At 43.6% G+C, this 72,089-nt stretch overlaps 1 long non-coding RNA gene across 1 annotated transcript; it reads left to right on the forward strand.

The window, feature by feature from the left end:
* The first annotated feature begins 29,482 nt into the window (after nucleotides 1-29,482).
* Nucleotides 29,483-41,786, forward strand: LOC135364638 (uncharacterized). Its single transcript, XR_010412079.1, has 3 exons — nucleotides 29,483-29,743; nucleotides 40,257-40,502; nucleotides 41,308-41,786. It is a non-coding gene; the product is annotated as an uncharacterized LOC135364638 (long non-coding RNA).
* Nucleotides 41,787-72,089: the final 30,303 nt, after the last annotated feature.

Here is a 72,089-nt window from a genome sequence, read left to right on the forward strand (position 1 = left end):
CAGGAAGTAGGGAAGCCGTGGTGGGAGCTATGGGTTTTATAACACACCCTCTGCCAGGACTCAGATCTGTTTCCTGAGCAGCTCTTATGATTTGAGTCCTGGTGCTCAACACATTGGTGCAGTCAGCATGTCTTATTTCCTGGTCTCAATTCCTACTTCTGGGGGTTTTAATGAAGACCTGATCATTCTCTGTGGGCTGAATCTTGGCACAAGAGCTTCTTGGAAATATAAAAATGTCACCTGGGCTTGCTTACACTTAGGTAACCCTTGCTGGAGCAACTTAGTTTGAAAGAAACCAGGAGACCCTTCTAGTCCAAATATTTCAAACCATTTAATTCTCAAACTTGCACAAACTATTATGGCTCTTTTGCAGTTGATTAAATTTTCTAGGACCACAATTCCTGGAGCTAGTATTGCTTTATAAAATCTATTTAAAAGTGAATGTTCATCTAGACTCCAAATTTAGCACTTTGCATTTTCCCTGCATTCCACGGTTGCCAGGAAATACTGGAAGTTTTCCTTGTTGGGTGGACAACTGGAGTTTTCAAATTACACTGTATGATTTTCTCTGCCTTTCTCATGTAAGGGGAAAACATTTTTTGCTGTATAAACATCAGTTCCAAATTTCAAAATCTGAATCGTAGAGGATGGAGTTCAGCTCACACCCCACTCTGTGTCCTTCAAGATGGTGCCTTGAGGGATGGCAAGGACACACTGTGGAGGAAGGCATGGCCAGAAGGTGAACACGAAATCCATAAGACAGGCTCAAGGAGGATTTTGAGGGTAAGAGAAGATTATTAGAAGGTACATTTTTTCCCTTTGGGGATTTGCCCTTAGGGCACTAAAGGGGCCTTAGATGGAAGCTGCTCAGAGATAATAAACCTAGCAAAGCTATTGCGTTCATTGACTTAGAAAACAATGGGCTTTTCAGATGGACACTTTTGTCCTCTTTGGAGGCCATTGCCCAGGGAGGCCATTTGGGTGCCAAAAATTTTAACAGAAACGTGTTTGAAATCCAAGGAATATGGAAAAATGGCTTAAATCTTTATGAAAATTTCTAGAAGAGGTACAAAAGGAATGGTTACATTGTTTCACATAGCAAAACACCCTCAGTGTTTCATCAGTGCTTTATTCACCACAACCTTATCCTCAAGGCAGTTTCTAGGGTGACCAGATTAGTTGTTATCCAAATGGGACCCTTTTGAAAGTGAAAGGGGTGCTATGAATAATGACACTGGAGTAATAGGCATATAGCAGGCCTGTACTCAGCAAACTGGGATGAATTATCTTCCATGGCTTGTCCCACTGCTCCATCTTCTATTTCTCTCAAATTCTGAAATCCTCTGGGTCATCTACCTTCACTGTCCCTCCCAACTAACTAATCCGTGGGATTTATTTTGTTTTCCAAGAGGAGTCAGAATGTAAATCACGGCTCTGCCCATTTCTGGGATCAGCACAACAAAAACCTGGTGACTGTTTGTCGCTTCTCCTGCCCCTGTCCCTTTCTCTTATTTATGTTTTAAAGGAAAGCCTTTTGGTCTAGAAGGAGTGACACTCCAGGAACATGAGCACACTGAGCACCCAGATCTTGTTTTCTAAATGCTGTTCTCCAATAAAATGAACAAGGTTTCCTTGGAGAAATGGCTGATTCTGGGGATAGCACAGGGAAAATATACAATTTACCTGGAGAATTTTGTAGTGGCAGGAAATAGAGAAGTGCTCAGAAAGCAAAAGGATAGAGGCTTGTCAAAGGGACACAAACACCAACTGGAAAGAGCTCCTGAAGGCCAAAGCTGGAACAACTTGAATAATTTTAAAAAATACATATAGTATTGAATTGTAACCCAATGTATGAAATAAATATTCATGAGTCCATACTGCTAGAAATAATTGGACAAATAAGTAAATAAATGGAGGAGAGAAATCTTCCTTACAGTAGAATTCCAAATAATGTATGTAGCTATTCTACCACCCCCAATCAAGTAATCAAGTGTGGGCTGGACTTAGTGACTCATTTTCAGTGCATGGAATATAGAAAAGGAAAAATAGTAACTTTACCTTAGAGAAATTTTAACCAAAATGATCAAGGTGAACATCCCTGATGATGTCATATTGCTGTGATATACCCCCTGTGTAATGACAAAAGGACTTCATCTCTGTGGATTCTCCAAACCCCATAACCCATGTCTAACTAGGATTAAAACATCCAAGGATCCCATATTGAGGTATATTCTAAAAATTACCTGACCAGTACTCCTCAAAACTGTTGAGGTCAGAAAGACATGGGATAACTGAGAAATTGCCAGAGTGGAGTGGCATTCAAGAACTTCTCAGCATGGCCACATTCAGTCTTTACAAGGTAGTACTTACTCTTCTCCTCCACACTCCTTTTGTTTCAGTGTAATAGAACTACTTGATGTCTTTTTTTTTTTTTTTAAGATTTTATTTTTAAGTAATCTCTACACCCAACATAGGGCTTAAACTCACAACCCTGAGATCAAGAGTGACATGCTCTACCAACCGAGCCAGCCAGATGCCGCAACTACTTGATGTTCTTGATAAGGAAGGGCCATGGCTCAATACGTTTCTCTTACTGGTATTTTCCAGAGTAGGATTTGTATGCCATTGTCGGTACGAATGCTGTTGATGGCATTTGTAGAAATATTTTTATTTTGATAGTTATATATCGGTTTTAATGTATATTAGAAAATGATACTAGTAAACCTAGGATTTCATGAATATTATTATTTTAGCGCAAGTTTTGTTAAAAACATGGATCAGTTTAAAGTCAATATAAAGAAAAATATTATATATGATATTTATAATAGTACAACTAGGAGATGGCCAAAACTGTGAAGGTGTTCCACAGAACCTGAAGTTTGGGAAACACTGTACTCTAAGAGTGTAATAAAAAAAACCCCACTTTTTATTATGGTAACATTTCCAACAAACCAGAAGTACCCAGAAGGTATTTATCATTCAGCTTCAACTATGATAGAGCAGATTGCTTAGATCTGCTCTCTGGTCCACCACAATCTGCTCCAGCTTAGTGAACCAGAAGAACCCATAGGGATTCAATGCCCCAAAGTCCCTGTTTCAAAACAAAAGGCTTTCATACCCACCAAGGAATTTACATTTCATTTTATCATTTGGAAGTGGGATGTCAGTGAAATTATTTGAATAGAGAAATAGTGCTATAGAAGGGTTGTCTTTCAGTTTAGGAAGGATTTATTTAGCAAGTAATAAAGTAGTATCCTAAGGTACAGTGGCTGGGATGGTTTTTATAAATCTGGGTTTATATAATTTTAATAGCACTGATTATTAAGGACTGAATCTTTTTTTCAGTTTTATTGAGAAATGATCGACATACATCACTATATAAGTTTAAGGCATACAGCGTGATGGTTTGACTTACATATATTGTGAAATGATTATTGCAACAGATTTAGTTGACATCCATCATCTCCTATAGGTACAATACAAAGAAAGGAAGAAGAAAATTAAAAGAATTTATTCTCCTCGTGATGAGAACTCTTAGGATTTACTCTCTTTACAATTTCCCATGTACCATACATTGGTGTCCCCCTAGCTGTGGTCGTCATGTTGTACATTCCATCCCTAGTGCTGATTTATCTTTTAACTGAAAGTTTATACCTTTTGATTACCTTCCTCCCATTATCCTCCTCCCACACCCCCCGCCCCCAGTAACCACAAGGCTGATTTCTTTTTCTATGAGTTTTGTCTTATTTTTTTTAGATTCCCCATAGAAGCGAGATCATAGATTATTTGTCTTTCTCTGTCTGTCTGATTTCACTTAGCAGAATGCCTTCAAGGTCCATCCATGTTGTTGCAAATGGTAGGGTTTCCTCATTTTTTTGTAGCTGAAAAATACCCCCTCGTATATATACACCACAACTTCCTTATCCATTCATCTCTCAATGGATACTTAGATTGTTTCCATGTCTTAACTACTGTAAATAATGCCACTATGAACATGGGGATGCAGATAGCTTTTCGAGTTAGTGTTTTAATTTCCTTTGGATATGTTTCCAGAAGTGGAATGGCTGGGTCATATGGTAGTTCTATTTTTAATTTTTTCAGGATCCTCCATAGTGGAAATCTATAATCCAACAACAGTGCACAGGGGTGCCCTTTTCTCTGTATCTATGCCATTTGTTAACTCTTCAAAGCCATACATTGTTGTAATGCAGCCATGGGTCCCATCAGATCTTAGTACGGGAGATGTTCACTTCCTCTCTAGTATGGCAGACACACTGGAAAGAACAGTGGGTGTGGAGTCAGTAGCTTCAAGACTGCAAGCCTACAGCTCCATAATTTGCTACTTTTTGCTGTGTAACCGTGGGGAAGTCATCTTAACGCTGAGCTTTTCTTTTGTTTAAGCATGGTGTTTTCTATATGGATCTAATAAGATAATAATAGCTGTAGTTATGACACCAGTCCAGAAGCATCTCCTCACTTTAGATACACGCTTTGGTTATTTGGCATTCCTTTACAATGGCTTACCCCACCCTGCCCACCCCTCCACCCCCAACCCTCGGCCCTAAGTGAATTTTTTTACTTGGGTGGGTGAGGAGATAGGGATTATTGCAGAGATATCTTATAATAGATGGAAGAAGGAATAAATAGCTGTAATTTAAAACTTTGGCTTGCAAGCCTCTTGCTCCAAGGGAATCAGCAGGTTATTCTCTGTTGGTTCCTGTGACGATGTGGAAATAAATAAATCTTGATCGAGGGAGGGGATGCTGTTGGTGAAGTTCCTTCTTTTGGCTGGCAGAAAGAAGAAAGTATTGAAATGTATAGCAGTAATTCTCCCGGCATGCTTTTTGCAGAGAAACAGGGGATCTTGTTGGAAATAGTTACGCCTTTGGAAAGAGAGAATTTCTTCAATTAGAGGACGTAAAACAGTAATGAGAATAAGCATTTGGTAAATTCAGGAAATCAACTTCAGCTTGGGAATCCCAAAAGGGACTATGTTTGGTGGGGTAGGGAGCAATTTTCCAGGGCTGACCCTTGGTGAAAGGAAACTTCTGATTTTAAGTTTTAAAGCTCCAAAGGACTAATTCAGAGTGGAGAAGGGAAAACGATTTCCATGGGGATGCCTGCTAAGACATTTGCATACTGTAAGCCAATTGCCTTTTGGCCGATGGGGTTTGAATTTTCGGGCCTGCACACTTTTTTCATTTCTACCACTGAGTACAATTATTCCCTAAATCCATTCCTATGGAATGTAATGAAATCAATGTAGGCCAGCTTGAACTTCCTGGATTAAACCTTCATAATATTTTAGAGGAGGAGACACTATAGTTAGCAAGTAATTAAAAACCTTTTATTTTTCACCACGTAGAAAACAGCACAGAAAGGATTCGCCAAGATCTCCATTCAGTAAAGAGTTCTCCTTCCTGGTTATGTTTTGGAGACTTCAGGAGGCTCACGTACAACACTTGGTTGCAATACTCTCAACATAAGCAACGTTGCTAGGGTAACCAATTGGCCTGATTCGTCAGAGATTGCCTTAATTTAAGCCTGACAGATCAAGTCGGTTTTGCAGGTTCTAGAATCCATGGAGCTAAATGAAGTGGGACAGAGAATGGGAATTTGACTTGATACATTTGGAAAAGCATAGCTTGTCTGGACTCTACACTTGAACAGGCGTGTTCCAATTTGTAGCACTCTCTTCAAATCCCTATTCCTGCCGCTCTCTCTCTGAGCACCTACAAATCTCCCCATCACATCCTGACCTTTCAGTGACTCTCCATAAACTTCAGTTTAAGTAAATTGAAGCTCTTTCACGTGGCCCACCACTCCCTTCCTCTACCCAGGCTGCCTCTTAGCCTGGTTCCCATTGCTCCTGGCCTTGAACTAGACTCTCCAGGAGACCAGATGATAGGTGCTTCTGGGCACATAGCATGACCTTAGGCCCAGGCCCTGCCTCCTGCAGCAAGCACCCTTCTGTCATTCCTTCCTTCCAAGTGTGACATGTAAATTCCCCTTCATCCTTCAAGACAAAGCTGTCATTCTGCAGGAAGACCTACCCTGCCTGTTTGGCTATCCTCTTACTCTTTTATATGATCTTGGACCACCTGCAGTGATTACCTTTGCTGTATGAAATTATCTGTTTATTTCCAGCGCACCCCCCATCCTCCACCTGCTGAAATTAGATTGTAAGCTCTTTGAGGGCAGGAACCACACCTTATTCATATTTTTTATTCCAAGCTCTTGACTGTGGAAGTAATTTTTGATGGATTTTTGAAGCCAAGTCCTATCTTGTCCTCAAGGGGCTCAGGGTCTGGGGAGAAGACAAGGAGCAAGGAATGGTGACAACACAGGATCACAGTGACATGTGCACGGGGGTGTGTTGGAACACAGAAACTGGGTCCCTCCTCAGTGAAGCTGACGTCTACCTTGATACATTGGCAACTGGCCACCTTTTAGGTGAGATTTTTTTATTATTGCTGCCATTGGATTCTTTTGTTTTGCTTTGGTTTTATTTATCTTTCTCCCCCCGCTTTTTAAAAAAAATATTTGGTAATTTATGAGAGGGAGGGAGAAAGAGAGAGTCTTAAGCAGACTCTGTGCTGAGCACGGAGTCCGATGTGGGGCTCAATGTCCCGACCCTGAGATCGTGACCTGAGCCGAAATCAAGAGTTGGACACTCAACCGACTGTACCACCCAGGCGCCCCTATCTTTTTTGTTCTTTTTGCTTTCTTCTCTCTGATTTCCTATAGGGCTTTGGAACAAAAAGCTTCACTTATTGAAGGCTTCAGTGTCTTCATGTGTGAAATGAGAGTGAGTTTGTAGCTGTTGACTGAAGCTCCTTCTAGACACAACTTTGACAACTTCGTGACTCTCCCAAGTCTCCATGGAGAGACCCATGGATCCAGCAGGACTATGTGAGGGGATATTAAAATGGGACTCTTTCTGTGTCTTGTTTAGCCGATGCCCAGAGCTGATAACGGTTTCATAGGTGGCATACCACCCACATGGAACGTGTGAAGGACTGTCAACACAGTTCTGTTCCCTTTCACTCATCACTTACCTCAAGGTTATGAAAGATGTTGGAGGTTGTTCAGAGAGAGACTGAGGGCATGGATTCCTCTGCTGAGGGTTGTTGCCTATCCTGACTCCTCTCCAGCGGCATGGGTGGAACGTGAGTCCCTACAACATCAGCGGAGCACACAGCCTCAGAGGGTCGAGTAAATGTTCCCAGGAGCTTGGGAAATGTAAGGTCTGGTGTTTGATGCCCTCCTGTGTAAAATATAGGGTACTAATAGAAAATGTGAGGTATAGTAAGGCCAATAGATCAGGAGACTCCTGACATCCATGGAAGGATAGAGGGGAGGGAAGAAGGACAAGAAGAGAAAACCAAGAACTCTCAAGTAATTCATCAGCAGGGGTAGAAATGGGCTCGAGTTAAGGCATGTTTGTAGCTCCTCCTCTGGAATGGCATTCCGATCTCTCAGTCCGAGTACCCCAACCCTCAAAGCATGACGCTCTGATTGCCAACTGAGTGCCTTGGAACCCCCCAGCATCTCCCTGACAACCCTGCGACAGATGGTATTTAATGACTCCTGTCATTAAAAGGATAGGTTGTTACTTGCAGTTCCCAAGAGGGACGGGGCATGCCACACCATGGGGGTGGGTGCACATAGCCAAGCACCAGGACAGTCAATGGGCAGAGGGACAAACTACAGGTAAGAGGCTTTATTATGGTTTCTGCAGGAAGGAATGGTGACGCAGAGGAAGCAGATTTGGAATTAGCCTGTATGAATCATTTTAGTGGGCTCTGAGCATGGGGGCTGTCCCTACTTGATTGGTACCTGGTCCTGGAGTGATTAGGGCAGTGGTCTGGAGGAAAAGGGCCCGATAGAGGAGGTGTGTGGGGATGTCAGCTCTAGATGGGTTGGTTTGCATGTGACAGGTGCCCTCTCAGGTAAATTGTTTATGATCTCTAGGAACTGGCTAGCCCTAGGAGGTGCAGTCTCTCAAGGGTCAGGAAGTGCTCAGATGTCCAAGCATCAGACAACAGAAAATGAAAGGCAAGGTTAATACCTCTCCTGGGGAAGTCAGAAGTCAGCAGGCTGAGGCTGGATCTGCGCCTGCTTGGTGGGAGACAGAGATGTGTGCTGGGAATAGCTTCTGTTTGCATAAACATTGGGAAAATGGGCAGGTTTTCTGGGGCTCAGTGTGGAGTCAATGCAAGGGACTTTTTCTATAGGTATCCCTCCCAGGAGAGCCTCCTGCTGAGGCATGGGAACTGTACAGAGGGGTTGAGTGCTAGCAACCCCATACCTGTGGAAGTGTCCTGGGGGACAGCAGGAGGAGAAACATGGCCCTTATTAAGGAGAGGCCTTTAAAGAACCCATAAATGGGCATCTGGGTGGCTCAGTCGGTTAAGCATCTGACTCTTGGTGTCCGCTCAGGTCATGATCTCAAGGTCGTGAGATCAAGCCCCATGTCGGGCTCTGTGCTCAGGGTGGAGTGTGCTCAGGATTCTCTCCCCCTCTCCCTCTGCCCCTCCCCTTGCCTATGTATTTGCTTGCGATTTCTCTCTCTCTCACAATTAATAAATAAAATCTTAAAAAAAAATAAAGAACACAAAAAAATCTATGAAAAAGAGCATGCTGGATGCCAAATATATAACTGTGCTCGTCAAATGTGACTGTTTTGTATCCTTCTCGCTTCTTCCTGGGCCCGATACTAGAGGAACAGCAGGTACCTGATTGGGGAGGAGGTAGATCAACACTGGAAAGCACCTCCACCTCCCCGATGGCCTCAGTGATTACGCCTGAGCTGGGGGGCCATGAGGAGGGGGACAAGTTTCCCACTGCATAGGAATTTGGATGTAATTTTAATCTGGACAGGGGTTGGGTGCTTATCAGTTACACGTTATATTTTCTAAGAGTGCTTGGGAAAGCTGTGGGATCTCCCCAAGGTGTCATCTGGGGGCAAAGAAAGGACTTGGTTATAGGGCCGGTTTCTGGAGGCAATAGGGAAGTGGATAAACCCGTGCTTTGGTTACATCCGATCGTGTTCCAACTCCTTCAGTAAACCTGTCCTATGAGCAGAAAGAATGATGAAGGTCAGTTTGACAAAGTTTTTTCTTCAAGCCTCCTGTGCCCTGAGCAGCGTCCCAGGGACTTGGGGGACGATAAATAAGTAGACAGGACATCTGTCCTTAAAGTGTTCATGCTTGCGTGGGAGGGAGAAACAGGCTGGTCCTTTGTAGCCGCCTGCCTCTTATAGGTCTCCCTGTTGCTGGTTTCTCCGCACCTCAGGCCTCCTTGTCCCGCCGTGAGAGTTATGAGCTCAGAGGTGGTGACCGCCTGCCTGAAGACCCTGGCACCATCTGCAGTCCCCAAACTGCTCGCTGGGCTCTGGGTACTGGTGCACAGCGGCTGGGGTCAGGCCAAGAGACATCGGCCACCGTGTGAACGTTCCATTGTGTTCTTGGTCAGTTACTCCACCATCCAGCCTAGCTTCCCAATCCTTACATGGACATGAACTCTATGCCTTGAACTGGTTGTGAAATGAGATAACCTGAGATGTTTGTTAAGAGTTGGCCAGAGTGGGCGCCTGGGTGGCTCAGTCGTTAAGCGTCTGCCTTCAGCTCAGGTCATGATCCCAGGGTCCTGGGGTCGAGCCCCGCATCGGGCTCCCTGCTCGGCGGGAGGCCTGCTTCTCCCTCTCCCACTCACCCTACTTGTGTTCCCTCTCTCGCTGTGTCTTTGTCAAATAAATAAATAAAATCTTAAAAAAAAAAAAAAAAAAGAGTTGGCCAGAGTGCCTTTAGACCGAAAGGCTTCCTAACGAGAACTACTGTCATTAGCCTCTGTGTCCCTCCTCCCCTCTCTGGCTGTCCCCCTCATGTATTTGAAACCTCCTGGATGAGTTTCAAATGGCTGCGGTCTAAAGACGATCTTTATGGTTAGATGCTTCTATGGGGAAAGAAGTGTAGGATTTTTTTTTTTTTTTAAGAAACTAAGGAGTAGTGCATGACATCATTCTTAATAAAACAGAGTTAAGGAGTCCAACTGGAAAGGTTGATGACTTTGTAGTAACCTTTTGTGTGTGAGTGTACCAGAGAGATTAGGTGTGTCGGACGCATTTATATTTTGCAGAACGAGTGATTTAGCTTTCCTTTGTATACGCGGTCCATGAAGACAATTATACCTGGGATTTCTAACAGCGGATCCATTTAGTGAAATGGGACGGCACTTGAAAAAAGTTAAAAAGTAAAAATGTGGCTGTCATTCCTTCAGCGGGTGATCTTCCACTGCCCCTTGCAAGTCTGACATAGGAGAATGGGTTTTCCCAGAGGGCAGTCTGAGGCTCTTGATGCAGTTGCCTTGTTTTCTAGTGCGATTAAGGAACATCTTGTCTCCAACAGAGTGTCTGGGTCCTTAGGACAGGGACTGTCTCTACTTTTTTTGTTGTTGTTGTTGTTTTTCCTGTATTCTTTGGTAATTGGATCACTTAATAATTATTCATTTCCTTTGTCTTGTGTCTCTTGAATCATCAAAAGTGGTTTAAAATAAGTTCACAGTACTTTTAATGTTAATCCTTTTTCCACATAATTCTTTGAACGTAACTACTTGAAAATTGGCAATCTTTGTATTTATTAGCCAGAACAGTTCATTCTCAAATCCTGCCATATAACAGGGAGTTCCCTGCCTTCTTTTTATTGTTATGGCCCATATGAGACCTGATGAGTAAATGGGATCCATCCTCAGACACATCTTAGCATTTGGATTCACACAGATTCTGAAGGTCAGAATTGATAATTAATTTTAAGGTCTGATGTGGAAATATGTGCCCACTGAGAATTCTACTGAGCTAGTTTATAGAAAATAAATATTAATTTTGTTAAACTGAATGCATTTGCATTTCCCCCCCCAAATCACCACTAGCCTGCTCAACAAAAGGCAAATAGAGGCAAATTTCCTAGATTAGCAACTTTTTTATTTCTCTCAGGGATGTTTTTTATAGAAATGTGTGTGTGTTTGATATATATGTGTATTAATTTGGGGGGTATCAGTTTACACTGTCCATTGAAAGGAGAGTTTTCTTATTTAAACCTATTCTCTCTGGTTCATTTTCTTTCTTTCTTTTTTTTTTTTTTTTAAGATTTTATTTATTTAGAGAGAGAGAATGAGAGACAGAGAGCATGAGAGGGAGGAGGGTCAGAGGGAGAAGCAGACTCCCCGCGGAGCAGGGAGCCCGATGCGGGACTCGATCCCGGGACTCCAGGATCATGACCTGAGCCGAAGGCAGTCGCCTAACCGACTGAGCCACCCAGGCGCCCTCTCTGGTTCATTTTCATTACATTGTCTGAATAAGTGAGCAGTTTGATGGGACAGTTTGTCACACATACACATGAGACACAATGTAAGGCCAAGGCCGGACTGATTAGCCTGGTAGAGGTGAAACAAGCCACCTTCAGACTCAGACCATTTATTAGGGACATATGCAACAAAAGGGGCAGCAGGTGTGCAGCTCCCTGGGGTCCTTACCCCTCACACCGGAGGGGGCAACACAAAGGGGCTGGATCCCCGCGCCACGACTCAGGGATTCCCCATGGTCGAAGAGCCCGTCCTAAATGGCAGCTGCGGAGATGTGTATTTTGCATTTCTGCTGTGGGGGAGGCATGCCAAGGGCTCCGTGCCTCACGGGAACCTGGGAGGCGGTGCTGAGCTGAGTCGTGACAGCCTCCCAGGGGAGGCAGGGAGGCAGGGAGGCGAGCTGGCGGTGGCCTCACAGCCGCCCCCCAAGGGCCTCCCACGCGCTGCGTTCTGGGAGAGGCAGGAGACATTTGGGGATGACTTGGGTGACCTGTGCTTCAGCCTCCGCCTGCACGGTCTGGCGGACGCGCGGAAGGCTGCGGGGCGCATGGCGGACGTCCCCCCCCCACCATCGTTTTGAAAACTGCCCCCTGCAATGGACACGTGAGAAGGACTGTAGCAGGCTTTGCTCTTTCATTTCGAAGCTCTGGCGTGTCCTGTTTGTCCACTTTGCTCAGAGCTGCTTGGAATCCACAGCGACGTTTTCTGTGGGCAGGTCTCAGTTGCTGGCTAGGAGAGCACTGGTCTGTGATGCTCGACCTCAAGACGGGGCCCGATTTATTTTATTTATTTATTTATTCGACAGAGAGAGACCCAGCGAGAGAGGGAGCACAAGCAGGGGGAGTGGGAGAGGGAGAAGCAGTCTTCGTGGGACTCAATCCCAGGACCCTGGGATCATGACCTGAGGCACCCCAAAGATCGACAAATTCTTGACCCCCCCCAAAAAAACATAGCATATAAAGCAAAATGAGGAAATTTTTTTTTAATTTTATAACACAGGAAAAAGGAAACATAACACCATGACAAAAGAAACTAAAATTATATAAATTAAGGTAAATGAATTAAACCTCTACATTTTTTTAAAGATTTTATTTATTTATTTGACAGAGAGAGACACAGCGAGAGAGGGAACACAAGCAGGGGGAGTGGGAGAGGGAGAAGCAGGCTTCCTGCCGAGCAGGGAGCCCGATGCGGGGCTTGATCCCAGGACCCTGGGACCATGACCTGAGCCGAAGGCAGACACTTAACGACTGAGCCACCCAAGCGCCCCGGGTGCCCGATTTATTAAGCAAGTGGAGGACTTTCCGAATGTTTTGCTACAGATTTTGCTGTACTGGGCTTCAGTTGGTAAGCGCAGCCTGGTGGTGACCAGCTTAGACGCTGCAGTTGGAAGGTTCCGCCACTGACTAGCAGGGTGACCTTGAGCAAGCTGTCTAGACTCTGGAGGTCTCCATTTCCTCCTCTACAGAATGGGGACAATAGCATGAGAAGCTTGTACGAAGTAGTATGGGTAACATGCTTAGAATGGTGTCCGAGGCATGGTAAGCATCCAATAAAGGTGACCCCCAAATTATCGAGAACATATTGGGGTGTTGTGCTCTCTGCTGAGCACTTGGGATAGGGGAGGAGGACAAGCAAAGAAAAACCCTAAGCTTTGTTAATTTACCATATAGTTGAATTAACTGAGCATGGACCAGCAGTCATAAAGCCGCCAGTCAATGAACATTGACAATGGTTAGAGCGGTCTTTGTAAAAGAGAGATCAATGGTCATAGGAGTCATCTTTTGGTTGGCTTATGACATCTCTGAATCGGCCCCGTGATGTGGCCACAGGTGGAGAGAGCAGGTCCCTCCCTCAGTAAAGGCTTCCACCGAGGAGTGTTGCGCACAAAATCATTGTGCGTAGTGGTCTTGGCCAGGGACTGTCTTACACACCTCTCTTTGCCTTTCATCGTGCAGCCTGAGGGATGCCTGCACAACCCGTTTGATCATTTTGACTGAGACGACTGGTCATTTCACATCCTATGGCATGTTTGCGGAGGACATTAAACACAGGTGTGTGGGGATAGAGGGTGAAGGCCCAGCCATTTTCCAATTAGGAGCCCCTCGGTTCCCTGAAACCCAATCACGTGGAGTGAACCAGACGCCCCTGTCTGGAGCTCTGTATTCAACCTAGGATCCAACTCTCAGTGGAAAATTAAAAACAAAGTCATTATTATATATTAGATTTATTAAAAATGCAACTATTACCAAGAGCCTGTGGGCATGTGTGGAAAATGCTGTAATTAAATTAAATTAAATTAAATCCAGCAGCTAGAAGTAACATTTTCCACTAAGGAGGAGGAGGAGAAAGAAAAAATAAGCCCATAAGAGAATTCCAGACCAGAAAAGTGCAAGAAGTGGCCAGGATTCTTCCAGGAGAAGGAAGATGTTGTAACTGTTAGCATTACTATTATTGCTGCCCTGAAATAATGGAAAAGTAATATGTAAATTTGGAACAAGATTGGAACTTTCCAGGCATTGGGAAATGGTGTTTATTTGGAAGAAGGTGAATCACATTAAAGCCAGAAGGGGAATAGCTACTATTATAGAGAGAAAGTTTATTTGTGGTGATTATCTAGAGTAATTATTCAAATCATGACCCTCAAATCAGTGGGAAAGTGGTGCTCTTTCCATGCTGCCAAAGTTCAGGGGAGGGTAAAGTTGCTGGCAGATTCAACTGTCATGCTTCATTTCGGGAAGAATTAGGGTAGTGTTAAGATGATAGGTGATGGGTAAGACTGGAGCTCTCGCTCTTTAAGAAAGCCCATGCTTCTGGTTTTCATTTGCACATGGCAGGAGGGAGCTGGTAGAGAGAAGCAGGCTGAGAGTCTCATTTTGTTTCTCCTTTTTTGAGATTTGTTGCTACCGAGAGGTTGGATGGCCCCCCACGAAGGCCCGGCGGCAGATTCCCATGTCCCTTAGGACTAGATGCCCAGAAAGGCTTTCCAGGGGCAGAAGGACCTCCCAGTTCCTTGCGTGGCTGGACCGGAATCTTGGGTGACCAGATTTGCTGGCTTCTTTAGCAACATCAACACTGGCCACAGCTGTGCTGCTTTTTCTGCAGTGAGGACGGTTCTGGGGTATTTTTAGCAAAGGAAGTGGTCCAGGCAGCCTGAGGGTGAGGTCAGAGGACGGTCAGTACATTAGGGGTGGCAACTCCCTAAATGCAGAGCCCGAGGAATCCCCAGGCAACAGCAGCTGGAGTGATTGCTGGTCTTGAGGTTGGTGGTTACGGGCTGTCTGGCTACCAGAACTGTTCCATTAGTTTTGCATCAGAAACAGTTTTTGTCCCATACCTGAGGAATTTATTATCCTTCTGAATCCCACCAAGGATGTGTCTTTGCTCTCAACCGGCTCGTGCTGCGTTGGTTGAACTGACTGATCCATTTTGAACATCAGATTTGATTGATTTATTCCTTGGCCACATAATCTAACTCGTGCCCGTCAAAGTGATGGAACCCCAATTGCTTGACGGTAACTCCAGATCGTTACCAGGCCACTCAGGGATTGTGATTGAAAGCTCCGAGGCCCAGAAAGAATCCTCTTTGCTCAACTTGGCATTCGTGGGGCCTTCTGCGTTAGGACTACTACACTCGACTCAGGGGAGAAGCCCATGAGGACTTGTAATGATTTTTTGGATGTTTTTGATGGCGACCTCATTAGCTGCAGTTCTGAGGCTCTTTGGGGACAGGGGAGGTGGCGAATTTTGGCCTTCAGACAGGGAACCCTGTCTATAGTCAGTGAGGCTCTTTGGTTCTGCGGTGGGGAATGAAGACTTTGTCTCTGGCTGTGAATGAAGACATCCTCAGTTTATATAAAAGGGGCTTGGTTGTCCCCTGCCACCCATCCGTGGGAAGATTTGGAGGAATCGGGGGCTCATTTAACATAATGTAATTTAAAGGAACACTGTCTACTCCTTTTACATCTGGAGAACTCAAGTGCCAAATGCTGTGCTATGAGTTGATCTGTTTTTATTCCTGTGCAAGTTTTCACTTGTTATTGGAGGGGTGAGGTCGTTTGGCTGGTCACCTTGATCCGAACCCTGTGTGCACGGTAAGTTTGTCATTTTTTTTTCTTTAATCCTGGAGAAGTGGCAGAACTCATGTTGGAGTATAAAGGGAATCCTACTTATAGTCACTTTTATCTACCTGGGTCAGATCTGCAAAAGCACTCGAAAAGCCAATAAGCCATTCAACCTGCCACACAGCACAGAAAGAAGAATTGGTTTTACTTTTTACAAAATTTTTATTTATCTATTTGAGAGAGAGCGGGTGTTGAGGGTGAGAAGGAGAGGGAGAAGCAAGGAGCCCGATGCAGGGCTCGATCCCAGGACCCTGAGATCATGACCTGAGCCAAAGGCAGATGCTTAACTGACTGAGCCACCCAGGTGCCCTGAATTGTTTTTACTCCTATGGCAATCCGTATCATTTCCCAGTTGAGACTGGATAATTTCAAACGATGCTCAGAAATTTCTTTGTAGTATGTCCCTATGTAGTTATGTTTCTCTCCACAAAAAAAGGAGGAGAGATAAGAAGATAATATCAGGAAAAAGGAATCACATTTCTTTAAAATAGTTTTCTACCTATATTTCTAATGCCTATACTAGAAATTATGAGGAAGAAATCCAAGTATGGCTTGATGGCTTTGTGTGTTGGGTTTGCTCCACAGTACTCTCCTGAAGTCAGATCTCCAGAAGCAAACTGGGGAGACAGACACGGAAGTGTAGGGCAGAGAGGATGATGTTAGAGAATTCTGTGCTATTTCTAAGGATGTGTACGATTTACGAAAGACACCATGAAGGCTTTTGGCGTGCGTGTCTCCATGTCCGCCGCTGCACTTGTGGGTGAGTTCGGGGGATCTGTGAGGGCACATTTTGAACACGGCAGGCATCCAATTTCTGTAAATATTACGAGCCAGTCTTCATCCCAAATCTGATTTATGCGGAATGATTTCAAGGGTGGAAAGCAAAGCTGATCTGTGCAAGCGGGTGCTTAGTCTAGGACACTTATGTATATTCCCTTTGTAGTAGGCCGTTTGTCAACAGGTGTGAACATAGCTTTGAACAAGACCTCTAGTTTTGTTTCTTGGTCCTGTTAAAGAGAGGCAGTATATGGTTAAGAGCATGGACTTGAATCAACAGATCTAGACTTGAATCAACAGATCTAGATTTGAATCCCAAATCTACTACTTTATTAGCTCTTGGATCCTGAGCATGTTGCTCAAGCTTTTTTTTTTTTTTCCCCGTAGTCTGTTTTCTTATCTTCAAGCTGAGAATATAACCCTACCTACCCGATATGGAGTTGTCAGGATTAAGTGATAAGATAGATTGAAAGCACTGTCAATTTTTTCAACCATAATCTGCAGTAGGAAATACATTTTATTTATTTATTTTTTTGCTTTACTGGTTGGCATACCTACATACATGCAGAAAGACACATCACTTTAACAGGACTTCATGAAATAATAGTTATCCTTCCTATGTGTGATACACTGATATTATCTGTTCTATACTATTTCATATTTTTCAAAAATTTCTGGTCAGGACCCACTAAATTAATTTTACAGCTCATCAGTGGGTTGTGATCCACAGTTTGAAGAATACAGATCTAGCACTTAGCACAGTGATGGGCATATGGTCATTGGCCTGAAAGGAATAAGCACTGTACTTGGGAAGGGGTCATGTCATGTAATCGGCAATTGAGGCCCAATTCTTCAGTCAGAGGAAGTTGTAATAAAATGCTAGATGTTTCTTAAAGAGAGTGGCATGAAGGTTGTCAATAAGATAAAAGCACTAACATGTTGGCCGGGCTGCGTTCCTCATTTGGAGACTTTTAGAATGAATCTGCCTCCAGGCTCATTCAGGTTGCTGACCCAATTCAGTTCCTTGTGGTTGTAGGACTGGGGCCCCTGTTTCCTCACTGGCTGTTCCGTGTGCTCTTAGGGGCTGCCAGCACGACTCCTCATGCTTTCCATGTGGCTCAGCAGTGGGTGGAGCCCCCCTCACCTTTTAAAATCTCCCTGACTTCTCCTTCTGCCACCTCTCAGCCGAGAACATCTCTCTGCTTCAAAGGGCTCATGTAACATATGCACAAGATCCAGGGGGTAGGGCATGGACATCTTTGGGAGGGTGCTATTATTCAGCCTACCACACGGGTTGGAAATTTCCTTCTCTTTTGGGAAGAGCTTCTATTGTTGTCAGATTTTTCATGGCTCTTAAATAGAGTTTAAATTTTAAAGGTGGACAGCTTTTTTTTTTTTTTCCAAAGCTTTTATTTATTTTATTTGAGAGAGAGAGTAAGAGACAGAGCAGGAGTAGGGTGGAGAGGGAGAAACAGAGTCCCCGCTGAACAGGGAGCCTGATGTGGGGCTTGATCCCAGGATCCCGAGATCATGACCTGATGCTTAACTAACTGAGCCACACAGGCGCCCCAAAGGTGGACAGCTTCTTAAGATTCATAAGGTTCAAGGTCCTCATTTCACAGATGAGGAAACCAAATAGAGTTGGTGGGAGGGTCAGGGGTGCATCCCGTGTTTCTTGATTTCTGATCCTTCTTCATGGCTCTGGATGGATTATGTTCCTGGGAAGGTGGGTCTTCAGGAAGAAACAAATGAGAAGCCCTAGCCATGGGCAGGCCAGGCTTTCTGTTTCCTCCCTCTCCAGGTTCTAGGAAGCATTTCTAAGGTGAAATTCTGACAGTTACTTAAGGGTTATTTTATACCATCCCAGCATGCTGGACGTTTTTTGAGACTTTCTGGATGAGTCTCGGTTCTTAAAAACACCAGGGATATGTAACACATTTCTCATTCAGATATTTTAGATGAGAAAAGGAGAGTATTTTGTTTTTTCTTCTTCCTAGTATAGTGCAAATATCCTTGTATCTGAGGTTAATAAAGCCTGAGAGAAAGGAAGAAGAGGATGTAAGAGGATGAAAAGAGAGCCTGAAACAATCAGTTGCAGGGGGTTTTTCAATGAAGTTCTCACTGTCGTGTCTGTGTTGTCTCAGGCTGAGATGAACACACAAGACCAGTGGTGGTTTATTCTTGTGACTATCAGTGGGAGCTGGAAAGAGTCCTATTGTCTTTATATCTATCTATCTATCTATCTATCTATCTATCTATCTATCCATCCATTATCTATCATCTATCAATTTGTCATTTGTCTATTTATCCATCCAACCATTAATTATTCTTTCGATCCCACTTCATTCAATCCATACTTACAGAGGGCCTGTTGCATGCCCGGTGCCGTGCTAGGGGCTGGGATACACCGAGGCATTAGACATGGCCTCTGTCTTTAAGGAGCACACAGTTTAATTGGGGAGACAGATATTGGAACATCTGCTGTCCCAGAATTGTGACTAAAACCCCAGTCTGAAAGTAAGAGGCTCAAAGACTCCTACTTTTTAAAGAAGAGGCAGAGAGAGGGAAGCAGGCAGGCACCTCCCTCCAGGGCCTCCTAGGAGGTGGTAGAACCTCTTGGCTATCACTGCCACCCCTTCTACACAGGAGGAGAGGGTAGGAAGGCGGATGCTGTGCCCAGAGACAGGGACTTTTTAGTCATTAGCCTTGTGGGAGTGTGGTGTTCATTGTAAAAGGGGATTGCTACCTCTCCGGAGGGAGCATAAGGGTGCTTTTCCTTCCCTCCCACCACATGAAAGGAGCCCTCAGACAATCATTTGTAAAGCTGGGCTGTGCTTACTGCAAGGGAGGGAGACTGGCCTCTCACACCCTGGCCATCAGACTGCCAGATCGGCCCCTGAGTACCTGAGAAAGGGGGAAGCAGCAGGGAGGGAGCCTGCAGGGCTGAGAAGGGGGCCGCAGCAGGGTCCTGGCCTGCCAACCACTGACTGGCCTGAGGGGGGGGCCTTGGGTCTCTAGTGGATTGAGTGTACTCGGTGGGAGGTGAGCCCTTTTGCTGAGATGCCACATAAGTGGGCTACCTCACATGATGCAGGGACCCAAGGGGCCAAAGTGGTTGGATGGACCTCTAATGACAGGATGTGGGAAGATAGGAGAGATGGAGCTGAACAGGGCCCCCACATCAGGGGATCCATGTGGTATAACCCGTATAGTGAGGAGGAGCCTCTTGTAACCTCCAGTCCATATACTCATGAACTCCATAGAAGAGTACACTTTGGGCACTTGCCCCACACGCTTCGCCTTACTGGCCAGTCAGGATTGGCCAGAGAGAGGATTGCAGGGACTCCGATGAAGTAAGGAAGTGTTTGTCTTTTACCGATGCCCCGCCCCCGCCTCCCTTCCCCAAGGGATCTGGAGTCTGAGCATGGAGGAGGTGTGGCCATAAAACCATGTCTTCCTTCCCACTCCAGTCGCTCACACTGCAGGTCTGACTTGCAATGAGGGAGAGGGCAAGTTTAGAATCAGATATGAGCCCAGACTTGTTACAGGATGGGACTGAGTTTTAATGACTGCAAATAACTGGGAAGTTATGGGGCCTGCCCGAGGTGTGAAACGATTTATTATCAAGCAGGGAAGAAAGATTTGACAGAGTGTGAATAAAACCAGGGATTAAAAAAGTTTTTGTTTGTTTCCCACTGATTTGAAATTGCAATTCCTCAATACACTGGTTACAAAAGAAATGCAAAACAGAGCGACTGGTCTTATAATGGTAATGGATACAAATAATTTTCCTTTCTTGCACAATGTTTTGTTTTTCCTAGATTTAATGAAATTGGGGTTTTCTTTCTTTCTTTCTTTTTTTTGTTTGCTTAGGTTTCTATTTACATATCACCAATTCAACCCCAACCATTTACCCCAGTTGTCAAAACCTCTCAGTACGTTGAAATACGTAAGGTATTCTTTCATATTTACCTTGTTGAAAACATCTTTTGTAGAGCCCCTTCTGGCCAAGTATAATATGGGTAAAATGTAAAAGTGGTTTAAAGATTTTAGGTGATAGTTGGTTTAATTGATAGGAAGTTCATTGTACCTTCTTTAGTGTACCTGTGGACACTAAAAAACCTAATGAATTCTTAAGGGTTTATTAATAAAGGCATAACATATACAGTGAAGGAGGTGATTGACTAATTCTCCTTTGTGAAGCCATATTTCACATATATTAACTCATTTAACCCCTACTTTATGATGAGAAAAAGAAGACACAGGAAAGCATAAGTTCTTGCCCAAGGTTACACAGATGATAACTTTTTAAAATGCCTTTAAATCTTTGAATGACTATTAAGAGAAAGAAGAATTAGGTTTTTTTCTCTCTGACTCCAAGGACAAAGCTCGGACCAATGATTAGCAGCTATGGTGAGACAGACTTCAGCTAAGGATGCAGAAGTCCCCTCTAAAGACCAGCTTTTCAAAGACTGCTTGAATTGCCTTGGAAAGAACCAGTTCCTTGGCATTAGAAGTATTTAAGAAGGAGCCTGAATACTAGTGGTAGGATTCAAACATCAGTCAGGGGGTTGCATTAGGGGACCATTAAGATTTAAAATCTTGAGATGCTAGCATTTTATTCATCAGGTAGAATGCTTCTAGTTTGAGAAGCATCCCTAAATTCCCTCGATTTTGGAATAGAAGGTCATCTGAAAAGGTCATTGTAGTCATTCCCTTGGTGGCAAGTACATCTGTGTCCAAACCAATGGAAACAGTTCAAAATATTTCTCTCCTCCCTGCCCCCACTGCCTGCCTCCCTTTGACGGTCTCCAAAGGGAAGCATCATAGAATCTTAGGCTTATGGACATTTAGCCTTGAATGGACAGTTAGAGATTGCCGAGTGTGACATTCTCTTTGCAGAGGAGGGGACTGGGAACCCTCCAGGGACACGACTCTCCCAAGGTCACCCTGCTGGTTTGTGGCAGAGTGAGAACTAACATCCAGCCCTCTAGATTTTGAGTTCAGTTTTCTTTGCAACATACTACACTGACATTTGCATTTCCTTTGGAAATGTCTTCCTTGCCTCTGATTTAAATTGTTCACTGTGTGCTCTAATTCCTGTTTCCTACCGTCTTTTCTAAGAGCGGTGAGGGTTGGCCATTTTTCCTGGCAATAAAAGGGCTTTTGTCTTGAATAATGGAATGCTCTCTGTTAGCTGCGTGTCATATTCTCCTCTGCTGGGATGGGGCCATGCCCATTTCACACTGGCGCTCATCTGAAATTGGCAAGCATTCTTCAGAATGAAAGGCAAAACTAGGAGTTACTGCTGTTTGCAGGCATTTCTCAAATACTTGAGACCAAGGACGAGGTCTGGTTCTCACTTGCGGGTTCTTGCAGATGTCTCCTCTCTGGGGACAGGCTGTTGTCTGTTTCACCGCTGACTGAAGACATTGTTTCTAACTGGCAAAACTGTAGCGAGGTAGACAAGTCAGTGGGGGTCCAGAACTTGAAATAGCTTTGTCTAGAGCAATCCTTTTCCCACTGTTTCGTTCCTGAGTTTCCATGATCTCCCTTGACATTAAGTTCCCCTCGAGCTGGGCTTTCTAAACAGACATGCACTACCTCTTTGTATACAAATATTTACTATACCCCTGCCCCCCCTTCATTATTAGAGCGGTGATGTGTGAGTTGAAAGCCCAGGCGGCTATAACTCTATATAACCACAGGAGGGCAGGAGAGGCTAAAGAATGAAAAGAAAAGGCACCTGAAAACAAACTCCCCTTTGTTCACCTAGAGGCCAAAAATCATCAAATGATCTGCAAAACCTGGCAACTTCTAAGATCGATAGAAGAGTGTTATGCATCAAGTGGCCAGCTTGCTAGCTTGACCATCGCAGTAAAGCAGAGGGCTTTGGGGCTTGTGATTTACAAGCTGCGGTCTTCAACAAATCAGTTAACCCTCCCAAAGGGTCTTGGTTTTCTCCTCTGTAAAATGGGCCTGATATTGCCCATCGCCCAGGTTTACTGTGGGACTTAAAGAGCACGGAAAAGCACCTGCCCTGGCTTCCTTCCAGCCTTCCTCAGCAGTTGGTCCTCGATGCCCGCTGCCCCTCGTTCTTTGATGCCAGACGTCGCTTCTCTGAGAAGCCTTCCAGATTCCCTGATCCTGGTCTCATACTACTTTGTGTCTGTCTCTCTGCTAGTCTAGCTCACATTGCATTCTTTTTTTTTTGTTTTGTTTTGTTTCTTTTTTCTCACATTGCATTCTAAGAGGAATGGTGCCAAGTGAAGTCTTGCTAAGTGCAGGGTGGTGCGGTAATGGTCAAGGGCTGGGCTTTGGGGTCAGGCGGGGCCAGCTTCTTCATTTACCTATGTAGGCGGGCAGGCGACGACGTTCTTCACCTTCCTAAGCTCTAGCTTCCTCTTTGAAAAACAAAGGGTTTCTGTGAATATTAGATAGGAGATGGTGGGGTCCTTATCTGGCCCAGGAGAAGGCCCAGGGAACAGCGGCTGTCATGATGATTGTAATCGTCCTCCTTTTTTTGTGTTTCGTTTCATCTTATTCAAGTCCAGTAACTTCCCACGGTGAGGACAAGTCTTGGAAAAGGTGCCTGGACATCCCTGGAGTGGCAGTGGATTTTCCAGGGAAACAGCCATGCATGTTTGTTTTGAGCAGCTAACAATGCAGCTCTGGACGTCCCAGCCCAGCGACTTCCTGTGTCTGAGAGAGAGACTAGAAGATTGGCGGTCAGGGTGGGGGTGGGGAGTGGCCTGGTTGCCACCAAGATTGGGTGCCGTCCTCCTCCCATTCTAATTTTTGTTAAAAAATTCACGATGAGTCTGCCATCCATTACGTTATCCGAGCAGATTAGCTCTTATTTAGAATTTTGTCTTGGGAGATGGCAGTGTCCCATAAGCTGTTTCACTGGTTCACCGATGATCATTCGGACCACGGGAGACAAAGGAAGCAACGATTTTTAGGTCTAAGCACAGATTCTAATCCCATGTCACAGAGAGAAATGCAACCAATAAACCGGCCTTTAGCAATAGCCATTATCACAAACGTGTTGTGTGTCTTGAGTCTTTGCGAGAGTCTCCGCTAGAATTATATGAATCCAGTGGCGCCTGGAGGTTAGATACAACTTCGAAGTTCTAGTCTCACAAGCCTCCGTGTGGCTGATACGCCCTTGGGTGTGTCGTGGCTTTCCAGGCAGGCGAGGGGGCGGGGGCTGGTGCTGAAGTTTGCATGCCCATTCACACTAAGTTTTTGTTCTTAGTGTGGTCCTGGACTCTGCCAGGGTTAGGCCTTCCAGGATGACCTTTCCAGATGAAAGCTGTATAGCAGTGGCAATAAAACGAGTTATTCTGGGTTATTCTGAAGCAGCAGAGAAAACATCCTTGCCCCTTTCACTGGAATTTTCCAACCTACGGTAGAGTTGGCTCTGTTGCTCTCACCTTCGATAAAGCAGCAGCTCTCCCTTGGCCGGAAGGTCTTGTCTGGAGGAGGCTGAAAGCCTTGTTCTCTTGGGGAGGACTGATTTAACTGGAATCTGGCTAAGCCCAGACAGGATGGTGTCCTCGGGGAGGAAGGGGAGGGAGAGGGAAGGATGGAGGCGGGAGGCCCGGACAGTGGCAAAATTAACTTCTTATTTACTCCTGAGTCTCGAGTTTACATTTATCACCGGGTGATGTGTTTGCGCCAGGTGACAGGCGTATGACATCTCAGAAAACTGTAGAAAAGAAGGCTTTGTAATAATCCGAGTACAAGAAGGGGTCACAAATACTATATCATCCCACGGCAGCCGGTGGTACAGTCCTGAGATTTGAAAAGCACCTGGACTGAAGAAGGTTCGTTCGTGACTTCATTTCAGCAAAATGACATTGCTGGGCACGTTACATTAATGTAACTGATTTCAATTTCATTGGTTTTTAGTTTTATTTATATGTAACACTTAAAGTTTATTTTAGTTTAGAGTCATATATTAGTATTTGTACATGTTTGATCAATATTTGTATATGGTTCGGTCATAATAAAAAGAATTTGTCAACAATAGGAAACTGCAAGTTTGTTTTTAAGAGTTTATACATTACTCGTGTTTCAGAAATACTGGATTAAAGGAGATTTAAGAATGCTTTTCTGTAGCAGGGTTCAGTTAGGGAAGGAGAACCACCATGAGTGAGATGGAAAAAGGAGTTTTTTGTTTTTTTTTTCTAGGGACTTGACCTTCACCTGTGGGAGCTGCTGAAGAAGTCTATGGAAGGCTGTTGTCTCTGCGTCTCGTCTGATGGCCAGCCTATAGCTCTGCAGAGCTGGAAGTTGGGGAAGACAGCTGGGCATGAAATAGCGCAGGAGAAAAGGACAAATGACTTTTTTTTCACAAGGTAAGTCTAGAACCCACAGCTGTCTTCTACCACTAGTTAACATTCATCACCGTACATAGTTGTAGGATTTTTTTTCTGATAATGAGAACTTTTAAGACCTATTCTCTTAGTAACTTTCAAATACGCAATGTGGTGTTATTAATTACAGTCACTGTGCTCTACATTACATTCCCATGACTTTTTTATTTTATAACTGGAAGTTTGTAACTTTTGACCCCCTTCACCCATTTTGCCCATCCCCCACACCCCCACCTCTGGCAGCCGCCAATCTGTTCTCTGTATCTATTAGCTTTTCCCTCCAGATTCCACATGTAATGAGATCATATTGTATTTATCTTTCTCTGCCTGACTTATTTCACTTAATATAATGCCTTCAGGTTCCATCCATATTGTCACAGGTGGCAATGGTTCATTCCTTTTTATGACTAAATAATATTCCATTGTGTGTATGTCTATCTACCTAGTGATATGTCTACATATCTATATAGTGGTATCTATAGATAGGTGTATATATTGATGTTGAGTACCTATCTATTCATGTATCTGATGGCCATCTGTATGTCTTCTTCGGAAAAAATGTCTATTCAGATCCTCTGCCCATTTTAAAATCAGATTTTTTTTTGCTATTGAATTGTATGAGTTCTTTATATATTCTTATATATATTTTTGATATTAACCCCTTATCAAATATGTGACTTGCAAATAATTCCTCCCATTCCCTTTCATTCATTTCATAGGTTGCCTTTTGATTTTGTTGATGGTTTCCTTTGCTGTGCAGAAGCTTTTCTGTTTGATGTGGTCCCACTGGCTTATTTTTTCTTTTGTTGGCTTTACTTTTGGTGTCAAATCCAAAAAATCATCACCAAGACCGATGTAAAGGAGCTTCCTGCCTATGTTTTCTTCTAGAAGTTTCAATGAATTATTATTGAATGAATAAATGATTTAAAGAATAATACTGAGCTTTAGTCTAAAACATTTTGGTGATCTCAGTTTGGCAGTTTAACACAGGGTTTGGAACATGGTTGGTGTTCAGTGAATATTTATTGGATGAGTTACTGAATGGTATGGCAGGAGGAACAAAGCACTGCCAATCAGGAAGCTTTGGGGTGGTCCCAGTTCTGCTACTAGTTAGCTGTGGGGGACAGGGTTAATCCCTTCAGCTCTGTGGCCTCTGTTTGGTGTAAGGGGGTCAGATGAAATAATTGCAAAGTAAGTTTTTTGCTTAGAAATTTTGCAGTTCTATGAGTTGATCAGATTGCTTTCCAAACCAGGTACTTGAGAACCCCAGAGTGTGAGTGATCATTATGAAAAGCAGCGCTGGCTGAGGTCCCAGGGCTGAGAGTCCTGGAATCCAGCAGTTTGCCCGAGGACCTACCTGGAGGATGGTTGAGGGGAAGAGGGAAGACAGGTGCAGAAATGGGGATCACAAGAGCGCCCCGGCCAACTTCACTTGCTTGCAAATCGTGCCTCACGCTGGCTCTGACTCAATTTGAATCTGGTTTCTCAGTCACGTAATTTTTTCTGCTGAGTGAATTCTCCTCTGCGGCAAGGTTCTTTGTCCCATAGCGAGAGGCAGCGTCATCTTAGATCCCAAGGCTCTCTGGGACACAGACTTGTGCCTTGAAAAGCCTTCTCTCTCCCCTTAAGCACCGATTTCTTAAAACCATCCCAGTTTTGCCAGGCCTTCCCATACACATGCTGTTTGTACTGAGCTTCGCTGGTGCCTCCAATTTTGAGGACTTGATGAAAACGGGGTGGGAAGTCCTTTATTACAATTTCTTGTGCCCTTTCCTTAAGCAGCTGTTCTTTTCCTTCTAACAGTATAAGATGTCATTTGTAGTCTTTGAGCACAAGACAAGACGAATCTCTAGCTTAGGTCATGGTAAATGATAACTACGCACCCTCATTTCTGTGTCAGATGAAACAATCGTTTTCCTATGCACATCTCATCCTCATCACAACCCAAGACCTTAGAGCTATGAGGTCCAATTTACGATAGTTCATCTAGAGCTTAAAGTCAACCCTCAGCAGTTTACTGAGTAGCTACTATATTGTTGGGCTGAAAAGGTGCTTGGGGAATCCTGAAGTATAACCAACCATAAGACTTTTCAAGAATGAATCATCTTTTTGGAAATAGAACAAATACATGAACAATGAGGAAACTAAGGGACATAATAGGTGGCTTATAATCCCGGTAGGGCTTCAGGAAAGAGCTTTACAAATCTATGTGATTTGCAGAGAAATTTTCTTGTGGGTGTTGGGTACGAAATTGGGCTTTCAGCAGTTGTCAGAAAAGAGGAATAGCACTCTAGACATGGGAGTGCGGGGGTGGGAGTGCAGAGGTGGGTGCGGGGGGTGGTGGTGGTGGTGGTGGAAACAGCCTCAAGGGACTACAGCGAGCAAAGAAAAAGTCACAGGAACGCTGGGCAGCTGTCTAATAGGACTTCTGTGTGTTTTCAAACTCATCTTTCCTCGATATTTCTAGACCCTTCTAAGGCAAGATGCTGGACCGGAGTTTAGGAGCTCCCCGGCACAATCTCAGTCTAGGGATACGAGCCTCTCTTCTTGGAAAATATTTTTAAAGAATTATGGTCCGAGATAACCAGTTTGGATTCCTGGGCCTAGAGCCACATTCCTAGAGCCTTTCCTATTTTAACGGTGCACTCTCTCTTCTTGCTTCTTTCCCTTCTAGCATTTCAGCTTCTATCGGTTGTGGCTCTGAAAGGACTTTGCAGGTGGCAGGACTAAAAAAATAAATAAATAAATAAAATAAATAAATGCCTTCCCCCCCACCTAAAATACCTCTTTAATTTATGCCTTTCCATTATCTCGTATAGCTTTCCAAAAATGAAACACGTACATAAAGACAAACTACATTCAATATGCCAAGCGGGCCAGGGAGAGACGAGCCTCTTGATCATTAACCAAGGCTCGGCGGAGGAATTAGGTTGTATGATTCGTCGCTCCAGGCCTGGTGAAATAGGTAGTATTTCATTTCAGTCCTTCATGGGCTTCAGGCTGTCAGTATCTGGGCTTTGAAGTGGTTTCACCCTCTGTGATGTAACTGGATCCCCGGCGCTGGCCCTGAAGAGGCAGTTTCTCATAGTCCCTTGTGCCCACACTAGCCGCCGGTGCGTTGCCAGCCCGTGAACCCGATCGGACTGCCCCTCTGGTTTCCAGCAATTCTCCCCGAGGTCTACATTTCCTGCACTAGATACTCTGAGAGGTGGAGATTGCAGTACATTCCGCTTCTGCATGGCAGGTGCTTCTGCGTTTGAGGGGGCAGGTGCTGAGACGGGTTCAATTGCTGTGAATTTCAACCGTCCAATTTCACTCTGATTTCAGAGTGACTGCGCTAGGCACCCTCCCCCCCTTTGTTTTGGAGGGGGTTGTTTCTCCACACTGACATGGGGCTTATCTGTCTCTTTAATTTCCATTAAGAACAGTAGCTTTTCCTGGTTGATTTTTGAAGGAAATCAGTATTTCAGTAATCAGAATCACAGACTGTCTGCACTCCAAGGGTTTTCCAGAAATTATAAAAACCTGAACTCTGTCTGTCCAATCTTTTTTCCATGGCCAGTTGTGAGAAACATTTTTTTGTTTTTTTATATTTTTTTAGAGAGAGCAGGAGTGGTGGGGGAGGGGCAGGTGGGGAGGGAGAGAGAATCCCAAGCAGGCTCCATCATGCTCAGCGCAGAGCTGGTTGCGGGGCTCGATCTCACAACCCTGAGATCATGACCTGAGCCGAAATCAAGAGTGGAACGCTTAACCAACTGAGCCACCCAGCCCTGAGAAGGTTTTTATTGAAGATTTTGGCTTTCCACACCTCACTTCACCTTTCAGTAAAACCACACTACCAGAAAGCTGTGTGCTTGGGATGTGCTTTGGCCCCTTACAATGGACGCTTGCACCGAATTTCACCCTGAGGTTGTCTCCAGCCTATGCCGACAGATGATACAGGGAAAGCTGTGTGAAACATATTAGGTTTATTGTAAGGAAGTTTTTGAAAACATTATCTTACATAGTGCCCTTTTTATCAGGATAACAACAACAGAACAAACAAGTATAGAGATTCTCTCATGTCTCAGCATTAGGGAAAATGTGCTTCTCCTGAACTATGGTTTCTTAGGAAAAGCAATTTCTTAGTAGATATCAATACAATCTCATTGGATTGGTCCCTGCTGAGTTGAAATTGTTCGTAGTTTGTACACGTGATTTTGAACTCAAAGTGACTGTGGCCTATCTTGGAACTTATGCTCATGGTACATTCTTTTGCAATATATTGTCAAAAAGCTTTCGGCTGGTTTAAAATCATGGCCTCAATCTACTGCATCAGACCTATAAATGCTCATTTGTTTTGTAACTTCGAAAATAGTCTGGGGTAAGTAGATGGTATTTATTTGAAAATGTCTTGCAATTTGGGGTTATATTGTGTTTCTTCTGCTATCCACCTAAATTATTTTTTTCTAGATCTCTTCACACTAGGTGGCAGAAGTGTCTCATAGAGGATTTTAACTCCCTAACCAAAGACTTTGATGGCCTCTGGGGGAGGAGGAGGGGGGCAATGAGGCAGTTTTTCACAGTGGACTCTGGCAGGTCCTGCTCTGGTGAAGTAAGTGAATGCGTGGCTTGGGGGGATGGTCTGATTCTAAGCCTGTGGCCCCACACATGTTCTGTCCGTCTCTCTTTTTGTGTCAGAGAGAGACAGAGAAAGAGACGGGGGCGGGGTGGGGAGAGAGGGAGAGAGAGACAGAGACAGAGATAGAAAGAGGGAGGGAGGAAGAGAGAGAGAGGGAGAGAGAAAGAGAGAGAGAGGAAGAGAGAGAGAGAATGGAAGGAAAGAAGGGGGAGGGAGAGAGAGAGAGAGAGAGAGAGAGAGAGAGAGAGAGAGAGAATGGAAGGAAAGAAGGGGGAGGGAGAGAGAGAGAAGGAGGGAGGGAAGTGGGGGCAGGGAGAGAGAAAGAACACCTTCTTTTTTCCTTTTACAAAAGTAACCAGAATCTCATTTAATAAATAACAAGGCAGATGAGAAGTCCCAAGCCTGCGCGTGAGGAACTGCGGAAGCCCACGGTCTCTGTCACTGCTGATGTCACTCTCCACAGGGCTGAGAGGTACCAGGTTAGCTGGCGCTCCTGCTTGGAATTCTGCTCACGTATGGCCTTGGGATAATTTCGGGTTATTCAGTCAGTGTGGGGAGGTGGCACGAGAAATGGACAGAGGGTCACACAGCCTCCTTCTTAGACTTGGCTTTGTCTTGGGCGAGTCACTTAATCTCCTTAATACTAAGTTTCCTCATCAGTGAAATGGGGACAATAATAGCCCTTGTTTCATTGTGTGGTTTTGAGAATTAAAGGAAATAATACAAGGGAAGCGTTTGGCACCTGGGAACCATGCAAGATATGTTAGTGGTCATTGTTTCTTTTTTTTTTTTGATCTTGGGCAAGTCAAACACTGTGAACTTTAGTTTCATGACCCACAAAATGATAACTTTGAATACTATGAATTCCAAAGGTTTTTGTAGCCTCCGAAGTTGGAGACTTTGTGTACAGCGTTTCTGTCATTTTTACGTCACTCCTAAGGTCTCCCACATGGTTGTGCACACAATAGTTAATTGTGTGTTTATTAAATGCTTTCTGAATTCTAACTGAATAGAAAATATACTCTTTTAATGTGATTTATTTTACAGATAAGTAGATGATTAAGGCATAAATAATATATTCTATTTTTTCCCTCTTGTTGATTCATTTAATCATTACTTTTAAATATTTTATTTATTTGCTTGTTTGAGGGAGAGAAAGAGAGCGAGCACAAGCAGGGGGAGCGGCAGAGGGAGAGGGAGAAGCAAGGTCCCAATGAACAGGGAGCCCAATGTGGGACTCAGATCATGACCTGAGCCAAAGGCAGATGCTTAACCGACTGAGCCATCCAGGCACCCCTCATTTAATCATTACTTTTAAAATAATGCACGTTTATGGACCAAATCCTTACTACATACCAGGAACTGACTGAGAAGCTGTGAGGGAAAGAAAGCTAAGAGAGAACATGATTCCTGTCCTCAAAGACCTGAGCTCTGGGTGAGGAGGCAGACTGTAATGGGGCCACAAAACTGCAGTCTGCACGGGGTGCCCTTGGAGTACAGGGTGGACATGCCTGTTACAGCAGGGACTCGCAAGCCGTTGGGTGTAGCTGGCCCTGTGTAGAGTGGTAGGAGATGGGGCAACCTGAAAACATTTCCTAGGTCTGGAGTGTGCCTAGGCTATCAGAACAGCCACGTGTGAAGCTTAAATGTGTATAAAATGCTGCATCTCTAATTGTTGGGAATATAATACTGGCTTTATTTTAACAATTTGTTCTAAAAATTCGCTATCATAGAAATGATAATGGGAATAATTGTATTATATTTTATGGTTTATAAAACTTTGACATCAACTTATTGGTTAATCATAATAATAGTTTCTTGCATTTAATGAGCCCATATTATTTCCCAGGTACTGCATTTGGCACCTGTCATTGGTACCTCATTTATTCCTAATTAGAAACCTTTGTATCAGGAACCCAAGTTTACCACTAGGGGGTGCTAAGATGGGGGAGAAACAGATCTACGCTCTGTGAGGTCAAAGAACATTTCTATCCATCTATCCATTATATCTCTAGCCTTTGGCATTGTGCCTAGCATATCGCAGGAATTTAAGTGATATTTCCTAAGTAACTAAATGAAATGACTTGTCCAGGGTGGTAGAACTAGTAAGTAGTGGAGTCAAGTATAAAAGTACTGGATTTTGACCATTTAGATTGGAAATAATCATGGCTAGAGAAAATCTGTTTTCTGTAACGTGGAAGCACATCAAGCTCAGTATATGTCTTTTTGGCCATAGACCCTTGCTGGAAAAGAATACGCTCTTGATAGTCATTTGGTTTTCATTCATCAAGGACGTTGACTCTTTGGTGAGATGGGCTTGAGCCCTACCTAAGATGGCTGGCTGAGTAGGGACTCTTTACCCCTTTCTCAATGAGATCGGTGTGATGAGAAGAGCAAATAGGATGAAATAGGGAACACATCATTCCTGCTCACCTTTTCTTCTCTTAGAGCTAAGCATCTATGACCTTTTACCTTCCGTTTGTGTTGAATTCTGGCTGAAAGGGATTCAGGGATACTGCTATTTGCTGTAGCAGTGAGAATGTGGAAACTCCAAAGGTAGAAATAAGTGTTTTATGTGTCTTAAGAAATCTTCTGATTCTTAATCAAACAACCTCTAGTTCAAGGCATTCTATTATTTTTTCGGCTTCTGGTATTGGAAGTCATTTTAATTGAGGACAGGTCATCAAAAGTTTGGGAAAATGTACATATCTAAAGAACATTTTTTGAGACTTTTCAGCTTACTCTCTTTAAAAATAATAATTTTCTCCGTAATGAACTGGACTGAATAATTCAGCAAATAGTTACTGACTGCTTCCTAAATGCTAGGCCCTGTGTGGGGTGCTGGGGATGCATGGCAAGACATAGCTCTTGCTTTCAAAAATGAAGTGGGAGATAGACCTGGAGGCAGATCGTTGTTGTGCTTGCTGGGTGTGAGACCCTCAGCGGGGGAACATGGAAACGCCTATGGGTGTACAGGGAAGTTGGAAACAGAGGCCCCAGTTAGCTTCCCACCATTGGTGACTTGAGGCCAGGAGAGCGCTGCAGACTGAACTTGTCCCCAGAGTTCTTATGTTGAAATCCTCATGTCTAATGCAATGGAATTAGGAAGTGGGAACTTTGGTAAGGGGGCCAGGTTCTGGTAAGGGCAGAGCCCTCATGAATGGGATTAGTGCCCTTATAAGAGACCCCACAGGGCTCTTTTACCCCTTCCCCCACATGAGAATACACGGGAAGCCAGCAATCTACAACCCAGAGGAGGGTCCTCACCAGAACTTGACCATGCTAGCACCCTGATCTTGGATTTCCCTGCCTCCAGAACTATGAGAAATACATTTCCGTTGTTTATAAGCCACCCAATCTGTGGCACTGCATTATAACGGCCTGAACTGCTGGAAAGGTAAAGGAGAAGGGAAGTCCTTCTGGAAGGGGCAAAAATCACCTGCTGAATATGAATGGGTGAAGAGTTTCCCACCCCACTGGCAGCAATCTCATACCTCTACCTCATCGCTTTGATGACCAACAGCTCCCAGATTTTATGATCAGATTTAGTACTGTATTATTATGGTTTGTTTTATATTTGCCAGCTGAAAAAGGCTGACTGGGATTGACCCAGGTGGTTCTCAGGTGGAGGAGCTGAAGCTTTCCTCTTCTTCCTCCACTGATGCGTGCACCTCCCACGTTGTCCTCAGACGGGGCTCTGAGGTGCTGATTTCTCTTTGGCCATTTGTCTTGAGTCTGTGATAGTATTCATTGCTTCTGCAGCCTCTTCTTCTGTTTTATTCTCTCCTTGTTTCTATTCTGTCATTCGACCCATGCTGAGATGATCCCATTTTTTTCCCTAAGAAATGTGGCACAAAGGTTAATGCAAACCTAAGCACAGAGACTTTCGGGCAGAACTTTTGAGTATCTCTATCTCCTGTTAGAGATGGAAGGATTTCTGGAGATCCCGAGACCTAGCAACACGTTCAGTAATCTGACCAACTCCATGCCCTTGAATTCAGATTTCAGCTTAGCTTACCAGATGGAACCCGTGACCATCAACACACTAGAGCACTATTAAGTCTCACAATGCCAGCATAACAGTGTGTCTCATGATTAGACATGAAGGGCAGGTAGCAGTTATTCAGAAACCCTGAAATGGGAAAGTTAGGGAATTGGGTTTTGAAAATGAGTCACCCAAACATTTTCTTTCCAAACATCTGCAGGTTGTTAGCCTGATTTATTTTGAATTAAAAAATCTTTTTGAGCTGGCTGACAGCTTATTTTAATTCCCAGCTGTTAAAATGTTTCAGCAATTGGAATTAGGGGCTGTGCCATGGCTTTTGATGTGGTGGGAACCAGTTCGGCACTCAGGTACACCTGGGGGACCTGCCCCTCCTCATCATGGTCCTTCAGTTTTATTCCTTCTGTTTAAGAGCTTGGTGCTTTGAGCTCTTTGTTTACGATCTATTTGCTTGGGTCTTATAGCACTGTTGGCCAAGGGAGTTTAGCTCATATTCCAGGATGTGGTGGCTTTTATCCAGCACCTAGCACTTTGTGGCTGCCTTAGATTCTTTCTGGAACAAGTTTGGGGAATAAACAAATACATAAATAGGTTTATATTTAATTGATATTGCCCCCTCCTCTCCCAAAATATGCCAAAATAATTTTTCTACTCAAAGCTATGGTTCTTATAAATGTTTTTAAGATTTCTCTGTAGATTGTTGGCTTGGTAAGGGCTTTTGACTTGTCCTTCACTTTTCTCTGGTTGTGGGTGAGCACCTCTCATTTTTGCTGTGATTTTGGATAGGAAATCTGGCGACTCAGTCTCTTCTCTCCTGATCCCAGCCACCACAAACAGTAACACCACCACCTCCATCTACTACTGACAATGCCACCTACCACTGCCACCACCACCAAGAAGTCATTCCTTGGCCCTCCTAACTCCCCTAGCATAGCATCCTATTATTCATATTACTTTTATTGTCTAGCTCCCCCAAAGAATTATCTGTACTAGCTATTTTCACCTCTTAGGCTCACCTTTATTCCTCATTTTTTCCTTTTCTTTTCCATATCCACTGTGGCTCACTCCCATCGCTCTGTTGAGACTGGGCTCTCAAAGGTCATCCGTGGCTGTTTAATTGAGATTCAGTCCTCTTGTTACCCGACTTCTTCACTTGTTCCCTGACTGCTGTGTATCTGTGTTAAGGGAAACTTTGAGACCAAAAACTAGAATGACAGAGTGGGACATTAAATGCTAGAGTAAGGACGTAGGGGTTTATACAATAGACACTGGGGGACCCAATCCTGCTTTTAATCTATGTTAAACTAAGGAGTGAATAGATTAATCCAAAGATGAAGAAATGGTTGGAAGATTGTCACAACCGACTAGGTGGAGAAAGGTACCGAGGTTATAAATTAGAACAATGATAAAGAGAATTGAATGTCAAGTGAAGATTGGAGAGATATGGAAGGAGTCTAATAGAAGATATGAGGGTTGATAAAATATGTGGAGAGCAAGTGGCAAGAGAGCCATGGCCTCCCTTAATCGTGTCTCTCATCTTTGACCTTCATGTTTTGTCTCATATTCTCTCTTTCTGTAATGTCTTTTCTCGGTCATCTCTGTTCAACTTCATGCTTCTTATCAGGATTCTTTAAAAATATTATTTTTATGAACTCTTTTTTGATAGCCCCAGGTAGATATTACCTCTAATTTCTAAGGATTCTGTAGTACTCTATCTTCACTTTTATCTCATTATCTTAGGACAGTAATCTCCTCAGTCTGGTTTTAGATGGATGGCATGTTGTTAAGGGTGTGATGAAGACATAGGAATGAGGAAGGTGGAAGAGACTGTTGATAAGGAAAGGGTTTGTGGTCTAATGGCCAAGGTGGAATTACAAACTTCATTTCATGGGTGGTGTGAATTTGGATTCCTATATGTTTTTACCCTTTTTATTTTAACTTGTGATAAAGCTGAAAGCTAGGTTCTCAGGAGCTCTCGTTAGAATGGTTAGGAAGCATTTACCCTTTGGTAAATATGACACACACTTCCCACATCTCTCAGTGAACTGGAAGAGGGTGCTGATTCTTTTTCCTGGAAATTAAAAAAATTTTCTGCTTGTGATTTTAAGTTAAACAACTTGCTGAGATTCTTTCTGAAGAACTTATCCTCCTGTGGCTGAGTGCAGCATAGTTGGTTTTCTAGAAAGATGCATTCAGACCCAACAAAACAATATTATTTTCCCAGTAGGCTTTTCTTTTGCTAAAGAACATCATGTTTGGACTCTTAAAAAAAGGTAGTATTGAGTGTTTGAGTATTATATTGAGGCAAATGAATATTTTCTGCTTCTATACTTTTATTTTAAATGTGACTAAACTTTGAGACTCATTTTAGAGGCACAGGGTAATATTTCTAATTGGATTCTCCCAGAGGCAGTTGAGTTGGGAATGAGTTACATGGGTGCTTTTTAAATGGCACATTATGACACATCTGCACATTAAGATGACTGGCTTTCTGTTTTTCCTCTTTCTCTCCATTAATACGTAAGCTCCTTTGCCTCTTTTCAATGATGAGTATAATGCTTTGTCTCATCACTTTTTTTTCACATTATAAATAGGGTTTCACTTTTAGAATTTATGAAAAATGTGAATTTTTGTGCAAAATGCTAATTTCAGAACTGTCTTCAAAGATTCAGAACTGTCTTCAAAGAAACCGTCTTCAGGAGTTCAGGCTGGAGCCCCATTTTCCATACCCACCACCACCAAGCCATCTACCCCAGGGGACTTGGATGCCATGGACTCTGGGCCACATGAACTAGCTGAACTTCACCCTTCACTGCATGGTCAGTCTGTAGTCCACAGTGGCTGTGCCCACGAGGGAGCACATTTAGATTTGTAAATTTCTTCTATCCCCCTATCTCTTCCAAAGAGAAATTATAGGGCATATATCCAGTTACAGTTCAGTATGAACTGTATGAACCAAGAGGATTGTCTCAAGTTACCTGCCTTCATGACTTCAAACCTCTTATTCCTGGATTGTGACCATCTTGCTTACCTCAGGGAATCCTCAAATAGCCTTTAAAAAAAAGTACTCTAAAGAGTAAATTAAAAGTAAAAAGTATTTCACATGGTATTCAGGTATCAGTGGAAGGATTTGGGCTTTATAACCCTGAAATTCTATAATTTAATAAAATGTTCTTCTATAATATTATACTCTACATTAAAGTGACATATTAAAATACAGGAAAACTTCTTTCTTTGAGAGGTTACGCTGCTAAAGTTGTGAATTTACTTCTCATCTCTTTCCAGCCTTTCCTTTCCTCCTTTTGTGTGAAATGACTTGCCTTTATAATTTACCATGTTATTATTTTGGTGCATCAATATTACAACGATTATGGGTAACAGGGCTGGCGACTGGCATTGTTTGTTAACTCTTATAAAGGAAACCATGACAAGTCAAGATGTCAGAACCAGTTTAATGATGGGGTCCTGGTTATAGTTGTATGTACATCAAAGATAGAGGGAACTAGACACTATTTACTATGACACTGTTCAAGTGTGTTAAAAACCTTCTGTCATTTTGTTTTTTTCTCATTTTATTCTTATTTGACTCATACAAGGTAAGTGGTGTCATCTTTTCAGTTTTACAAAGCAGAAAGCAGAGACTCGGTGAGTAGCCACACTGCCTGACAAGCAGCAGAGGCAAAGTACACAACTCGGGCTTCCCTAATGTCTAAGTCAGTGCTTTTTTTTTTTATCATACCGTGCCATTAACGATGCTTAATTCAGTTTCGGGATACCAAGCAAATCAAAGTAGATTTTGTTCTGATTCTGCCGAGGAACAGACTCTTTTCTCAAGTAACTAGCAGTTGCTTGTAACTGGCTAGGCAGAGCTCATAGTTTCTAGGATGGCCAGTACATAAAATTGGAGACATGGACAAAATCAAGACAGAGTAGAAAGAGCTATGTGAAGGGTTTCAGAGCCCTTGACCGACACTTGCCTCCCCAGACAGTTCTGATCTCTCTGCTTTTCCATCGCCTCTTTTTTTTCGAGACTTAACTCACTCCCACCCTAACCCTTCCTGCTGGTGGCTGTCCCATTCACAAGGGAGCAGATACCAGATGTGAGAAATTGAAGAAACAGTTGTTGGGCGATTGTTCTTATGAGTTATGTACTTGGGCTCTTGGTTGGAGGGCTCTGATCTGAAAGCTTGCTTCAGATCCTCTGAGAAAGTAGAGTGATTTAAGTAGTGAACTGGGGAAGGGCTGGGGAGGCCGACCGTGAGGACTAATTTGTTCTTTAAGTTTATCTAATGGTTTGCAAGGTAGAAATATCTGCTGGGGAGATGTGATGGATTCTCCTAGGAAACTGACTTCACTGGAGAATTCTTTAGAAACTGTTTTCAGGAGCGAGACAAGTGGCATGAATCTATTGACAAAGGAAATTGGCTCTGTGTCTGTGACTGGGTCAAAGACCCCGAGGCATGCCTGTCGCGATACAACGTGGATGTTTGTTCAGGGGGCAAGTGCTCACGCTGAGTGATTTTCAAAGCTGTTCGAGGGCATTTATCAGGCTTTTAAACTCTAGATACTCTTTCCCACGGTGTGAAGGCCAAGAGAAGGGATCCTGGGCTCTCTTCCCTGGCCCCCAGGATGGGAATTCAGGGGGAAAAGGTCACCTATTCTTATGACACAAAAGAAAACTTATTCATCAGTTTTCAAGTAAAGGCTCTTTAGTGTCTGCAAATAGGGGAATTGCTAAGAGCTTATCAGCAGTGCTACCCCTCCCCCCCCCACCTGGTACTCCAATGGTGGTGGTGGGGGGTGCCTTGTCCTCCTTCAGGTGAAAAGGGAGCGTTCTGGACTTCTTTTGATAAAGCTCCTTCCAATTCCAGTAAAAACATGAATTCCAAAGCCATCATCTTTTTACTATTTACTGGGGGGAATCAGAGGTAGAGAAAAGAGAACAAACAGCGGAAGTGGATTTATAGTCACTTCTCCGATTGCTTTTCTTGCTAAAGAATATTTCACATCACAGGATTTTCCTTCTCCTCTGTACTCTTGATATACCCCAAATCTTAATATCCTCCCAAATGCAGATTAAAGATGACACAGGGTGGTTGTGGTGGGGGGAACCAGGAGGAAACTGCATTTTAAAGTTTTGTTCCATTTGTATTACCAGCAATTAAAACTCTTTGAGGTCCCCACCCCGATTATAGCAGCAACGCCATGAGGCCGCCCTGCTGGGAATTCATTTCTAATCCAGCCAGCTCAGACAAGGGCCTGCTCGATGAATTAATGGGCCCTGCTCGATTTCGACTCCCTCTCCTCGCCTCACTGAGCCCCATCCCAGGCTTCAGTGGCTGCACGTGTGAGCATACCACTCCTGCCTTGACCTAAAGCACATACTGAACTTGGTGTATGCATGAACCATGCTGCACCTCTGGCCTGGGATGGCAGAACAAAGCTAGCTGTGTGCTCCACGGGGTGGCAGGGGACCTATAGTAGCTCCCCTGCCCCAGTGAGGGAGTCTCCCTTCTTCACCCCGCATCTGCCCATCCTTCTGGAGTTTGTGCTATAGCTTAGATCTGGCCTCTTGGGGGAGGTGAAATATGGCTTCACTTTGCAACAGCTGAGGTTTGCTCATGGAAGCAGAGGTGCTGGAGTCTTAAGCCTATGATGTGGCTGATGCCAGCATTTCTTAGTAATGAGCCTTGAAGACACATCCCAGGAGAGGAAGTTAGATTAGGGCAAGACAAGTGAATGAGATTGTTTAAAGGCTAGAAGGAGATTTAAAAAAAGAAAAAAGTAATTCCTCTTCATTCAGGGTTATGAGATCCTCTTTCCTGGGTGACTGAATGAAAGATATTTTATGGTACGCTGACTTTGACAGTCAGTTGCCCCAGAACAGTTGGAAATGGGCTCATTTTTGAGGCTCACAGCTATCCTGTCCTTCCTGGGCTTCTACTCGGGCATCATCCACCATCTGGTAGGCGTGAGATGCGTCCATCCCTGTAGGCATGAAGGACTGGGAAGCAGTGGTTTTGTTCCTACCTATTACTTCAATGTCAGCTGAATTTCTCTTTTTATTTTTAATTAATTAATTTATTTTTAAAATTTATTTATTTATTTATTTGACAGAGGGAGAGAGAGAGAGACAGTGAGGGAGGGAACACAAGCAGGGGGAGTGGGAGAGGGAGAAGCAGGCTTCGTTTGGAGCAGGGAGCCTGAAGTGGGGCTCAATCCCAGGACCCTGGGATCATGACCTGAGCTGAAGGCAGACGCCTACCGACTGAGCTACCCAGGCGCCCCTAACTTTTTATTTTTTCAGAGAAGAAGTTTCTTATTTTTTGTAGAGCTGGCATAATCCAAAATAATGGAACCTGTGGGGAAACAAATCAACCACAACTCAAAATAATCACTTGCACGAGAGGCTTCAGATGGTGGTTTTGATTTAAAAAGTAAGTGGTGGGATCTTTACGAGAACATGCTGCTTGGAAAGAGCACCTGGCCTGGTCAGGCTGATGTAGGGTGAGATGTGTCATTAACCCTTGCCTGAGGTCCGTGACCCTCATCAACATTAGGTACAACATCCCAGGTTGGTGGGATTTGGTGGTGCAACTTTTGAGAGCTCCTACATTATAGTAATTTCCAGATGGTTTAATAAAGTTAAAAAAAAGAGAGAGATGAGGGAGAAACAAAGATTCCTCCCCGCCTGCCCCGAGTAATGAGCCTCTTGGATGAAAGACTACCTTATAAAGGTTTTTCTCTCTATTCCCCACTTCCTGCCACCCAGATCTGGGTGGGGGAACTCCCGAATCTGGGTAACAGGTTGGCATTTCTAATCCGAGCCCAGGTTCATCTCCTGCCATGTGTATAGGTTGTTGAGCAAACTGATAGACTATGTGAGTGTCTTGCCTGAGTGATGAGCTGCACATACCAGCTTGAGCAGAGCATTAACAAGAGCTGGTGTATGACTCCAATCTCACTGAATTTCCTCTCTCTCCTGCCAGTGGACATGACAGCCCAGGAGAAGGTGACTGGGAGTCCATGAGGACAAATGGGACACAATGCAGAAGCCTGTCTTGAGACCTTCCAGCTGGTTTGCATTTCCTCATGGGATAGGAGCCCTCTCTTGTAGGCTGGGAAGGCAGTGGGACCACCACACGATTTTATGGATCCATTTTCACTTTTCCAGATGCAAAGAGAGGAGCCGTAATTACCTTGCGTACGTTTTGATAACGTCCCTTGGGCAAGAGGTAGGTATAACTCAACAGATAACCTCTGCTTTTGCTCCCACGTTGTCTCCATTATCTGCAACATGGGGGTGTTGAGTGGTGCCACAGGCAGCTGGAAGGGCTCATTTATTTGACCTAATTATTCCCATTGTAGACCTGACTCATCAGAATGGGCTCTTCTTCAAAGGAAATGAGAGCCAGATTGTCTCTTTGGCAGCAATGGAAAACAAATGCTATCCACAGAGTGGTTGTTAGATTGAAAAAAGGCGCAACTGGCTTTTGGCGCCAGCCGATATGTAACCATGTTACCAAGAATAGAGGGCTGGAGAGAGAGTGGTGTCCACTTCTGACATGCTAGCCGTCTCATAATGTTCTTAATAAAATTAACTCACCCTTGGATGCCGTGGACAAAAGTAACCACATACTGAGAAACTGGGGAAAATGGAAACCTTCCGTGCGGTGTTTTTATTAATAACTGGCGGAATCCCTATGGGTACCACAGGCGACTTTTCACATGGGGACCTTATTATTTCTGGGTCCTCTTTGAGGCTCTGTTGAAGAATTGGAATTGTCTCTTCTAAGGGATGGGGAGATGGAGAAGGGGAGTCAAAACGGCCTCCTGGACCATTAGGCACATCAGACAGAGGGCGGGAGCAGCGTGCCACATTCCCTCTGTGAAGCCTGAGAATAGACAGCCTTGGCTCAATGATGCATGACTGAATATTGAAACTTCATCTCAGACAATTGCAAATTGTCTGCACTGACGCACAGGTGCGCTGAAAAGAATCATTTAAATGCTTCCTCGTCCCACCTTCCTGTTTTACAGTTGTGGTTAAGAACGTCATGACCCTCAGAAATTCGGGAAAGATGTGCACTTGGCTGATGCCTGTGGCAGAGTCTGGCTCTCAGCCTTCTGTTCCGCAGTTCCTGAAGCCCAGGACTATGAAAGTGCCCCGTTGACCACAGGGTTCCAGGGTCCACCTATTGTCGCCAGAGATAAACCTCCAAGAGCACCATGTTTGATCAGAGCCTGGATCCCATCTGGGAGGAGGAGAGGGAATCCCATGAGCAAATAGGTAAGAAGATCCCGTTGTTCAGTCATGTCCTCTGACACTGTAGCAATGCATGCATATGGTTGCACTTGGCATTCTGACACGTGCATAGAGTGTTTTCATCTCTTCCCTGGAGGTGAGGCCAAAGCCTGAGGTTCCTTTTGACACAGCTCTGCAAAAACTCCGGCTTTGTGCTCTCCTGTGCTTTGCAATAACATACCAGCTCTGCGGTGTGGCCAATGTTTACTTAATTGGTGGGAGGACTTTTTAATATCAAAAGGAAAACATTTCTTCTGCATTCCACATAGGTAAGATGTGGTTTGCTGTGGTACAAGGGTAAGGATTGGGGGTGGGGAGGGAATGAAGAGAGGAAAAACAGTCCTTAGGGCTAAAGTCATAGGAGGGGGTGGGTGGATAGGAAAGAGAACCAAATAATGAGGGGCAGACGAAAGACCAACGGGCATTGCTTTTAAGAGTCAGAGCTAGGACTGGCCATATGCTTGCTTTGCAGTTATTTCCAAAAATAGATGATTGGTAGTGAGAAGCAACTGGTTTCTGACGCTTATGAGGGGGTCAGTTAATATTATTTCCAACTGTTGGGGTAAGTTACAGGGTAGGCTGTAGATCTAACAGAAAGAGATTGCTGAACTTCACAGTGCTTTGGATTAGATTTCACGGAGCTTTTTATCGGCTAGACAAAGCTGTTAGCTAAGAGGAATTGACCTGAGGATAAAAGGGGCTGGTAACTTGTAGTGGTCACTGCAGATATTCTGTGTTTTAAATAGTGCTAATCTACCTGCAATCGAACAGTCATTAAGAAGTGGGAGCCGGTGAGCACAAGGATGCGCAGAGGTGACACCCTGTGAACCATTCCCAAATGGGAATGGTCCAATAGGGGGAATTAGTGCTCTCTCTTCTCCACAGATCCCTGGATGAGTGGTGACTCCTAGGTCAGAGATGTCCTGAACCTTTAATATTTCCTAGAGAAGAGGTTGAGGGTGCTCTGTGTTCAGGGGGAGGATAACCCTGCTGTAAATTGTGTTGCTAAATGGTAAATGTGTATGCAGTTCTACAACTTTGATTTATTTTGATTGTGATACTTCATGAAAGACGTTGTAGTGCTTAAGTTTGTCAGTTCTCCCAGAGCAGAATCTGCCAAAGACTTTCCTTAGGATCTGCTTACATTCAACAGACACCAAGAGAGTCCCAGCAGGACAGAGGCAAGTGGGTAGAAGAGAACATCCCTGGTGGTGAGAATATGGCAACAAGAGATCCCAAGACATAACAAAGGCACCAATTTGACTTCTTTTCTGGATGCACATGGTACCTTTACTTCCCTCTAAGCCTGGGGCAATGCTAGAGGTATTAGTTTCTTGAAATGTTCTCAAGTCCTTGCAACAGACTGCTGCCATTTGCACTGAGGTATGTAGACGGGACATACCTCAAATGGAAGGTTGCTGACTGAGTTTTAGTCCCAAGGGCTCACATTCCATCTTACAGATTACTCTATCTAGCTTTCAAGTTCAAGTTGAGCTCCGGACAGCTGTTGGTTCTTTGATGCTCATATCCCCAGAGCCCAATCTTTCAGTTGATTGCTTGTTCCAGAGCCATGTGCCACGCACTCCAGGAGTGATGTAGGAAGTCCTAGCCCTGGTCTCCTTCGGCACTGGTGTGCAAAAGCTGAGGGCGAAGACAAGCAGAGATATGGGTTGATTTGTTCTTTTAATGCGGTTTTTCTTTTCAGATCAAGTGAAACAGTATTATGTAATTCTTAGTAGATTTTATAAATGTTTGTTGGGCATCTACCGTGCGTCAGGCTGAGACTCAAAGTTTAATAATACACAGAGCAGCCATCAAGGAATTTATACTTGGTATATATTTCTCTCCCTTCACTAGATTCAGCTTGTGAAGCATGGCATAAGTTACCTTCTGATCTCTACCATCTAGCACGGAGCCTGGCCCATATGTTGAAACAATATGCAAAGAGCAGTTCGCCTTGCTATTTTCCTTTCTCGTCGTCTAACATCCTTGCCTTGTACAGGTCAACCAATGGACTTCCTCCCATCAACATACCAGAACATCTTTCTCTCGAGACGCTTATTTCCTATTGCACCTCTTACAATGACTGTGAGGAGAAACAAACTTTTTCCCTTTATGGCAAGGGTGACTTCCCACTAGTATGTATAGTGCCCCATAAGGGCAGACCTATTTTTATCCTTTTGTTCACTGCTGTTTCGCCAGCACCAAAAATACTGTCCGGGACATCATAATTACATGTTAGCTTATTTGTAAGTATTTGTTGGATGAATATGTAAACTTAAAAGAAGGACAAAAGACCTTAACATATTAGACAGGCTCAGTTAAGCTATGCGGCAGCAACAAGTAAATCTGGACATTTCAGGGGCTGAACATAGAGGTTTGTTTCTCTTTTCTGCAGCGTTGGCCATGGGTCCCTCAGCCTTCTGGATCAGCCCCTTTCCCGGTGGTAATGCCAGGATCGAGGATGGGACGTATAGCTTTTAGGTTGCTCCTATAGAGAAGGGAGGGTAGAAGGGTTGCATACTGACTCATAAATACTTTCACTTGGAAATGATGCATGTCGCTTCTGCTCATAGTCTTTTGGTTACATGGCTGGGAAATGTGGGTGAGCCCATGAGTATCCGGTGAGCATGCTCCACTAAGTATGTTAGTCAGGCTTGCTAAGGGATGCTGTAATGTCCTAGGAAAGCAAGTGTTGATGTCCCACCCTCACTCTGACCCCTTCAGTGCATGCCAACCACCTTCCCAATGCCAGCAGCTGCATTTCTTTGCCTGAAGTCTCTCTCGGGTAGCTGGAGCTTGCTTTGGCCTCCTGCTTTGCTTTCAGCATAGGGGGCTCCCAGTGTCAGGAAACCACCCTACATCAGGCTGAGTTTAAGGTTGAATAAGACATAGAGCAGCCATCGAGGAGCTTATACTGTTTAAATTTTTGTCTCCCTCACTAGGTTCAGCTTGTTAAAGGCAGCATCGACTCGGTCAATGACTGATGGGAATTAGTGTATAAATAGCTCAGCTCTCTCAGTGCTCAGATGGCAGGACCCCGGGGTGTATTTTCTACACTGGCTCCCAGAGATAGCAGCGGGATGAAGCTCTAATTGTCCACAGCGATGACTTGCTTGATAACAAGTCTATTATCAGCCGTCTTCCCTTCCCCATCTCACTTCCCCACTTCCTTGACAGTGTTTCTCGGGATTTCCTCTCAAATAAACTATTTATGTGTGATTTTGTGTTTTAGGATCTTCTTAAGGAGGAGCTCCAAACTAAAATAAAAAGTTGCCTGAATAGTTCGAATTCTGTGTGTGCGTGTGTGTGCGTGTGTGTGTGAGAGAGAGAAAGAGAGAGAGAGAACATAGTATTGATTTGGGACGGGCACAAGAGAGGCCTCCTCACTCTCTCCATCTGAGGTGCTTAGGTAGTTGGAATGAAGGAAGTGGAAGGAATAAAAGGGAGGGGAAGGAGAATACCTAAGATGCCAGAAAGACTTTCTCCTATAAATGGGTTGTTAAAGACACAAAGCCTGGATCCTGTTATTACTGTATTGGCTTCCTGAAGTCCAGGGGAGAAACATTCTCAAAGGCTTTCTAAGATGGGCACCTCCCGGCCCATCAACATGAAAGCCGGGGTGGCTGGAGTGCTCTGTTTTTCGACACCTCTTGGTGGGGATTCCAGAAGTGCCTTCGGACAGTCCTAAAGTGGTAACACTGGTTTTCGGTCCTTCACCTCTGCTTTCCATGTCCTCTATTCCTTTTTGGTGATCTCCTGTGTCCCAGGATCAAATAATGCTGAAGTGACCTTATAATTTGTCATTCACATTGGGGCATTTTTTGTTCTTATGTCCTCGTAGACCAATGAGAAAACTAAGGTGTCACATAAACGATCCATTCTCACTCAGCAGGTGATGGTGCCAGGATGTAAGGGGGGCGTGCGGTGTGCTTCCTTAATGCACCACCTGCTGTCCCGTATTGACTGGCCAGGGGTTTCATGGCAGAGAAGAAGGCCTGGGGCTCCAGAGTGGGAGTCAGGATGTGCAGGCAAGAGTCTCGGGTTTGTTGCTCACTCCTAGGGGAAATTTGACAAGTCTTTTTGCTTCTCTGGGGGCAGTGTCAGTGTGTATGAAGGACAGACCTAGGATTGGGTAAATAATAATGATAATAATAGTAGCAGCCATGCTTCCTGTATATTTAGTGGCTGAGACTTTTTTTTTTTTTTTAAAGATTTTATTTATTTATTCATGAAAGAGAGAGAGGCAGAGGGAGAAGCAAGCTCCCAAGGAGCAGGGAGCCCGATGTGGGACTCGATCCCAGGACCCTGGGATCATGACCTGAGCTGAAGGCAGACGCTTAACCATCTGAGCCACCCAGGCGCCCTAGTGGCTGAGACTTAAGAGCATGGACTCTGAAGCCAGAAACTTGGGTTTGAATCCTAACTCTACCACTTACTAAAGTGAGATCTGGGCCAAGGTACTCATCAATTTTTTAATTTTTTTTTAAAGATTTTATTTATTTATTTATTTGAGACCGAGAGAATGAGAGAGACAGAGAGCACCTGAGAGGGGGGAGGGTCAGAGGGAGAAGCAGACTCCCTGCCGAGCAGGGAGCCCGATGCGGGACTCGATCCCGGGACTCCAGGATCATGACCTGAGCCGAAGGCAGTGGCTTAACCAACTGAGCCACCCAGGTGCCCTCATCAATTTTTTTTAACACTGTAACCATAGTACAAGTACATAGTACAAGTACAAGTACAAGTACAACTACCTATTTAGCAAGTACGATTTTTAAGTTTTGATATATGAATATGCCCACGAAGCCATGAAACTATGACTACAATTGAGATAATGTACCTATACATCCCCCCCCGTTTCTGCTTGTCCCTTTCCTAATAACAGTCTCCTTCCCACCCCACCCATGTCCTACCCCACAAGTAACCACTGATCTCTCTGTTGCTACAGATGAGTTTGCATTTTCTAGAGATTTACATAAACGACATCATGCAGTAGATGCCCCTTTTGGCTTGAGTTCTTTCACCCTGCATCCTTATTTTGAAATTAATTCTGTGTTGTACCACTAGTTCATTCCTTGCTATTGCTGACTAGTATTCCGCTGCATGGATAAATTGCAGCTTGTTGTTAATTCGTTCACCTGTTGCCAGATATTTAGGTTGTTTGGGACTTTTTTTGGATATTACAAATAAAGCTCTGTGAACATTTATACGTAACTCTTTGCGTGGACATATGCTTTCTTTTCTCTTGAGCAAATAGCTGGGAGTAGAATGGTAGGCTCATATGGTAGGTACATATATTAACACTTTAACTGCTGAATTATTTTCTTAAGTGTTTTACATTCTAAATTCCAAAGTAAATTTTCCATTTCCACTATTAGTGTACAGTATAAGAGTTTTAGCTCCTCCCCATCCCCTTCAAGTCTTGGTATGGTCATTATTTTATTTTGGCATGATCATTATTTTAAATAGGTGTGTAGTAGTATCTCATTGTGGTTTTGATTATTGTTTTTCCTCACGACAAATGATAATGAGCATCTTTTTATGTACATGGTGGCCATCATGTATCTCCGTAGAAGAAGTGTCTATTAAAAACCTTTGCCCAGTAAAAAGAAATTGGTTTGTTTTCTTATGTTTTGAGAGTTCTTTATATGTGCTAGATAACAACCCCCTTATTAGATACAAAACTGTTAAGTGTTTTCTTCATTTCTATTGCTTGCCTCTTCATTCTTTGGCAGTGTTTTTCCCGGAGCAAAAGTTTTAAATTTTGATGAAATATGACTTATCAATTTGTTCTTTTAACCCTAATCCAAAGTCACCCTTTCTCTTATTTTTTCTTCTAGAAGTTCTACAGTTTTAGGTTTACCTTTAAGCCCGTGATCCATTTTGAGTGACTTTTTGTATATGATGCGGTGTGAGGTGTGGATCAAAGTTTGGTTCTTTAACATATAAACAGCCAACTATTCTTGCACCTGTTTGTTGAAAAAGACTACTTTTTCTCTGCTGGATTGCTTTTGTACTTTTGTAAAAAATCAATTGTCCACACGTATGGATCTCCTGGACTTTCTATTATTTTCATTTTTTTTTTGTTTTGTTGTTTATATTTACATCAATACCGCACAGTGCTCTAGGTTTATAATAAGCCTTGAACTAAGGTACTGTTAGTTTTCCAATTTTGTTCTTAATTTTCAAAGTCATTTTCGCTCCTCTAGGTCCTTTGTATGGCTATATGAATTTTACAGTTGGTCTGACAGTTTCTACAAAAATTCCTGCTGAGATTTTGATTGAAATTTTGTTGATCTCATACATCAATTTTAGGAGAATTGACATCTTTTTTTTTCTTTTTTACAGATTTTATTTATTTATTTGACACAGAGAGAGAGAGAGCGTGAGAGCAGGAACACAAGCAGGTGGAGTGGCAGAGGAGAAGCAGGCTTCCCGCTGAGCCGGGAGCCCGATGTGGGGCCTGATCCCAGGACCCTGGGATCATGACCTGAGCCGAAGGCAGTCGCTTAACAACTGAGCCACCCAGGTGCCCCAGAATTGACATCTTAATAATATTGAGGCTTCTGGCCCAGGATCATACAAACCAGGACACATTTGAAAGTGGAAGGGGATGGTAGGAAAATTATGCTTGGATAGCCAGCACAAACCAGGGCTGTTCTGGGATGTATGGTCATCCTATCGCGTGCTTTCTCATCACCCCACGTGATGACATCCCATTGGTGGCATGGTTCCCAGAACTCTCATCTACTCTTGTCAACTTCAAAATTTATTATGCTTCTAATAGTATTAATTACATTCCTGGCAGAAGTATCTCCATAAAGAAAACCCTAAAATCTCAGTATCCTGTTGATGGTTTTTCCTGGATGGCAGGAATGACAATGGGTATCCTGATAAATCAATCCCTAGTAAGAATTACATAGCAGATGTGTTATTCTATTAACTTAGTCTTTCTCCTCACTTAACGAATGTATCCAACTCATTTATTCTTTAACTTTTAAGGACTGATTCTGAAGGCAGGTGAGAAGGACAGTGTTTAAAATAGTTTTCAAACATCCATCCCTGTGAATTAAATAGCAGCTGTGGAGCACCCAGGACTATTTCTGGTGCATCCAAAGCCATTGGTAAGGTCCCATCCCTTAAAGCACATGGTAGCCGTCGGCAGCCCCTGCCTGCAGTCAGGAAGGGCTTTCCTGGGGAGGTGGGGGAAGGATGTGAACCCTGATCTTCCTATATTCTTCTGGGTGGATCAAAGCAAAGCTCATAAAAAGTTGGCAAAAGAAAACTCAAAATATATCGTAGCAAAAAATCTGGATTAGTTCTTCGTGGTATCACTGCCAGCAATCTTGCAAGATACTTGAGGACATGACCTTCCCTGCTCTTTGCTGTCATGCACTCAAGGGTCAGGGTTTGGGTGGTGTAGGAAGGACGTGGTAGCTTTGAAGCCCATTGCCATTACTGTGAGCAGGAAGTGAAATATCAAGGATGTTATTCAAGAATTCTTTCTCTGCTTAATTCTGTTTCACTCTGGCTTCCTGTGTATCTCTTCTGTGCTATGCTCCTTCTCTGTGAGGCTCTGAAGCCATTCAGGTGGTCAAGATGATGAGCTCAGCGGTTTAAGCTATGGGGCTAAGGAAATCAAGGTCACAGGTTCGGTCTCCATATGAGCCAATTAACTCTGTAGACAAAGAAATCTGTCCAAGTCCTCAGATTGCCTTACTGACTCTCATCAGCTGGCTTGAAAAACTGTGCTCCGCCGGGGCGTGGGGCACGGATGGCTAAATAACAGGCCTATCCTTAGTTCTGGAGAATTCTCCCTGGAGGAGGCCTTCCAGACGTTAGAAACCTCTCATTAGATTCTGGGATTGTTCATTAATCTGGCACCACTTCACTTCAAGGCCTGGTGTTTATCTTGAAGTAATTTATGAGTGACTGAGGATTTTGCATTGTTGTAAAAATTGATTGTTGATAGTGTACCAGCCTACTTGATAAATGATTCCTTGCTTCAGCATGCCGGAATGCAGAGTCAGCCGCAGGAGACTGCAGTGCGGAGGCCAAGGGCTAGCAAGTTGGGGCTTCAGATGTTGAGTTATTCATTTAAAAACTTCGTTCGAGTGCCTTCCATGGGCCAGGCACAGTTTGGGATACTGGGGATATAAGTATTCATTATTCCCACACATGTTTTCAGGCCTATTCCATGCGAGGCATTCTACTGGACCCAAAGGGCACAGCAGAGAATGAGATACTCATCACTCATCATCTCATCATGGGATCTTAACCTTTGTGCCATGGACTCCCTTTGCAGTCTCGTGAAGTCTATGGAAGGCTTCTCAGAGTAACACTTTGAGATGTCTAAAATGAGCATGAGAGATTACAAAGGAAGCCAGTTATAATACAATACAGTTGTCAAAATAGTAAACAAATACATCCATGCTAAGTGCTGAGCATGGAACATGTACCATGGTCCATGTCTGCTCACAGCTCCTCCTCAGGGACCTTGTGCCAGTCTCAGCTGCTGCTTGGAGGTGGGGGTGGGGGTTTCTAGCCAGCCGGGCTTTGAACCACATGTCTTGGTCCTCCCAGGCACAGCTGAATAAAGATAGGGAAGCACTGACTTAGAGACTCCGGTTGGAACAACTGAGGTGCTCTGACCAAAAGAGCTGGCCCAGGCAGCAGGTCATTCTTAGGAATGTGCAGTTGGGAAGCAGGACCCATTTCAGATATGGCTGGGAACTGAAGATGAAGAAATGCAAAAAGCAGACCCCGATGTAGTCATGAGATGTCCAGAGCAAGGTGAGGGTCTGAGGAAGCTGAGTCAACGAATAGGCAGAGCTGCTGAGAGAATAGAGTTAATAAGTCACTTGCTGTGGGTAGAGAGGCAGACTAATGTGCAGAGAAATAGAAAAAGCCAAGGATCTGAGGTGGGTTGAGGGCAGAGCCTTGGAGTGAAAAATCCAGAAATCTTTCTGCCGAGATCTGTAGAACTGCTTTGGATCTAGAACAATCCTTCATTTCCTGTCTCCACTTCTATTTTTCCCAAGGGGCCTGGTGGTTCATCTTTTCCAAAATTGTCCTGAAGGGCTAGCTTCCTGGCTGACATTCCCATTTTCTTTATTACTATGTACATTCTTACAATAAACTTTCATGTCCCGAGGCAACTAGAGTAGATCTCTGTTCCTTGGGATCAAAAGAGTCAAATGCAAACATGGCAGGGTGGGGTGAGCCCCCAGGGGATGACGGGGCATCTGACTGCCTCAAGCAGTAGGCGTGGGCAGAGAGTCTTCCCAGCACTCTTCTAAGTTGATTTTTGGATTTGTCAATGACTAACCAGTTCAAAATTTTGTCAGAAAATTTTATGGTTCATTAAAATATTGCTTCTTTTTTATGTTGGGGGCATTTGAATTCCATTACAGTATGTGGTGTTCATAGTAAAAGCTTTGTTTTGTGTGTTGGGAGAAGGGCTTGGTAAAGGGGCAAAGTCAGGGTCAGTAGAAAATTCAAGGTAACTAAAAGTGATATTTAATAATGAAATCCCATTCACACCTATTTTGCTTGGTAATTGGTAGTAAGGTGAGAAAAGCCAATAATAATTCTTAAAATCTGAAGTTGCACACAGATTGCTTAGTAGAAAAGGGAAATGCAACCCTAAATTAGGTAGGAAAAAAGAGGGTATGGGGGCCAAATAGGCATTCATTCATTTGTTTATCCATCCAGTGCCTCTCACAGGTCAGGCAAAAGCAAGATAGACTGTCCTCAGGAGCTTACCTTCTGGGGCTGGGGGAAAGATAAACAGTACATAAAAATAAACAAATAGGTAATAATACATTGTGAACTGTGCTAAGAAGGATATAAAAGGAAGGCATGATAAGTGAGGAACTAGGTGGGGTGGGGGCTACTCCAGATAAGATGGATAAGGAATAGATCGTCTCCTACCTTTATAAGAAGGAACATTTGAGCTGAGACTTGAAACTTGCGGCGTCAGTCCTGGGTGCTGCCAGAGAAAGTACCGTCTAGCCAGAGGCAACAGGAAGTGCACCTTAAATATAGAGGACTGTGGGGCGCCTGGGTGGCTCAGTTGGTTAAGCGACTGCCTTCGGCTCAGGTCATGATCCTGGAGTCCCGGGATCGAGTCCCGTGTTGGGCTCCCTGCTCAGCAGGGAGTCTGCTTCTCCCTCTGACCCTCCCCCCGTCTCATGTGCTCTCTCTCTCTCTCAAATAAATAAATAAAATCTTTAAAAAAAAAAATAGAGAGGACTGTGTGACTGGGGCTCAGGAGATAGAGAGGGAGAGGGAGAATAGTTTGAGTGAGGTGGAGATGAGCAAAGACCATTTGCTTAGCAACCGTTCATGAAAAGCCTTCTAGGGACGAGGCTCTGTGCTATTCCAGGGACGAGGCTCTGTGCTATTCCAGGGATACAGCAGTGAATAAGACAGATAAAAGCCTCTGCCCCCAGGGAGCAGAGGCTTTAGAGCGGACTTGGTCATAATATGCCTCATTTGTCATAATAAAGGGTTTGGACTTTAGTGTAAAGACAATGGGGAGCCTTTGAAGTGGTCAAAGCTGGGGAGTGACATAGTTGGATTTGCATTTTAGAAATCACAGCTCTGAGAGCAGTGTGGAGAATGGTTGCGGCAGGGCAGTCTAGAGGCCAGGGAACTAGAGAGATCGGTGCAAGAAAAGAAGGTGTTATTCAGCTTTTAGATAGTGCAGTAGGTCGGAAATAAATGGAGAGATTCCAGAGGTATTAGGAAGGTATAATGGACAGGATCAGGTGGACAGGTGAAAGATCTAGAAGGACACAGGCATGTGTGGTCAGTTTTCTGACTTCAAGAATTGGGTGGATGTTGTTGGCATTCATTTTGGGGGGCAAGACACAAGAAAAACAGATTTTTTCTTGGAGGAAAAATTAAATGGTATCATTCCTGCCCTTGATGAAATTTATACTTTTTTTTTTTTAAGATTTTATTTATTTGCGAGAGAGAGAATGAGAGACAGAGAGCACGAGAGGGAGGAGGGTCAGAGGGAGAAGCAGACTCCCTGCTGAGCAGGGAGCCCGATGCGGGACTCGATCCCAGGACTCCAGGATCATGACCTGAGCCGAAGGCAGTTGCCCAACCAACTGAGCCACCCAGGCGCCCTGAAATTTATACTTTATTGAGGAGACAAACATGCAAATAAAGCCACTTTATCAACCAATGTGTACTAGTCAGTAAATTACGCTGTGCTAACAACCACCATAATAGTGTTTTAATACAACAAAGATTTATTTTTCTGTCATGTTGCATGTCCAAAGCCAACAGGGTGGGGTCAATTGGGGGAAGCATGGAGCTCTTCTCATTGTAATCAGCGGACTGAGGCCAACAGAGTTTCCATCTTGACACAAGCTTTTACCCACCAAGACAGAGTTAAAAAGAGAGAGAGAGAAAGAAATAATGAATCTGGCTCTTAAATCTCCTGTTTGGAAATGATTTGTGTCACATCTGCTACTATTTCTTTGGCCAAGTCATAGGGTCATGCCTAACTTCAAGAAACCAAGGAAGGACAATCATACTGTGAGCTGGGAAGGGAGGAAGAGGACTGATTTCTTCTTTCTACTGTATCCTATCAGGTGGGACACAATTTCATTTTGTCCTTTACTGATGGCAGTCGTTTTGATAACTTGATGAAGTTGATATCTGCCAGACTTCTCTGTAAACTTTTTTCCCCTTTGTAATTAATACATATATTGTAGGGAGTTACTTTGAACTTATGTAAATATCCCATTCTTCATTAAACTTTTAATTAATTAATTAAGATTGAAGGGACCCATGGCTTTCTCTTTATTCAATGGGCTATCATTCATTACTATAATTATTTCTTTTCACACTCAAATTGTCCCAGATTTGGCCAGTGGGAACCCTTTCAATCCTGCTTCCATGTCTGCTTAGCATGTTCCTGCGTTCTTTGAGCATTTCCTTCCCTCTCGCTGTAGGCTCATCTTACACTTTGCTTGCTCCTACTCTAGCTAAGGAATCAGTCACTTCTCCAAGGAGCCATGACTGTTTATTTATTTATTTTTTAATTTTTTATTGTTATGCTAATCACCGTAGTGGCGAATAGGCCCCCTCAGTGGACAGAGCGACAGGATACATACATGCACGTACACATACACAGACGCGCACATACACGTGTGTACACACACTCACATCTCCACTTGTATCTGTGTCTACTGTGTATATCGACCACCATGAGTTTACTTTATATCTCCAATTCCAGTTCAACACGACAGAGTATATTCTGCTTTTCTCTCTTTGTATTTATAAATCTTTTCTCCTGCATTGAGAACATTGGCTCTCATCCTCATATATTTACTTAGTTCAGGAGTCCTGTCCCACCCCCTTCCCCTGTGGGTACTCTCCCCACTCTGCTTGGCCTCCAACACCATGCCAAGCCACCTTCCTCACTGCTTAAGCTCTGACTTCCCATCTTGGGTTAATGGGGATGGTGCATTATTATCGAAGTCTGCATGGTGATATTCCTATATCCTACCACGAATCTGTCTGGGGCCCATATTTATAGGGAATGTGTGATATTGAGAAAGGATTGCAGACAACTAAGAGTTAGAAATCCAGATCTTCTGATTCCTGGTGTTCCCTTCCACCCACCCAAAGCCCCCGGCATCAATAGTAATTATTGGAATCCATGGAAGATTTCTCTGGCTTCTCTTTCTCAGTTTCATTCCCAAATGGATTTACTTTGGAAAGTAAATGAAAGTCCATTTACCCATTTCAGAGTTATCTAAAGCTGAAAAAAAAAGCTATTTTTTCAGCAGTTCAGAGATTTTTCAAATACTTTTTTGTCTTTGGATTGCTCAAAAGCAGCTTTGTTTGGAAATTTCAAACTTGGCATCTCAGGTACAGAACCCTGAGTGAGGAATGTGTGCTTTGCCTTGTTTGAAGAAATTTGGTTTTGAAATAACAAAGTTATGGATGTTTAAAAATACTGCACTAAGCAGGCACTGTGTGTTATTTTCTTTGCCTTTGAAACATGCTCTCTATTGTGAAGCTGGTAACTTTCATGGGTGGGAGAATTTAATAGCGTATACTTAACTGATGCAAATGTGAGATCATTTTATAAGTCACATGGGAATCCTGTTGGGTTGTCTTTTCAGCTTTTATTCAGTAAATTCACATGATCTCCAAATGACTTAGAATCCTTGGGCACACTGCCTGTGTACATATCAGGTGCTCAATAATTACAGAGCTGATGTGAACTGAATGTGCTTGTTTTCATTTGGCTATATGGTTCCCCTCCAGCTTGGAGTGCCTAATTACGGTCTAAAACGGGTTGGCAAATTATGGACCATGGACCAAATCCAGCTTGCCACCAGCTTTTCTATGGCCTGCAGGGTGAGGATGTTTTTTACATTTTCTGAATTGTTGAATAAAAATCAAAAGAAGACTAACAGTTCATGACATGTGAAAATGATAGGAAATTAAAATTTCAGTGTGCACACATAAAGTTTTATCAGGATATAGTCATGCTCATTCACTTATGTACCACCCAAGCCTGCTTTCACATCACAGTGGCAGAGAGGGACACTTGCAACAGAGACTGTATGACCTGCGAAGCCTAAAATATTTACATCTGGCCCTTTACAGAAAAAGTTTGTGGAGGGGCACCTGGGTGGCTCAGTTGGTTGTGCATCTGGCCTTCGGCTTGGGTCATGGTCTTGGGGTCCTGGGATCAAGCCCCATGTCTGGCTCCCTGCTCAGTGGGGATCCTGCTTCTCCCTCTCCCTCTGCTGTTCCCCCACTTGTGCTCTCTCTCTCTCTGTCAAATAAATGGATAAAATCTTAAAAAAAAAAAAAAAGAAAAAGAAAAAGCTCACGGACCCCTAATCCAGAAGATAGAGGATGTTGTCTGCTCATTTTTAGGATTTTTTGCTCTAAAACTTAAAGCCAAGGTTCCTTTTTAATTTTCTACCCATCGTACTTCTAGCCTGCCTCTTCATTGGCATTTGATTGGATTCCAACCTCATTTCAATAACAAAAGTTATTGTGAAAAGAATAAAAATATAAAGCATAAAGTCAAATATAATTTTGTTGATTCTTTCCTTTTGCTGTTTGTCTGCACTACCATTTTTATATTAGAAGACTAGTAAAGGCAATCATGAGTGAGAGGGACCTGAACGATACCACCTATTTTATACTTTGCTGTGTTTGTTTCCAGTTGTTGGTTAATTTTGCTTTCTCAAGCTTTACCAAAGTTCCACAAAGGTAGGGATGAGCTTTATCGCTTCTTTTGGATTTCAGGCTTGTAGTGTGGGACATAGAGCTTGGAGTCACTACTATCTAACGGTACCACCCCAGCATCTGAGCGCCTGAATGTTATTGGAGATAATCATGTATCTGTGATGATGACAAATCTCCAAAGGTCCCCTCTCTCTGCTTGATCGTCCTACCAGACATCTGGTAAGTTCACTTTCCCGTTCTCATCTTGTGGCTCTCCCACCTCACATTTCACAGACGATACAGAGGGAACCAGGTGAAAATTACTTCAATTCTACCCGTGTGCCTGCATCTATATTTACACAGTACAGTGGCTCTCTTACTATAGGTAATTTTCCCTCCATTCCCCTCCTGGATCCCATTGCCTCTTGCCTTCTAAATGACTTGGCAGCTCATTTAGCCCTTCCTTGTCTCCACCACCAGTTGTCCCTTTCTTCTGTGTCATTCGAATCAGCACATAAGCTGGTCTTAATAAGATCCATCTTTTATTTAATTTATTTTATTTTTTTTAATTTTTTAATTTTTTAATTTTTTAAAGATTTTATTCATTTATTTATTGGAGAGCGAGCGAGAGAGAAACAGCATGAGAGAGGAGAGGGTCAGAGGGAGAAGCAGGCTCCCTGCTGAGCCGGGAACCCGATGTGGGACTCGATCCCAGGACCCTGGGATCATGACCTGAGCCGAAGGCAGTCGCTTAACCAACTGAGCCACCCAGGCGCCCCAAGATCCATCTTTTAGAAGACCTTCCATTTCCCAGCACCCTCCTCCCTCCTCTTCCTACTGTCTTATGTCTGCTACTCTTAAGAGCACCTCTTGAAATCACTGTCTATACTTGCCATCTGCCTGTTCTCCTCTCAACCTATTCTAAGCAGACTCTATCTCCCACCATGCGTGATACTGGGCAAAGTCACAAAGGACTCCATCTGGCTGAATCTAGTAGTTGATTTTCTGTTTTGACCTTACCTTGCTTATCACTGGCTTATAAAGTGGTTGTTTACTTTCTCTTGTCTTCTAGGGCACCACACACTTCCCCTCTTTCTCCCACATTGTTGGTGACTTCTCCTCTCTTTGGATGGTTCCTTATATTAACCAGGGCTTTTTATATTGATGCTTTGACATTCAGGGTCTTGCTGAGAATGAAGGGACTCTTCCTCCCAGGGTTCAGTAATAAATAACTCAGCCCTGAGTGTGCCTTTCAGATGCAAACCACCCCATCCAAATCCCATACCCCCCAACCAGCTTCTTTCCTGGGGTCTCACACAGCCCTTACACTCCAGGGCAATATTCCCCTGACATAATCACCTAGGGCCACGTACCAGACAACTAGGGGCAGTGCCTCTACCCCAGAGCCTACTGAGCTTATTCAAACTAGCCAATCCTAAACTGGCTTACCCTGCCGTGCCCATTCTTTTGCATGGAAACCATAGGAAAAGCTCTTGCCTACGGTTTCCTTCTAACTTCCTCTGCCTCCTGATTGACTCTGGTACTTCCCATGTGGCCCTGCACAGTGGGCCATACCTCCCGTTTCTAGGGATCTGTGAGTGTAACAAAATTCTTTCTTCGTGACAGTAATTTCCGTGTCTGTATGTCTTATCATACTTGACTAAAATAAGGGTGCCCTTAAAACACTCTTCTTCTTTCTGACCTTTAAATATTGAACACTCTCTGGGATGTTCCTTGCTCTGCTTCTCTTCTCTACTTACCCACCCCGCAGCCCCCCAACCACAAGGATGATCCAATTTATGTGTATGGATATGGCCTTGAACGCCAGCTACATTTGCTAATCACCCTCAAATTTAAATATCCAGCCTGACCTTTTCTCTGAGGTCCAGGTTTATATATCCAATAGCCTAGCTGACCTATTTATTGGGTGTCCAGTAGGCACCTCAGACTTAATATGTCCCAACTGAACTACCTATTTACCCTGCCCTTCTCTATCCCCACCAGATCTGTTCTTCATACTCAAGCTTGTTCCACTGAAATAAATGGACTCACTTTCTACCTAAATGCTCCAGCCCACGAGACCTAGTAGTCACCCTATAGATCTTTCTCTTCTATCCCACAACCCGTCTGTGTTGGAGGAATTCTATGATGAGTCCCAGTAAAGCACATCCTTATATAATCCCCTCTCCCTCGAGTGCTGGTGGAGCCTATGATTTGCTTCTAGCCAATGAAATATACCAAAGGTGATGGTCATGCCTGGGATCTCATTACATGGTATGTATCTCTGACTTAGCAGACTGGAGCAAGAGATTCTCCTGCTGCCCTTGAATAAGTCAACTGTGGTATCATAAGAGGGCCATGTGATGGAACTGCAGAAACCTCTATGAGTTTAGAGAGGTACCTGGTGGACAGCCAGCAAGAAAACAGGGACCTCAAGCTTATAACTGCAAGGCATCACATTCTGCCAACAACCACATGATAGAAGAGGACACTGAACTCCAGAAAGGAATACAGCCAGATTGGTACTTTGACTGCAGGGCCTGAGCTCACAACCCTGCCAAGCTGTGCTCGAACTCCTGACCTATAGAAACTGAGATAATAAATAGGTATGTTGCTTTTAAGCTGCTAGGTATGTGGCAGTTCATTATGCAGCAACAGAAGACTAAAACTCAATCTCTCATCAGGTTCTGGTGGTTCTACATGGAAACCGTCACGATCCAGCCACTGCTCAGCACCACCACCATGATCTTATCCATTTCATGGTGTCATTTCTTCACTGCTTTGCCAGTGTTCGCTCTCATCTCCCTGCTGCCACTCTTGCCCTCCCACGGCTGACTTAATCAGTTTCCAGAGGATCAGATTACACGACAGTGATGTGCAAAACCATCCAGATCTGGCTTTTGCCTCTCTCTGATTTCTTTATGGCACCCTCTCCCCACTGCTGTTGTCGTATGGGTCCTGCTGATCTCGCTGTTCCTCAAGCATGCCAAACCCATCCCTGCCTCTGGACCCTTGCACTTTGTTGTTTCAACTACCTGGAACACTTGGGTAGCCCATGACTCGTCTTTCCCCCTCACTTCCCCCTCATCCCAAGTGACACTGCTTTAAACAGGCCTTTGCCAATAAACAGATATGAAGTAGCCACCTTGTTCTTCACTCTGTAACCTGTTGTCTTATTTTTCTTATGAGCTCTTGTCGCTACTTGAAAGGAATTATACATTCATTTATTTCTATTATATAATTTATTTATGGTTTGTCCCTCTAGAATTAAAGCTACAAGGGCAAGGATTATTTGCTATCTAATCTCTGCTTCATCCCCAGTAGCTAGAACAGTGCTGGGCACAGAATTTGCCTCAGAAATGCTTTGTCGAATGAATGAGCTCACAAGCCTGGTTCCCATGTCAAGATCTCTGTGTTTGCTTCTCTTCTGTTTGGAATGCTTGTCCTCCAGACCTCCACTTGGCCACCCTTTATCGTCCTTCAGGTTTTAATTCAACCCACTTCCTCAGAGCAGCCTGTTCCTGCCAACCTTCCACTCCCTGTCCCCACCCCCCATATTAGTGACTGTAATATGGAGGTAAGCAGACCTTTTCTGTACAGTGTCAGATAGTAACTATTGACAACTTTGTAATCTTCGCAGTGTCTGCCCACCCGTTGCTGCTGTTGTAGTGTGGAAGCAGCTATAGACAATTCATATGTGAATGTTCATGGCTCTGTTCCAATAAAACTTTATTTATGGACATTGAAATTTGAATTTTTGCTATTTTTACATGCCATGAAATATTAATGTTCTTTTGATTTTTTGCATTCATTTAAAAGGTTATTTTGTGGGCTGCACCCAGATAGGCCTTGGCCCCAAAGCTATAGCTTGCTAACTGCAGCTCTAGTTTATTTCCCTCCTTCATCGTTACAGTGCTGAAACTTATCTTATTTGTTCATTTGTTTTTGTGCTTTGTTTTCCCCTGTTAGGACATGGCCACCTTGAGAGCAGGAACTCCATCCTCAGTGCCTAGAACTCTGCCTGGCTAACTCCCACCCAGGCTAGAGCTGCCCCCAGCAGGCCTTGCCCTCTCCCCAGAACCCTGTTTCTCCAAAGGCTTAATACCTTCCTCTGTCATGCTGATAGCTTCCCTCTTAGGAAGTCAGGGTTCATCTCAGGAAAGGGACCCAGTACATTTGGCATCTGGTTGGAATAAGAATCCCAGTTTACAGTGAGGAGGGATTTATCTTAATCATGGCTGAAATTATTCTAATCACATCCCATTCACTTCAATTAATAAAGGAGTGATTGCCTGCCATAAATAGTATGAGCTAGTCATATACTCAATCCTGGCGATGACTAGGTAAGACTGACAGCACTTTATTAGTTACATATATTCACACTCTGGGGGCCCAGGACACTACATGCCATGCAGGGCCCCATGGGGGTTGCATCCGGAACAGGGAACCAGCAGGGGCTATGGGAGGCAGGCTTTGTAGAGGCATGCAAACAGGTGAGGTGACCCTTGTTTTCCCCAGGAGGATGCAATTGGCTCGCTTGAATACTTCATGGGCTAGCAAAGAGGAGAAACCTGTTAGGTTGAGGACTGGGTGGAATGCAGCTGGTCCGGCTGATAGAGGACCTGGAGGGTAGGGGGGCCTTTCTTGCTGGTGGGGCCATATTTGGTGAAAGAAGGAGAACCATAACTAAGACCTTGGGGGCCCTGGGAGGTTTGGAGATGTAAAAAAATGTCATTGTAGGTCTTGCAATATACTAGTGCAAAGCTTCAAACAATATTTGTTGAATGAATGAATGATTTCACTTACCCTTCATTCAGAATCAGTTATGTACCTAGCTCTATGTTAGCTGTGGTGGACAAAAAAAGACTAAGGCACAATCACATATACATTAAAGGATACTGAGCAGTTATAGGGGGAGTGATAAATGCTAGGATGGATGTAGGTCCCAGGATTTGTCAGCAGGCTTCTGATGGGCCGGGATCTGGGTAGGATGGAAACAGAAGGTGGGCATTTCATTGAAGTGGTTCTATTCTTTTGTTCTCATCCAATCATCCACTCACCCAGTCAGCCAATCATCCAGTATTTGCTGAGGGACTCTCATGTGCCAGGCTAAGCAACTGAGTTTTTACTGTTTTAAATCTAATCCAGGAGACAAACTCCAACCATGCAACAGAAAGGACAAACTACAACTAACATATGAAGAAGAATGCACTAAGGTTTAAATAGTCTCCCTGAGGATCGTGGGAACAAAGAGACAGACATGCTGTGTTCTCACATGGGTGTGGGGAGGGTGGGGGGCACCCATAGGGCCACTTAGAGTTCAGGGGAGCGGTGTACATGGACTGGCAGGAGTGAGAGGTAAGGCAGTCCAGGCATGCATCATGCTCTGGTTGGTTTCCTTGCTAAATAGATTTTTCACAGGGAAGGGCCATCTCCCGTCCAACAACTTTCCCCTGTTGGATTTATGCAACAGTGGACCACCCGTGCCTTTGTTTATGGAAGTATAAGTCTGTGTATGCAGCTGAATTGTTGTCAGGCAAAAACTCTCAGGGTCCAGAGCCTGGTCTTCACCATAAAATGGAGGCAGGAAATGGGAGCTACAAGCTTCTGGCTCTCCTAGATCAACTTATTTTGATAAGACTCTCTATTCTTCATTTTCTCTTTGTGTGGTGGGAATTTGGATATATATTAATTTATCAGACGTTTACTGAGCATGTGCTTTGTACCAGGCAGAAAGCCAGGGTCTGGTAAAAACAATGATAGTAACAACAAACACATCTCTGTCTTTGAAGAACTCGCAATCTGATGGGGAGAAATAACAGCACAACAAAAAATAGCAAATAAAATTCAGTGTGATAAAGCATAAGACATTGACTGTCAAACCAGAGAATTCAGCTTTTTTTTTTTTTTTTTTTTTTAAGATTTATTTGTTGGGGCACCTGGGTGGCTTAGTCCGTTAAGCATCTGTCTTCAACTCAGGTCATAGTGTCAGGGTCCTGGGATTGAGACTATGTCAGCCTCCGTACTCAGTGGGAAGCCTGCTTCTCCCTCTCTTTCCCTCTGCTGTTCCCCTTGCTTGTGCTCTCTCTCAAGAGTGAAAGAGAGAGAGAGAGAGAATGGGGAGGAGGGGCTTAGGGAGAGAGAGAATCTCAAGCAGACTCCCCACTGAGTGTGGAGCCCGGTGTGGACTTGATCTCACAACCCTGAGATTATGACCTGAGTCAAAATCAAGAGTCGGATGCTCAATGGACTCTGTGACCCAGGCATCCTGAGAATTCAAGGTTTTGATTCAGTCATTTTCTAGCTGTTAGTCATTGGAAAAATAGGTTAACCTGTTCACTCTTTTCTGAAATGAGAATAATAGTATGACTACTTCATAGTGTTATTGTGAGAATTAATATTGTAAGAAATTTGGGCAGTGTCTGCACATGGCACTCCTTATTCTTAATCTTGTTATTGTTTCATTGTGATAGAGACATGTTCAGTGTGCAAAGAGTGCATATAGGATGGGCACCTAATAGGCAGGATTCATGGAAGTTTTCCTATAAGTGGCGATGCTTGAATTGAGTCTAGAAAGAAGAGTAATGGTAACAGCTAAAGGGTACTGAGTACTTACAACAGGCAAGCTACCATTCTGAGAATGTAGCATGGATGATCTCTTTTGACTCTCATAATTCTCTGAAGTATATGTGAATATTATCTCCATTATTACAGATGAAAGACAAAGAGGACTTAACCAGGCAGAGAAGGGGACTATGGGGAAGGCATTTTGGACAGTGATTCTGATACGATGGTCCAGGGATAGGAAAGAACAGCAGATTAATGGGACTGGAAGCAGTACAGTGTGGCTGGAATGAAAAGGATGTGTGGCCAAGTGGTGTGAGATGAGGCAGGCCAGACAATTGCTGTCGTCTGGAGGGTTTACTGGACCCCTAAATGAATTGTCTCCAACCAAGCTCCGGCCATCCACTTCCCATTGTATTGATGGGAAGCAGATGCCATTGGACTCTTCATTGGAATATGTGCTCTTCCTTTATAAAAACACATAGCAAGGTTCTTGGGAATTAACAGAAGGAACCATTCCAGAAAAGACTGGACAAAGAGACAAAGATGCATGACTGCTAGTATCTCTCTTTTTACATTGTTCAGTTCGAGTGATTTTAAATCCAAAAGTTAAACTCACATAAAGATGAGCTTGATTTCAAATTCAGAAATATGTGCACAAAGTGGTTCTGTCTTAACTCTCTGATCTTCTCTGATGATGGTTTTCTTCCTAGGCCTTGTTCTGATCCTTTTTCAGTCCCTTGACCCAAAACAATGAAATACTGACCTGACTTATCTCTAACCCTCCTACGAAGTTTAAGCAAGCACTAACAGGCATTTTGAACTAAGACACATACAAAGAAACCGGCAAAAGGAACAACCTGAGAGCAACAAACCCACAGAGAACTGGAACACAAAAGCCCAACACTAGGTCATGTCCATGATTTAGGGCTGGTGCTTGAAAGGCACAGGAAACTTCTAACTGATAGGAACCCTGAAGCCACTGGATCAGGTGGGTAACACATCTGAGAACAGATGGCTGGGCTGGCCTGGTTCGAAGTCCAGTTCATACTGCAGTTTGCAGATCACCTTGTTATAGAGATCTTTGTCACTAATTCTGAAGTCCTTAGTCAAATTGTAATCTTTATCACTAAGTAAATGCTAGACCCTGACATTTGAAAGAGGGAACTATTATTACCCTTTACTGGTGATAATGCAGAAGTTCAGGGAGGTTCTAGGTTGGCGAAAATCACCCAGCACACTTGGCATCAGCCGGGGACTAAGAACCAGATGTGGGAGAGCTGCCTTGTAGATGCTGGTGGCAGGTAGGAGAGATGATGATGAGTTGGCTGCCCCGAATGACTCAGCATGTAAAACAATTAGCCTAGCCCAGTGCTGACACGAACACTGGGTGATTTGCAGTTGCTAAGCCACTGGTGAAGATCAGCCAAGCCAAACAGTTTCTTGGTGAGGGAGCCTCAAGGGGGTGCATGTCAGGGCGGTCACATTCTTCATTAAAGATGAGACCGGCCAACATGTGGAGCCTTACCCGGAGATGAGTCCAAATCTTCCAGGAAGACTTTTCCTAAGAGAACCAGTAGGCAGAAGACATGCTTGTGTTGTTAGTTCATGGGACGAAATACATAGAATCAGAGGATGTATATATATATATATATATATATATATATATATATATATATATATATATATGCTAGAATTTATGTATATATATATGCTAGAAAGAGCCTTGTTTGTGTGTCTTGGAAGCTGCTGTGTTTGCTACTGTTTTTACTAAGTGATTTTGAACTGTTCTCCTGTGAATCCAACATGATCTCAAAGAAGTTCCTTAATTACCGGGGAAAGAATCAATTAGGCAGAGCATGAAAAAGGCGCAGGGACTTTTATTCTGCTGCCCATGTATTAACTCAGTAGCTCATCCAAGCCACGATCATGACATGTTTCTCTGCATGTGCTCGTCATCTATCATTTTTAGTCCCAACATTGAAAACTCTCTGTGCACAGAGATTGTAGCATTTCTTACTCAACCATTTTGCATAGAGAGAACTCAGCGCTTGGTGGGTTTGATGAACAGAGTCTTTCAGTGCAGAGGCCCCAGGACCACGGCAGAGGCTGAAGAGTGGTGGTGATGCAGAGAAAGCTGGCGGGGGGAGTGTGGTGGGCAGGAGGAGAAGAGCAGACTTGGCACACAACACTTTGTACAACCTACATCGTTTTTGATTTCCATGTCCTATGTCCTTGAATCTGTGCTCAGCTTCTCAGAGGGAGGGGCCTTGCCTCCTAGTTTTATTCCCAGGGCCATATCTATGGCTGCCAAATGCCCAAGGATTAACAATTGCCTCGGAAGGCCATAAAGCATGACCTGAAATTGAGAAATATACAGGTAATCATAATTGCCTTTCTTGCTCCCCTAAATTTTGTGATTCATTTTCTTTCTTTTTTTTTTTTTTAAAGATTTTTAAATTTATTTTGAGAGAGAGAGAGAGCATGAATGGGGGAAGGGGCAGAAGGAGAAGAGAGAGAGAATCCTCAAGTGACTCCCTCCTGAGCGTAGAGCCCCATGCAGGGCTCTATCCCAGGACCCCGAAATCATGACTTGAGCTGAAATCAAGAGCCAGATGCTCAACTGACTAAGCCACCCAGGCTCCCTGAGTGATTCATTTTCTAATAAGGGAATACCCTATCTATTCATTTTCTCTTGATAATAGCAGTTGTAAATATAAGGACTACTTGGTGGTGTTATACCCATTTCAGGACACTCCCCACTTCTGGATTATTCTGGCACATACTAGGCACTCAATAAATACATGCTATGAAAGAAATATACAACATTAATTTCAAAAACAGTAAAGAAAAATAATGTCTATTGAACAGCATGTTTGTGCCAGACACTGTGTTGGAGCCTCCATGTATTTTTCATTTACTCCTCACTAGAACTCCCTGAGAGTAATTGTAATGTGCTGAGGAGGCCATGGATCAGAGAATCTACAATGTTTTCAGGAAATACCTCCACCCAAGGAGCCAATTTTTGAGCCACGCTTTGTGTTCAGGTAAGGTTTCAAAATCCAAGGTCTTTCCAGTATGGTGCTGTAGCCAACCAAGTTGATAAGCTTATGTTTACATAATTGTTGCATTACTGGTTGTTGAACATTCCAACCGGTATGTATTATGAAGTCCTAGAATGCAACGCGTGTAACACAGAGCTTGTCCTATTCTTTTCAAAAGTCTTCATCTCCTTTTAACTTCCATAATTTGGTTTAAGGGTACTACTTTTCTTCCCATCACTCTAAGGCAGGGTTTTCCAGCCTCAGCACCGTTGACGTTTGGGGCTGGATACCTCTTTGCGGTAGGGAGCTGTCCTGCACACTGTAGGATGTTGAGCAGTGGCCTTGGCCTCCACCCACTAGACGCCAGTAGGACCTCCAGCATTCCAGGCGTGACATTCAAAACTAATGCCAGACGTTGAAAAATATTCCCTAGGGGACAAAATCACTCCCAGTTGAGAACCACTGCCTTATCATGAAATTCTTTTTCTCTGTATCCTCTTTTTTCCCTCTTTTTAAAAATACTGTATCCATCGCTCAGGCCTGTTGCTTCTGTCCATGCAGTGTCTTGCATTCATACCTTGTGTTCTTATTGCTCTTGCTTAACTCATGCCCTTATCTCTTCTTAAAAGGTTTTCCTTGCCATTGGTATTTATGGCTTCCAACTCGTCCTGTACGTGGGTGCCAAATTAATCTTCTTATCAGTCATGACACCTATCTGCTGAAACATCTCAAACAGCTCTCTCTTGCTAACTGAACACATTTTTGACTCTCTGAAGTTGTTGAGCTGGGCCTGTAATTAGTGGGTGAGTTTAAATGTGGGAGGTTGGCTTCATGAAAACATTGTAGAAGCAGATCAAAGCCACTAATGGGCTTCATCAGAAACAAAGGTGATATTTTATATCTCCATTTATTTTATAAAACCCAACCTATAAAACCTTCCCTTCCTTGTAGTTTCAGTAGGTTTGTCCTATAAAAACCCTTGAACCTGGTGTCCACTGAAGGGAAGTACTTCAGATGACCAATTCCATTTCTTTCATGTGTTTTTTTGTTTATTCAGGTTTTCTAGTAAGCAAGTCTTGGAGATAATAGATATTATTTGTTATGTAAAATATGTTACTTATATGTATTTTTATTTTATATTACATATAATATTTATAGCATATATATAAACTATATTTAAGCTAAATTTTAAAAATGTATTGGCATAAAGCTTTATGCATAAATCCTCTTTTAAACCTCTGCTTTATCTATGGATATGTCCTTTTTTCCTCTAAATATTGTTTAATTATAACTTTTCTCTACTGTTTTTGATCCATTGTGCTAAATCTTGTCTCTTTTATTGTCTTTTTTGGAAGTATGAGCTTTAGTTTTGCTGTTCTTTTGTTTTATTTATTATTAATTTTTAAATTTGTACTTTTTATTCTACTTATTTATTATTTCTTTGTGTTCTACTTCATTACATATTATTTCAGAGTTTTTTTTCTTTTATTGCTTTGGTTTTTAGATTTATTCTCTTTTTTTCTAGATTTGTGAGTTGGATGCTTAATGCATTATTTTATGCCTTTTTATTTTAAATAAGTGCACTTTCTATTTAACAGGAGGTTTGCAAGCTTTTGGTTCCACCCCACTGAGACCTCCCGGAAAGAAGAAAGATTTTCCAGATTTAGGGAGCCTCCTGTTCTTGACTTGCTCAGGCACAGTCTATTCTGTCATATGCTTGGGTGACCTAATGCTTGTAAAAGTGTGTATCTGTCTGCCTATCTCCGTGCTGAGCAAGCGTCAGTTCCCCTGAGAATTTAATGCCAGGGAAAGGTCTTCTGAGGAAAAATTAGCGTCTCTTGAGGACCTATGGTGAGCCAGATGCTTTACACATCTTAAGGACAGAGATGATTTTCTTTCTTTCTTTCTTTCTTTAAAGATTTATTTACTTATTTTAGAGAGGGGATGGGGAGGAGCGGAGGGAGAGAGAATCTTAAGCACCAGCGCGGGCCTCGATCTCATGACCCTGAAATCATGACCTGAGTGGAAACCAAGAGTCAGATGCTTAACCGACGGCACCATTCAGGCACCCCAAGATGAGTCTCTTCATTTTTCATAAGAGGGAAGTGAGGCTCAGGATACATAAACCATGAATCTTGGGTCCTACAGTATGTAATTAACTTGGGATTCAGACCCTGGTCCCTCAGACTCCAAAGCCCGTCATTCCCTCCCAGGTCAGAGCCACCAGCTGTCTGTCAACAGAACTCTCTGGCTTTCCCTCTCCTGCCTCAGCAGCCAATATGGCGTAGCCTCATTTAATGTTCGTAGGTAGTAATCATTGTCTTTATAGTTCTTGTGGAATTACCTCTCTCCTTTTATCTTAGATTATTTCTCATCTTTCTGATTTTTGTTTGTAACACTTGCTGAATCCTTTTGGAGTTTTTATTGCAATATGCCTCCAATGCCTCCACTTATTTTAGAGAGCCTTTGGAGTTTCTATTATAAATAAGTCACTAATAAAGTCGTCCCATCTTCAGCTCCTTATTTAGAGTTAGTAAATTTCTTTGCTCCAATCGAATTTTACCTGGGGATTCACTTGCCAGGTGTTGCTTCTTACTGCATTTAACTTTCCATTTAGCCAGAGGCCGGACACCTGAGAGCCAACCCTTCTCCTCCTCTCATGCCACCATATGCAATTAGTCGTCTGGCTCTCTTGACCCTACTTTCTTATCACCTCTATGTCTCCCTTCCTCTTTCGCCAGTTCAGACCTTTGCCATCCCTCTTGACTATTGCAATTACCTTCTTACTGATCTTCCTGCTTCTGGTCACTTTCTTCTTGCCAGAGGCATTTCTGTAAAGTGCTTATCTGATAGATTTATGTAATGCCCTGTTGGTTCGTGTGCTTGAAAACATTGAATAAAGAGCAACCATTTCAGGGGAGCACACAGACTCACCTGAGATCTTGCCTCTGCTTACCACATCCACCTGGCTTTTTAATACTCTCGAGCTCCCTTTTAGTGCTACGGACTTCAAGCTGCTATAATTTCTTGAGAATGTGGTGTTTTCTTGAGGTTTCATACATGCTATCCTCCCTACCTGCATTGCTACTCAGCAGCCCCAAACACATCAACTCAAATGATTCTGTTTGTGGAGCTTTCTCTGTGCCTCTATCTGCCTCGAATATATTTAACCTATCCTTTTATGTTCATCTCAGATACAGTACTTAGCTGTTATTCCACTCATCTTCTGAGAAAGTCTAATTGGCCTTTGTTTATGCACCTGTCTTCTCCACGAGTTTGTGGCTTCCTTAGGCATCGGGAGTGATATGGGGAAGTGCAGAGAGGGTAAATTGGTGGCCAGCAGGCCAGGTCTGGTTCTACAAAGGTATTTGATACGCCTTTCATAGCATTCAAAGCTTTAAACAATTGGTTGTCAACCTGGGAAAGGGATTTCATGTAGAAATCAAACTTATGGCTTTTCTTCAAAACTCAGAAGGTCGGCATCACAGGGCCCTCCTTGCTCCATAGCTACTATCAGTTGGAGCAAGGCAGGTGCTCTCAGGTTTGCTTCCCTGATTTATATTCCATATCAGGTTGGCTGGAGGCACTGGAGTTTAGAAACCCTGAGGTGGTGAGAGTAGGGGCTTTGGAGCTGACCTGGGTTTTAATTCCAACGTTCCCATTTGTTGTGGATCGTGTTACCTTGGGCAAATTTCTTAACCTCTTTGAACTTGAGTTGATTCATCTCCAAAAACTGTCTAAGATTTTAGACAGAATATGCCCTAAATGGTTTTGTGAACTTTAAATGACAAAATGTACACAGAGCACTTAGCTTATAGTAAGCACTCAGTGTTACCTGCTATTTAGATATGATGTCATTATTATTTTGGGAATTCTGCTTTATTTGTCTTGTGTCTCCAGAGTCAGACTTTCAATTTGTGTGATAAATATCAATGAATGAAGGTGAATCTTTTATTTCATCAACTATGCTGTGTATTCTTGAGAGCAGACAACAGGACTGTTCTTTGTAGCTCTGAGCCAAGTAAACGTAGTCGGTATTCAACAAAATTCTCTACATGGTACCCTTGTGCACTGGGGGTGGGCAGTATAAATGTTTTAGAAACTGTCAAGGATGCTTGTACCTTTCGGATTTCTGTGTCCCTCGGGGTAGAATCTATAATTTCTGGGTCTATAGAAAACTTTACATGTCATTTTCTCAGGGAAGCATTCCCTAGCCCCCAGAATAGGTAATCATCCCTGTTGTATGTTCTTCCTGCATCTTACACTTCTCCTTTGCAGTGCTTTTACTCTTGATCAACCAGGCATTATCTTTAACGTATGTTTCATCTCCCAGAGAGTAGAGTCCACGTGACAAGGACTCACTGCTCAGCACACAGTGGCATTTGGTAGAGTAAGGTAATAGTGATAAAGAGCTCAGACTCTGGAGCCATGCTTCAGTGGGTGATGGGGGTACAAATACCCACCTTGCAGTGCCGCTGTGAGGATTAAATTAGGTAATTAAGGTAAAATCCTTAGGCTAGTACCTGGCCTCCAAAAGCACATGCAAATGCTTGGTAAGCTTACTTTAAGTAAATATTTGTTGAATTTATAAAGGAACAAATGCAGGTGCTCGTTGCCCATTGCTGTCTGGGTTAGGGCACAGTGATCCAGCAGGGACCAGTGTCCAGCCTCCAGCACGCTTGGCCCTTGGTCTGCTACATTTATGTACTATTCTCCATGCCCCATATTGCATTTGTGTGTAATACACCGGGAGTTGCCGAAGCCAGTACCCACTGGCACATAGACGCTGCCAACCTCTCTTATAACAAAGAGGCTTGACCCAAAGTTTACTGGGATTTCAGTGGCCTGGGCAATAAAGCTGGAAAGGAAGCCGGGAAGGGGCTGGGCTGGGTTTCAGAGTGTTAACCTGATGGAAAAGTTGTTTTCTTAATGGGCAGATAAGAGTATTAGTTTAAGACCCAAAGATTAGAATAGACTAGAAGAAAATCTAATTCCTCGGGTGGAATAGAGCGGCAGGAGTTTCTCACAGCTCCCAGGGTAATGGTGACGCTGCCAGCCCAAAAACCACACTTTGGGGGTGAGGGTTTAGATTACAATTTGTATTTATTTATCAGAACCAACTGCTACAGAGAGAAGCAATCAAGGCCAAATCAATTTGGTTTTGTTGGAAGAATTAACAGCACGTGTTTCAGCAGAACCAGCTTGTGATTGTTTTGACCTGAGTGTCAGAATCCCATTATTAAGAGGATTGGGCTTTTTAAGTTATAATGAGAGAGCTGCTTCAGCATATTTTGGGGCACATCATTTGAGCCATCCCACACCCGAAGTGGTATTATAAGGAGGCACTTTAGGCTAGCATCTAACTGTCAGGTAGATTTAGGTTTCTGTTGTGGAAACACCTTTTGAAATAGAGAAATAGGAGAAATAAAGTGACCCATGTGATACGAGGATTAAGACAGTTGGAGGCAAAATATATGTGGGGTTAGAATGCAGCACAGAAGGGGAAAAAACTCCAAACCAAACCACTCAAACCCAGTAGGCCTGCCATTTAAGTTGGAGCCAAGAGAGCAGGCTTGCGATCAATCTTCTAAAGCCCCTGCATTCTGAAGGCAGGAGAAATGCTAAAGTTAGCATGTGTGGCTTCCTATAAACTGGGAGTAATCTAAAACAGATACTCTCCAAAGGACACTTCCAATGTTTCCTGGCCCTGGGCCAGATACTTCAAAGCCCCATTATCAGTGAGTTGTGGTCCCCCTCTTGGGAGAGTTAGGCGATGCTCTGCGGAAATGTCAGCCCGGGATCACAGTTTCCTCTCATTTCAGTGCAAGGAGGTCAAAGTTGCTGAGGGCTGCGCACACTCTGCCGGCGGCCAAGTGGCCAACTCTGACTGTAGCTTTGGAGCTCGCCTTCAGTTTCATCATGAGTTAGGATGCTATCGGACAGGAAGCAGGATTTGAAATGGTCTCTGCTGGCTAACTGATGATTCCTCTCCAGAAATCTGACTGCCAGGAACCCTTCACCTTGTTAATGAAAAGAGCACAGAGAGGTTCAGTGTCCTTCCCTTCCCTCACTCAGCTTGGTGTTTGGAACGCTCCCAGTTGAGCTGGTCGAGTGCCAGCACTGGGCACCCATGCAGTGCTGAGCCTCATATGCTAGTCAGCTCATGGGATGGGGAATCTTCAGAAAGCTATTTGGAAAATTATAGGACATGACACATTTCTATTTCCCCAGTCTCTAGAGCATTCTTTTCATTTATGATCAGTAGTCCTTGCTCTAATTGACATGAATGGTAGAGCTGAACTTTCTTAAGCCCAAGAATTTCAGTGAGGACCAGATGTCCTCTTTTAGTTCACTAAGCTGGGGGTGGTCTAAAGATGAGACCACATCCACACAGCATGCCAAGGTCCAGACTACATAAGGTTCCCTCTCTTGGCCTTGGGGAAGCATCAAGAGGTTAAGATGGCTAATTGGGATCCAGAAAATTATCCAGTTGTTGTTGTTGTTGTTGTTTTGAATTGATTGATTCTTACTTCTTGGGGACCTGGGTAGAGAGAGGAGAGAAATAAAGGCATAAGGGGCATAAATAGAAAAACTGCTCCAGGCCAGGTAGTATCCATCCTTTAATTTTATATGGGCTTGCATGGCAACTTTGAGTAAAAAGAAAGTATCCTTGAGTGGATTCAATATTACACACC

Source organism: Mirounga angustirostris, unplaced genomic scaffold, assembly GCF_029215605.1.
Source record: "Mirounga angustirostris isolate CCGP_5_RB_7025 unplaced genomic scaffold, mMirAng1.0.hap1 SCAF_6, whole genome shotgun sequence".
In the NCBI taxonomy this organism is placed as follows: Eukaryota; Metazoa; Chordata; class Mammalia; order Carnivora; family Phocidae; genus Mirounga; species Mirounga angustirostris.